Here is a 72,089-nt window from a genome sequence, read left to right on the forward strand (position 1 = left end):
GAGTGTCTCAGTGCAGGGAGTATCTGCGTGCATGGGAGTATTTGGATATAGAGGACTACCTGGGCACAGGCGGGTATCTGGATGCAGGTATCTTGATGTAGAGGAGTATCTGGATACAGCTGAATATGTAGGTTCTGGGAGTATGTGCATGCACAATGTATCTGGGTGTAGGGGAGTGTCTGCATGCCAGGAGTATCTGTCCCTGATGTGGTAAGACAGCCAAAAGAAAAAGAGAAAGGACAACTTAGCTTGGAGCTCCATCTTTAAGCCTCCAGGAAGGGAGCAGGGAATCTGCCTGTTAATTTCTACAGCCTTCTTTCGGAAGTCATCAGAAAGCAAAACACTCACGTAAACGATACTTGGTTTCTACTTATTCTTTTTTATTAGTCTGGTATGTATCAAAACTCTTAACCAAGAAAACAACTATGGCGGTAACAAATGGAGGACTCGCCTCACTTAAAAACAAAAACAAAAACAAAAACCAATGGCATGTAAATTTCAGATGCGTTCAATTTACAGGCAATTTATACAGGAGTACAGGGTCGGGAGTCCCTGAGTCAGGGTGGTATTTGAATGACTGGGACTTTATAATGGTCTGCTTTTCACATCCCACGGGAAACACCCGAGGGCTTTGGAGAAAGAGCCCAAGTTCCTTTTAGATAGAAAATTCCTCGTTAGTAAACATCATTGACCCAGCAGGGCAGCAGGCAAAGCACGTCTTAGGATTAAAACAAACAAACAAAAAAACCCCAATGTGAGCAAAGCGGGGGGGACAGGATGGGGCTCCTCCCAGCTTGTCTCTGCCCGTCAGGAGGTGGTATACTTGGGGAACAGCAGAAGTCCGTCTTCTGACCCGGCGGTGAACACCTGGGTTGTTTTTTGCTGCCGGGACTCTCTAGACTTTGTCTAGAAGACTGTGTTGAACTGCCGGGTCAAAGAGAAAAAAAACAGAATTTAAATAGACAAGAAAAGGGAGTTTTAAAAGTCTTTAAATCCCTCAGGACAAATACTGCATGATTTCAGTGACATATCTAGAATAGATAAATGCATTCTAAACTCCCAAGTAAGATGGGTGGTTGCCAAGGGGTTGGGACGATTCCTCGGATGGTGCGAATGGTGAATCGCTTGACTACTAGCTGAAAGGGTGGAGGTTCGAAACCACCCGGAGGCGCCTTGGAAGAAAGTCCTGGCCATCACCTTCTGAAAGGTGATAGCCTTGAAAACTCAACGGAGCACACTTCTACTCTGCACCCATGGGGTCTCTATGAGTCCAACTTGACGGCAACTAACAGTGACAACAACAAAGTGTTGGGAAGACAGAAGGATCATTGCTTAAGGAGTGCAAGTTTCTGCTCGGTGCAATGGAAAAGTTTTGGTTCTACAGAGATGAGAGCTGTACAACACGATGAATGTAATTAACCCCACTGAATTGTGCACTGAAAAACAGCTAAAACAGTAAATTTCACGTCACCTGTGTATTAGAAAAATAGCTGCTGTCAAGATGCCTGGCGACCCCGTGTGTGTCAGAGTAGAACTGTGCTCCGTGGGGTCTTCAATGGGTGATTTTTCGGAGGCAGATTGCCAGGACTTTGTTCCGTGCCGCCTCTATGTGGACTCAAACCTCCAGCCTTTCATATTAACTGAAGAAAGGTCAGGTGATCTACTTTAGAAAGTGAGCCAGTGAAAACCCTACGGATCACAATTGGTAACCAATCGTGAAGACGGCACAGAACTGGGCAGCCTTTGGTTCTGTGGCGGGTGGGGCCGCAGTGAGTCCCGGCCACTCATAAGCAGCTAACAACACAATTACTGTACTTTTACTCAAATAGCGCATATTTGTTTTACGCAAATACCGCATATTTGTTTGTCGACCACTCTTTCCCCCCAGAGGTATTTTCATAAGCGTGCTATGCTAATTTTTTTTCACAGCAACATGTAAAAAAACTGGCATAGCGGCTTGCAAAAATACCTCGTGGAGGGAAGGAGCAACTGACAAACAAACGTAGAAGGTGTGCGTTATTTGTGTAAAACACGGCAGTTTGTCTCTGAACCTTAAAGCCCCAGATATTGTATACGTGGTCTCCTGAATGCATTCCGTTGAAAACAATGAGGCATAAACACATTTCAGATAATTAAACAGAGTTGAGCAAGTGGACAGGACAGCGGGACCTCAGTCCCATTGGTGGAAATAACACCCCAGCCCTGTGGAGCTTAGCTGGCCTCCTGTGTCCTTCCTTACCACGTGGCTCTGCCTTGTCTTGAATGTTCTCCATGTTCACGTCACCTTGTTCCCCTGAAAACAAGAAGAAAACACCCATATCTGAATGCAACAGAGAACACGTGCCTGCGAAATACATGTAAGTCATCTTATGTTTCTTTGAAGAGACAAAAACCATCTTGTGTGTTAGAATAGAACTGTGTGTTAGAGTAGAACTGTGCTCCACAGGGTTTTCAATGCCTGGTATTTTTCGATGTACATCTCCAGGCCTTTCTTCTGAGGTGCCTCTGGGTGGACTCGAACCTCAGAGCTTTCAGTTAGCAGCCAGGCATGTTAATTGCTTGCACCACCCAAGAATTTCAGGAAAAGACAGCATAAGTCTAAACCCTAAGACCAAAGAGGTTCTTTTCATCCGTGTTTAGCAGCCAACCATTCTGCTGCTGTGTATGACTACTTGGCTGTATTTTTCCATACACGGTGCGGGAATAAATGGTATTAATTAGTGGAACCCAAGCAATTTTGTTTTTCACTACATACACAGTAGCTTTCTTCCCCCTGAAAACCGAAGTACAAGCACAAGGAAACCCCCTACATTCAAACATGGACATGTATCTATGAAAATGGTGACCCCCACGTCACGGAGTACAACTGTCCCCATAGGGTTTCCTTGGCTGTAATCTTTATGAAGCCAGGTTGCCAGGCCTTCCTTCCGCAGCACCACCACGTAGGCTCAAATCACCATCTGTTAGGTTAGCAGCTGATCGCAAACTGCTTGCGCCACCTGGGGAACTGTATTGATCAGATAAAACCAAACCAGTTGCTGTCACGTCGATGGGGACTCATAGCAGCCCTACAGGACACAGTAGAACTGTCCCCCATAAGGTTTCCAAGGAGCGGCTGGTGGATTCGAACTGTCGACCTTTTCGTTAGCAGCTAAGCTCTATATGCATATAAAATTTGTGCCAACCAGGAACCCAGAATCACCCTGAGCGCAATGGGTTTGGATTTTTTGGTTTTCTCTATGAAAAAACCTTACTTGTAACTGTGCCCAGTCCTCCTCAAAAGTCAATAAAGAGAATCTTCGCAGGGTAGTATGTTTCGGCGTCTGGGACAAGCGGACATTTTCCGCTACCACCTGATTGCTATTCTCCGGGGGGAGTTCGGCCCTCTAGCCGTCCTACCCACCTCCCTCAGGTGCAAGCTGAGTGACAGCGTGTAGACACAGACTGCCCCAAACTGCCCTGGTCATCAGGGGAAGTTCAACCCACAGCAGCCGCTGAAGACAAACACAGAAACCCTCACTGCTGAAATACTCCATATAGCGTCTCCTCCTGTGGGCAGCACAGGACATACTGTGTTGTTCCTTTAATTTCCCAGACCTGAGCAGTGACAGGGTAGGAACCCCGTTGAAACCGAAATTTAAGAAAGTCAAATTTGAAGAAAATCCAAACAGTACTAATAGCTATCTTACAAAAGGGAGAATGTCTGCCCTCTACCCTGCCACCCTGTCTGCCCACCCCTCTCCAGGTACAAGCAACTGTTGAGACATCTCTCCAACAAGTTTGCAGGCCACGTTTATACCCCTCGATAAAAACCAGGGCTTAAAGAACTGGAAAATAAATCCAAAAGGCGTGAGAGATTGACAGATAAAACATTTATTTCTTGGCTGTACTGTGGCTAATGAAAACATAAGCTACGCATTTCAAACAGGAGAGAAACCATTGAATACACAACAATTCATTTTCCATTGATGAAACTTTAGTATGTGTGAAGTTGTCCCACTTCAGAGGTTAAAATACCTCCGTGGACACGTGTGTACAGTCTGTGTCACTGCAACTTGTAATTAATTTGGATGAAATGATGCAGTGACGTAACCCCTTCTTCCAACCACGAAATGATGGTTAAATGCTAACGAGTCCAAGGTTCTAAGATAAAAACGAACCGCTGACGAGGAGAGTTCAAAGATATTTGTGAAAATAACCAAGGAGGTGACCGCAGAGGGTATTTTTTTCTGCAGGCAGAGGAGGCGGTCAGCTGTCAACACAGGCAAATTCTAACCTTGCGTTCACTTCATAGGACAAGAATTCCTTCCTAATAGGCACTGTGCAAGGTTCAGAGGCAAAGCCATTCTAACTGGGCTGAGGAAGACGATACAGATCCTGACTATGTTTACGAAAAAAAGCCCATTTGAAATCATAAAGTACCACGAGACCAAAACACAACTGGGAAGCCTTCACCAGCTTTGCCCGGTCTGTGGCAATAAAGTTGGCGCCCGTTCCCTGCCCTGCTGACCGATGCATTGGGAGGAATGGAACTGGGGGTGACGAGCCTAAACAATACATGGAAGCTAGCCGCTCCATTTCTTCCTGTTGTATTTAAGTTTTTTAAAAAGTGCATTTATCTTCCCTTTCTGAAGCTACTTGTGCATGAATATAATATATATGCAATGTAATCACCTCTCATAATGTAACATAACGTAATGCAATGTAATCACCTCCCATAATGTAACATAATGTAATGCAATGTAATCACCTCCCATAATGTAACATAATATAATGCAATGTAATCACCTCCCATAATGTAACATAATGTAATGCAATGTAATCACCTCCCATAATGTAACCTAATGGACTTCTATAATGTAATGCAATGTAATGATCTCCCATAATGTAACCTAATGGACTTCTATAATGTAATGCAATGTAATCACTTCCCATAATGTAACATAATGAACTTCTATAATGTAACGCAATGTAATGACCTTCCATAATGTAACCTAATGGACTTCTATAATGTAATGCAATGTAATCACTTCCCATAATGTAACATAATGAACTTCTATAATGTAACGCAACATAATCACCTCCAATAATGTAACCTAATGGACTTCTATAACGTAATGCAATGTAATCACTTCCCATAATGTGACATAATGAACTTCTATAATGTAATGCAATCAAATCACCTCCCATAATGTAACCTAATGGACTTCTATAATGTAATGCAATGTAATCACCTCCCATAATGTAACCTAATGAACTTCTATAATATAATCTGATCTAATCACCTTCCATAATGTAATGTAATGCGATGTAATCACCCTCCATAATGTAATGTCATTTAATGTAATCACTTTCCATAATGTGATGTGATGTAATGGCCTTCCACAATGTAATGTCATGTAATATAATCACGTTCCATAATGTGATGTGATGTGATGTAATGACCTTCCATAATGTAATGTAATGTTCTTCCCTATGTAATGTAATGACACTGCATAATGTAATGTAATATAATGTAATTGCCTTCTGTAATGTAATACAATATAATGTAATCATCTTTCATAATGTAATCGCCCTTCATAATGTAATGTAATCAATTTCCATAATGTAATATAACAAACTTCTTTGCATTAAGAAGGCAGGTAACACACAGAATTCAAAGTATGAAATTTGCTGAGAATCATACCGCTACACTGGTTTTCTAGAACAAGAGAGGAGAGTAATAATTGCAAAGTCTGCTTTAAGGGTAAGGACTCTGAGTCTTGGAGATAAACATTTATCAGGCCAGGTTGGTCTTGCCTCCTGGGCAGGGTTTCCTCCTTGTGCCTAGGTCTTCGACTCATCTGCAATGGAAGGTTGGAAAGAAGAAAGTGAGCTTTGGGTTGGTTGGCTCCAGGTGGGGCTGAGGCTCCAGGAAGCATCAGCTGTTAGAAGGCCATTCCTTGGGCTCAGAAGTCAAGGGATTAAGGCTTAGAGACCCAGGTAAACATGAAGCAAGAACCGGAAGTTCTGAGTGGAAACCAAAACAGAGAAAGGAAGGGAGGGAGAGAGGGAAGGAGGAAGAGAGAAGGGGGAAAAACAAGAGAAAGAGAAGGGAGGGACGGAGTGAGGGAGGGAAAGGGAGGGAGGGACAGAGAGAGGGAGGGAGACAGACAGAGGAAGAGAGATAAATAGACAAGGAGAAATTGAGATAAAGAAATAGAGAAGTATATAAAGAGATAAAGAACAAAAGAGAAAGAACAGAGGGAGGAAGGAGAAAGAAGGAAGGGAGAGAGGAAAGAAGGAGGGACGGAGGAAGGAAAGAAGGAAGAAGGCAGGGATGGAGGAAGGAAAGAAGAAAGGAGGGAGGGAGGAAGGAGGGGAGAGGGAAGTGGGCTAGCCAGAGGCTCATTCCATTAAAGCACAGGAAATCTGCCATCAGCCCTGAGACCCTGTAAACAAGAACCCATCAGCACAACAAAGACAGTGTCATCAGCACCAAGTGGTAACAGACAAAGGCCGGGCTCCACGTGGTCAGCGCCTGCACAGGTTACTTGAAGCAAAAGCCCGGACATGCAGACAAAGCCCAGAGCCCGGCCCAGCAAACAGCCTCAACACGCCAACGTACCGCTCAAGTAAGACCCAGGGGCTCAAACAGAGCAGTGATTGCAAAGCTGCAGCCGACTGGGCAACGTTTCCTTCTGTTCTTCGTGGGGTCGCTACACTCACAGAACTACAAGTTCAAATCTTTAGAAATAAGGGACAGATTGCCTACGAACTCTCCTATGAAACTCGCCTGTGAAAGTTCAGAATCCAGTTTGGGATTATCTAAAAGGCTCATCTTAATGTGCCAAATAGGAGTCCCAGGTGGTGCAAACAGTGAACTGGCTGGCCCTCAAAATGAAAGGTGGGCAGTTCGAGTCCACCCAGAGGCGCCTCAGAAGAGAGACCTGGAGATATACTTCTGAAAAGCCAACCGTTCAAATCCCATGGAGCACAGTTGTGCTCTGACACACCTGGGGTCACCATGAGTCAGCATCAATTCAATTGTAATTGCTTTGGTATTTTTTGGAATGTGTCTAATAACTTGAATTAACATTACAATTTTATCTCTGTTCATAAAGAGATGTAACGGAGTCAAGCATTACATTTATCTTACAACACCAATATAAAAACCAAACTGTGCTTCGGAGTAGTCAGAAGGATACTTCCTATGTCTGAATTTGGTTCTCGGCTTTTTATAGGAGAACCCAAAAAACCCAGTGCCGTCGATTCCGACTCATAGTACAGAGGAGAACTTCCCCATAGAGTTTCCAAGGAGCGCCTGGTGGATTCAAACTGCTGACCCTTTGGTTAGCAGCCCTAGCACTTAACCACTACGCCAACAGTGTTTATAGGAGAGTTATGGCTAATTTCAGTGTGAAGGCTGAGCTGAATTTTAGTGCTGGACACAAAAGCCCTAATTCCTCAAGTTACAATCACCAACCTTCTTCCCTCCTTATACCTTGCTTATTTCTTCTTTTGTTTTGCTCTCTGCATTGATCACTGACCTCTTGAAAACTAAAAAGCAAACCAAGACTTAAAAAAAAAAAATCGCACTATATGTTAATTTAGTCTAAGAAGAATGAAAAACTGCAGAAAATATTCCACGAAAATGAACACAGCCTCTCGATAGTGTGTATACGAGTCTCTGGGCAGTGCAAACCATGAATGCTCTCAGCTGCTAACTGAAAAGTTGGAGGTTCAAGTCTACCCAGAGGTGCGTCAGAAGAAAGGCCTGGCAATGTACTTCTGAAAAACGAGCCACTGAAAACTCTATGGAGCACAGTCCTACTCTGACACACGGGGTCGCCGTAAGCCGGAGTCAACTCGATGGCAGGTGAATTGGTTTGGTCGTTTTTCTCTGCTATACAAATTTAATTCCAACTGCCCTGAGCCAATTCTTCTAGAAGAATGCTCTTATCTTTAAAAATTGCAAGGCAATGATTTCTACCCAGAGGGAGCCTTCTTTCTTCATGATCTACCCTCCCCGCAATGGACAAAATGCTTCATTCCCCAAAGATGAAGACCCAGGGGTGGGGGACACTTGGGTTTTTCTTTTCCCGATCCAATTTCCACACTTGGAAGCCAAGCCTGTTAAGATTCTTGGTTCCTCCCCCCAGGTCCTGTGTTTCAGGATTTGACTACAGAATAATCCAGTTTGCTATGGAGTGAACGGTGACTCTTAGCAACCCCATGGGTGCCAGAGCGGAGCTGGGCTCCACAGGGTTCTCAGTGGCTGATGTTTTGGACACAGATCGCCTACTTTTTGGTAGCAGCTGAGAGGGTTAGTTGTTCGTAGCAACCAGAGACTCTCTGATTACAAAATGCTGTTGCGGTTGTTAGGTGCCATCCAGTCGGTTCCAACTCACAGCTACCCTATGAACAACGGAGTGAAATGCTGCCTGGTCCTTTTTTTTTTTTCCTACACCATCCTCAGTCGTTGCTGTGCTGAACCCATCGTTGAAACTCCTGTATGATTCCATTTCATTGAGGGTCTTCCTCTTTTTTGCTGACCTACTTTACCAAGCACGATGTCCTTCTCCAGGGACTGGTCCCTACTGAGAACTTGTCCAAAGTACATGAGACAAAGTCTCACCATCCTCACTTCCAAGGAGCATTCTGGTTGTCCTTCTTCCAAGACAGATTTGTTTCTTCTTCTGGCAGTCCATAAGGAAAAAACTAAACCCGTTGCCTTCAAGTCAATTCTGACTCATAGAGACCCTATAGGACGGTGTGGAACTGCCCCATAGGGTTTCCAAGTAGCAGCTGGTGGATTCGAACTGCCGACCTTTAGTTAGCAGCCTGAGCTCTTAGCCACCACTTCTTCCAAGATAGACCTGTTTGTTCTTTTGGCAGTCCATTGTATATTCAATATTCTTTGCCAACACCATAATTCAAAGGCATCAATTCTTCTTCAGTCTTCCTTACTCATTGTCCAGCTTTCCCATGCATATGAGGCAATCAGAAATACCATGGCTTGGGTCAGGTGCACCTTAGTCTTCAAAGTAACATCTTTGCTTTTCAACACTTTAAAGAGGTCCTTTGCAGCAGATTTGCCCAATGCAATGCATCTTTTGATTTCTTGACTGCTGCTTCCATGGGCATTGATTGTGGATCCAAGTAAAATGAAATCCTTGACAATTTCAGTCTTTTCTCCGTTTCTCATGATGTTGCTCATTGGTCCAGTTGTGAGGATTTTTGTTTTCTTTATGTTGAGGTGTCATCCATACTGAAGGCTGTGATCTTTGATCTTCATTAGTAAGTGCTTCAGGTCCTCTTCACTTTCAGCAAGCAAGGTTGTGCCATCTGTGTATCGCAGGTTGTTAATGAGTCTTCCCCCAATCCTGACGCTGTGTTCTTCTTCATACAGTCCAGCTTCTCAGGTTATCTGCTCAGCAGACTACAGAATGGCCTAAGTCCCAGTCACAAGGTAACTGAACTGTTTTGCAACCGCAGGATACAATTTGGGTTCATCCAAAGATTTCCAACAAGTAACAGATCTGAGACTTGTTTGTTTAAAGCAAAGCCTTCATCGCTGTCTGGGATTTTCAAAGGACCAGGAGCAACTCAAATAAAATAGCATGCAGCCTCCCTTTTGGGCAGCTCCTACACCTGTCCAGTATCAGACTCTACCTGTAGAAGCTTCAGGAAGAGAACAAAAACTATAATGTAAAAGGAAAAACGGTGACAGAGGCAGGAGGGAGGGGGAAGAGGGACTCACTGCTTAGAGGGCACTGAGGTTCTGTAAAATGTGACGGAAAATGATGGAAACGGATAGCGTGACGGTGGCATGACAAAATGAATGTGATCAATGTCACTGAAGTGCACACGGAAAAAGTGCCGAAATGGCAAATCCTTTTTATATGTATATCACAGTCCCCGGAGAAGGACATCATGCTTGGTAAAGTACAGGGTCAGCAAGAAAGAGGAAGACCCTCAATGAGACGGATTGACACAGTGGCTGCAACAATGCGCTCAAGCATAACGACCATCGTGAGGATGGTGCAGGACCAGGCAGTGTTTCGTTCTGTTGTGCATGGGGTCACTATGAGTTGGAACGGACTCAACGGCATCTAACAACAACATACATACATACATATGTATATATATATATATATATATACACATACATATATACACACACAAATAAACTCATTGCCATCAAGTAGATTCCAACTCACAGGGACCATATAGGACAGAGAGCTGCTCAATAGGGTTTCCAAGGTTATAATGTTTATGGAAGCAGACTGCCACATCTTTCTCCCCAGGAGCAGGTGGCAGGTTCGTACCTCTGATCTTTCAGTTAGCAGTGAGCACTTAACACACTGTACCACCAGGGCACCTTTATATGTATATATACACTTGACATGATAAATAAAAAAGGAGAAACAAATTTACTTCCACCAATTCTCTATGAAAATGAGGAATACCCTTGATGAGGTGGATTGACACAGTGGCTGCAACAATGGGCTCGAACATAGCAACGATTGTGAGGATGGCACAGGACTGGGCAGTGTTTTGTCCTGTTGTACATAGGGCTGCTATGAGTCGGAACCTAACAACAACATACACACATATATATACACATATATATATATAGATTTCTCTCAAAAACCCACTACCATCAAGATGATTCCAACTCATAGTGACCTTACAGGACAGAGTAGAACTGCCCCATTGGGTTTCCAAGGCTGTAATCTTTACAGAAGCCAACCGCCACATATTTCTCCCGAGAAGCGGCTGGTGGGTTCAAAGCTCCGACCTTTCGGTTAGCAGCTGGGTGCTTCACCCACTGTGCCACCAGGGCTCCTTCTATATATACATCCCTACATATTACCACAATCAAGCAATCGATCAATAAGGAGAAACAAATGGACTTCCACTGATTCTCTAAGAATTTAATTTCTCAGCTATTTCTAGGGGAAGCACAAGAAAAAGGTGTGTTTCGCTTTTTCTTCTTTTCTCCTCATTCCGATCTTAGGTTTTCCGGAGGCACCTCCTGGAATTTGCTCACCTCTCCATTTGGGAACCACTCAACCCTTGCTCCCAATCCACCAAGTAAACACTGCGTCCCGAGTGCCTGCCAGGTGGAAGACGCCAGGTCCCAGGTGGGAAATAGGACTCAATCTGCAGCCTCACGCCTTCACGGAGCCGCAGAAAACCTACAGCGAATGTATCGTGATCCCACCGCTTTGTAAACGCAAACAAGGCTGTGGGGTTCTGGGGTGGAATCCTCACCTTCCATGCGGGAGACCTGGGTTCAATTCCCGGCCAGTGTACTTCACGCGGAGCCACCGCCCACCTGTCAGTGGAGGCTTTCGTGTGGCTGTGAAGCTGAACAGGTTTCAGCAGAGCTTTCAGACCCAGGTAGACTAGGAAGAGAGGCCTGGCAATCGACCTCTGAAACTCAGTGAAAATGCTGTGGATTATAATACTCCAATCCACAAGGGACCCTGGGAACAGGGCCGTGTTTCATTCTGTCGTGCGTGGGGTCGCCATGAGTCGGGGTGGACTCAGCGGCGGCTATGAACAATACACACACACACACACACACACGCGAGCAGTGTCACCCATGGTGGGCAGGTTTCAGTGGAGTTTCTGGAATAAGACTAGGAAGAACGGCCAGGTGGGCAACTTCTGAAAATGAGCCAATGGAAACTCTATGGATCACAACCGTCTGATCTGCAAGCAATCATAAGGAGACCACAGGACTAGGCACCGTTTCGGTTCACTGAGCATAGGGACCCACGAGTCAGGGCTGGCTCAAAAGCAGCAAACAACGGCAGCAACAATAACCACAATAGCACAGATGCAAAACCCAAGAACTGGAGTGGTTAGTAACTTGGACACCTTACCATTTTCTTTGAAGCACAACTTCTTTTTCTGGTAAGCAATGAAGCTGGAAACAGCCCCGGCCACAGCAACCACTATGGTCCCTATGATCCCAGGGATGACCCCAGGGGAGTCACCTGTGGAAGGAAGCGCAAGGCATCATGATTGGGAGCACTGGTGGGGAGAATATGCCAGGACGGGCACCTGGTGGAGAATCTTGGTCGTGAGAGACACACGAAATAACCAAGGGTCATGGGCTGTACTGTGTCCTTCCCAAAACGTGCTGGAATTGTAACTCCTATACCTGTGGATGTAATTTAATGTAACACAATGTAATGTAATGATCTTCCATAATGTAATGTAATGCTCTTCCATGATGTAATGCAAGGCAATGACTTTCCACAATGTAATGTAATCATCTTCCATAATATAATATAACCTAATGATCTTCCATAATGTAATGTAATGACCTTCCATAATGTAATGCTCTTCCATAATGTAATGCAATGTAATGACCTTTCATAATGTAATGTAGTCATCTTCCATAATGTAATGTAATAACCTTCTATAACATAATGTGACCCAATGCCCCTCCATAAAGTAATGTAATGTAATGATCTTCCATAATGCAATGTAATATAATATAGACCTTCCCTAATATAATGCAATTACCTTCCATAATGTAGCCTAGCATAATGTAATGACATTCCATATTGTAATGTAATATAATGTAATCACCTTCCCTAATATAATGTAATCACCTTCCATAATGTCATCTAGCATAATGGAATGTATAATCAATCAGTTGAGGTCATACCAGTGCAGGGTGGGTCCTAAACCTAAAAACCTCTGAGTTATATAAGGAGCAGAACAGACTGAGAGAAGTACACAAGAGGACGACAGAAGCCATGTGACGATTGCCCAGAAGCCAAGGAATGCCCCACAGTGAGTAATCATCCTTCCCGTTGGCATCTCTACGATGATGGCGAAAACTCTAAAGGTTACGTCTTGAACAATTTAAGCCACTTTTCTCAGCATGAACAGGAGATCCAAAGAAAGGCATCAGAACCGCGTATACGCACCCTGCTGGTTCCCGTCATCTCTGTGGCTCCCCCCTCCACCTGCAAGACAGGACGAAGGCTTGTCAACAATGCGCTGGCAAGGCGTTTGGTAAAGACGAACTCATACCAGACGTAGATGGTACCCAATATCAAAGAATAAGGATACGCAAAAAAGTAAACCAGTTGCCATCACGTTGACTCCCGCCCACGGTGACCCCATTGTACGTCAGGGTAGAACTTTGCTCCATAAAGTTTCCAGTGGCTGATTTTGTGGAAGTACATCACCTGGACTTTCTCCGTGGTGCCTCTGAGTGGACTTGAACCTCCAACCTTTCAGTTACTCATCAAGCGCTTAACTCTTTGCATCACCCAGGGAGTCCACAGTGCAGGAGTATTATTTTATAAGAACAACTAATGGGATAACCTAAATGCCTAATGATGCAGGATTGTTAAATGAATTTTAACATGAAGGGGAAGACTCGGCCTAAGGGGGAAGACGGGAAAGCCATGTGCGAGTGAAGTCTTTGCACCTCTCTGGGAAGTCACCTTTGGGAGAGGAACGCAGCAGGTGACAATGTGAAAAACCTTTACCCCGTTTTATTGGTATTCACCGTTCATGCGCAGTTCTTGAAGAAGAAGAAAACGACAGCCAGGGCTCAGTGATGGAGCAGGAAATCAAGTATTTCCCAGGACCAGTGAAGAAGGCCCAGTTTGTACCTGGGGCACGGGCATCACAGGAGTTAGTGAGATGCACACGTCATTATACCTGCAGGAAGGTACCATTCTTTTTTTTTTTTTTTCAAGGAGCAGACATTTATTTCCTCACAGTTTAGAAGGCTAAAAGTCCAGATTTAGGATACCAGCTCTAGGGGAAGGCTCTCACTCTTCATCGACTCTGGGGGAAGGTCCTTGTCTGTCTTCAGCTCCTGTCCCTCAGTTCCTCAGCCATCTCCACATGGTGAGATATCTATCTCCCCCCATCTGTGCTTCCTTGAATCTATGCCTAATCAGCTCTTTTTTTTTTTTCGTGCTTTAAGTGAAAGGTTACAGCTCAAGTTAATTTCTCATACAAAAATTTATACACATATTGTTATGTGACACTAGTTGCAATCCCTATAATGTGACAACACACTCCTTTCCACCCTGGATTTCCCCTGTCCGTTCAGCCAGCTCCTGCCCCCCTCTGCCTTCTCATCTCTCCTCCAGACAGGAGCTGCCCACTTAGTCTCATGTGTCTACTTGAGCCAAGACGCTCACTCCGCACCTGTATCATTTTCTGTCTTACAGTCCAGTCTAATCTTTGTCTGAAGAGTTAGCTTCAGGAACGGTTTTAGTTTTGGGCTAACAGAACGTCTGGGGGCCATGGCTTCGGGGGTCCCTCCAGTCTCAGTCAGACCATGAAGTCTGGTCTTTTTACGTGAATTTGAGTTCCGCACCCTACTTTTCTCCTGCTCCTTCAGGGACTCTCTGTTATGTGCCCTGTTAGGGCGGTTACTGGTGGTAGCTGGGCGCCATCTAGGAAGGTACTGTTGTCCTCTGTCCAGGGGAAGGTGGAGAAGAACTAAGTTTAGAATGTAAATAACCCTACCAGGAAGCAGTGGGATCAAGACTGAAGCCCCAAACCAAGGCGGGTGACAATCTCTTTCCACCTCAAGAGAGCTACCCCCAGCTCAAGCTCTCGTATAACCCTGGTAGAGGAGACCCTGAAAAGTTTGTGTCCAGCTACGTGTTCATATTCATCAAGACACTGCTGTCCGCCATCCTGTGGTCAAAGTTCTAGAGAGAGGCAGGAAACCTGCTCTCTATTGTAACGCTGCAGCTGGGGCCGCTTGGGTGGGTCTCTCTTCTCCCGTCTTTGGCCTTCTCTTTCCACATTCATTCAATGAGTATTTAAAATATGAAATATCTCCACACTTAAATTCAGTGAGTATTTAAAATAGGAAACCGTGGCGAGTCCCTCGGTGGTGCAAAAGGTGGACACGCTCGGCTGCTCACCCAAGGTTGGAGGCTCCAGTCTACCCAGAGAAGCCTCAGAAAAAAAGGTCTGGCCATCTACTTCTCAAGAGTTAGCGATTGAAAACACTATGAAGCACAGATCTACTCTGACGCACGTGGGCTCAGGGTGAGTCAGTTGGAATAGACTTTATGACAACGTTTTTTTTTTTTTAAATATTGTTGTTGTTGAGAATATACCCAGCAGAACGTATTCTAACACTTTCTACACGTACAATTCAATGACATTGACGACATTCTTGAAGTTGTTGGACCATTTTCACCCTCCTTTTCTGAGTTCTTCCTCCCCCATTCACATAAACTCACTGCCCCCGAAGCTTCCTATCTCATCTTCTGAGTTGCCGTTGTCAATTCGATCCCCTATAGATAGACCTTAAAAGAGCACAATACCCATGACAGACATTCCTTACTAGTGAAGCTAAACTATTGTTCAGTTTTAAAAAACTTGAGGGGCTACTTCTGTTTTCAGGTTTAAAGATTATCTCAGGGCAATAGTTTCGGGGGTTCACCCAGGCTAGTGGTGTTTTCTGAAGGGTATCCATCCCGCCGACCTCCATACCCTGGAGAGGGAAGGAGGCCTTCTGAACAATGAACACAGGTCTGAGGCCAGCCTCTGGGGGGCAGATTTTGCATTTCCCAACCCCTAACGCACCTGCATAGACAGAGACCCCACCCCTTGGCTGTGGTGGTTTTCCTGAGGACTAAGAAGGACGAACCTGCAGCAGTTCTGCAGAGCAGCCGGGCCATGTGGCTGGAGGGAAACGACACAGAATGAAGCTAGACACCCTACCTTCGCCGGACGTCCCAAATGTCCCATCAGTGAGGTCAGCATCTGAAAAGCCACCTTTGGAGACAAACCACAGCATCACTGTTCATGTGGAAAGTACCGAGAGGGTCTACATATCATGGGATGAAGGGAAACCATCACAGGACTCAAAAGCAGATCTGGGGTGCTGTGGAATGAATTTGGTCACCCCTCCAAAGTTGTGCTGAAGTCCTAACTCTGGTACCTGAAAATATGACCCTTTTGGAAATCAGGGTTTGTTATGGATTGAATTGTGTCCCCCAGAATATGTCCCAGAATCGTAACCCCTGTACTGGTGGATGTAACCTCATTTGGGAATAGGGTTTTTTTTTTTCTCTTGTTACATTTATGAGGCCATAGCCGTGCAGAGCCTGTCTTAGGCCAATCACTTTTAAGATATAAAAGGGCAGAGTAGGCACGGAGAGAAGCAAGCAGAGATGGGAAAATAGATGCCACGTGGAGATCACCCAGGAATCAAGGACCAGGCACTGAAAGAGACAAGGACCTTCCCCCAGAGCTGACAGAGAGGGAGTCTTCCCCGAGAGCCAATGCCTTGAATCGGAACTTCTAGCCTCCTGAACTGTGAGAAAACGGATTTCTGTTCTTGGAAGCCACGCGCTGGCGGTGTTTCTGTTGCCAGGGCGCTAGAGGACTCGGGCGGGACCCCAACAAAAATTCTGCAGGAAGGAAGCAGGCTTTCAAATACGCAGTTACAGTGAACCCTGGTCCTATTTTAAAGCTCCTGAAATTCATTCTACCTGAAACTCTGCCACTAAAACCTGAAAAAGATGGGACAGAAAATAGAAATCACAGGCACCTCCTGTTGACGACTATAAATATCAGCAGTAACCGGGAGAAACGGACGCATCAGAAGTCTGAACCCCGTGGAAAAATCTAAATTTTACACATATGTCAACCACTCTCCCAGTATGTACAAAAGACAGACTTTTTTTTTTTCCTTATAAATGTTTTCATTTAAATCGACATACGGTATGATGGAAGGAATGACCACCAAAATGGTAACAGCATTTTTTTTCATCGTATTAGGGTATGGAACACCGTTATATTTTTTCTGTGGAAAAAGATGAAAACAAATACATAAGGAAAAAAAAAATGGAGGTTTCAGCAGCTGTTCCATGCAAAAAACTGGGGCCATTCAGACTTTCTCTGAGAATAAAGAGTCAGAAAAGCTGATTTAAATGGTCCCCAGCAGCGGGTTAAAACTTACTAACTTCTCGACAGGGTATGTACAAGCTGATACTTTTCTCCATTATCCATTCTACATATTTAAATTTCTGTAAGCCATCTTTTAAAGATTCTACAACATGGAAAGACGCCCCTGGTGGCCCAACCATTAAGCGCTCAACTACTAACCAAAAGGTAGGCTGTTCGAACCCACCCAGCGGTTCCTTGGAAAAAAAGACCTGGAAATCTGCTTCTGGTAAAGACCACACCCTAGGAAACCCTATGGGGCAGTTCTACTCTGTAACATATGGGGTCATTATGAGTCGGAATTGACTGTACACCACCCAATCACGAACAACAACTATAGAATGTTGGAAATAAAACCAGCAGCAAACTAAACGTCAAATGCAAACCAAACATATCCTTTTGAAAACTAGGTTTTCTATGACTTGAAATTTGTAATTACCTTGTACCAAGAGTTAACAAGAAGCACGTGTGTTTTAGTTACTTAGAGCTGCTATAACAGAAAGACGGCAAGTGGACGGCTTTAACAAACAGAAGTTTATTCTCTCACAGTCTAGGAGGTTACAAGTTTGAATTCAGGGTGCCAGCTCCAGAGAAAGGCTTCTCTCTGTCGGCTCTGGCGGTAGGTCCCTGCCATAGATCTTCCCCTGGTCTAGCAGCTTCTTAGCACAGGGACCCCGGGTCTAAAGGACTCGCTCTGCTCCTTGCTCTTCTTTCTTAATGACAATGAGGTCTTTCTTTCTCCCTGCCCACCTCTCTCTTTTATATCTCAGAAGACATTGATGCAAGACACAATCTGATCCTGTAGACTGAGTCCTGCCTCGTTAACATAACTGCCTCTAACCCTGCCTCATTAACATCATAGAGGTAGGATTTACAACACAGGATAATTACATCAGATCACAAAATGGAGGACAACCACACAATGCTGGAAATCACAGCCTAGTCAAGCTGATACACATTTTTCAGGGGACACAATTCAATCCATAACAACATACTAATCTGAAATGAACTGCTCTCAGATGAAACAGAAATCAGAGAAGTCCGAGGAACACCCAAAGGGCCCGAGGAAGGAGAGGGTCTTACCGGAGGAGCCGGGCTGGCGAGGGTTTGGCTCCGGCTTTGGTTTGGGTGGATTAGGCTGTGCGGGGTCATCTGTTCATGAAAGATGAACGTTACAATCGTGAGCAATTTGAAATCAAAACAACAAAACCTCAGTTAGATCTCATGCTTTGTCACGGTAGGGATATACATACACATAGCCACTTGCCAGTATATCTCCATCGCCTTGCAGACACAATCAACCCAGTTGTCACTGAGTCGATGCCGACTCATGGCGCCCCATGTATGGGCCAGAGTAGAACTGTGCTCCATAGGGTTTTCAGGGGTGATTTTTCTGAAGTAGATCTCCAGATCTTTCTTCCAAGGTACCTCTGGGTAGATTCAAACTGCCAACCTTTTGGTTGACAGTGAGCATGTTAACCTTTCCAACAGAAACTAAAGCAAAAGTCGGACGAGCTGTAGAATCTGTGGGACCCAGTGAAAAATGAAAAGGTGGGGCTCTTTGTTCAAACTTTATTAAGAATTCCAAGACGGCACCGCAGGGGGGTACCCCAATGCAGGGTCCCCTTCTGGGCGTGAGTACACACATTACGTGGTTATGAAGCTCCCCTTGGCAGTGGTACTCATATTTGCCTTTGTCATTCCACAGCTTGTTAGAGGTTTAACGTTCAAATACGTACATCAGTAAAAATAAAACCACGACAATAACGAAATACCGATTCCCCATGTTTTCAGTGTAGAAACTGATTCTTGATATCATTTAAAACAAATAAGGCTCTTTTGAGGCAGTGCTTGTTCAGTGGTAGAATTCTCGCCTTCCATGCGGGAGACCTAGGTTCAAATCCTGGCCAGTGCACCTCATGTGCGGCCAACACTCATCTGTGGGTGGAGGCTTGTGTGTTACTGTGACGCTGAACAGGTTTCAGCAGGGCTTCTAGACTAAGACCAGGAGGAAAGGCCTGGCAATCAATGTCCAAAACATCAGCCGATAAAAACCCTATGGACCATAACAGTCTGATCCAAGTCAACCACGAGGATAGTGCAAGACCGGGCAGCGATTTGTTCTGCGGCGCGTGGGGTCGGCATGAATCAAGGTTGGCTCGACGGCAGCTAACAACAACAACGAGCCTTTTAAAAATGATAACAGTTTGGTGACAAGGATTTGGTGACATAGAAGAAGTAAACTATATACTCACATTCCCCTCCACTAAGGGCATCTTCTAAATTTAAGTCTTGTCCTAGAGGGGGAAAAGGATTGTTAGTATTGAAGTTGTGAGTGGAAGGAGCGAGGGGTGCCCTCCTGCACAGACGCACCCTGAGTCCTCTCATCCCCAGAATATTTTTCTGAGTATCACTCTGCCCCAGTCTCCAGGTGCTGCTATAACAGAAGTACCATTCTTAGTCATCTAGCGCTGCTATGACAGAAAATACCACAAGTGGATACCTTTAACAAACAGAAGTTTATCTTCTCACAGTAAAGTAGGCTCTAAGTCTGGATTCAGGGTGTCAGCTCCATGGGAAGGCTTTCTCTCTCTGTTGGCTCTGAAGGAAGGTCCTTGTCCTCAATCTTCCCCTGGTCAAGGAGCTTCTCAGGTGCAGGGACCCCGGGTCCAAAGGACACACTGTGCTCCCGGCACTGTTTTCTTGGTGGTGTGAGGTCCCCTGTCTCTCTGCTGACTTCTCTCTTTTATATCTCAGGAGATTGCCTCAAGACACAATTGAATCCTGGAGGTTGAGTCCTGCCTGACTAAGACAACTGCCACCCATCCTCCCTCATTAACACCACAGAGGCAGGATTTACACCATATAGGAAAATCACACAATACCAGGAATCATGGCCCAGCTCAACTGATACACACATTTTGGGGGGACATAATTCAATCTGTGACATACCACAAGTGGGGGGCTGTCATTAACAGATACTTATTTTCTCACAGTTCAGGAGGCTAGAAGTCTGAATTCAGGGCACCAGCTCTAAGTGGAAGGCTTTCTCTCTCTGCCGGCTCTGGGGGAATTCCCTGTCTCTTCAGCTTCTGTTCCTCGGCTCCTTGGTGAAGTCCACGAGGCATCTGACTTACCCACATTTGAACAGGCTCCCTGTGTATCAGACCTGCTCCTTATAACTCAGAAGTCATGAGGGTTAGGACACACCCTACGCTGATATGGCCTTGTTAGCATAGCAAAGAAACCCCTGTTCCCAATTGAGATCACGACCCCAGGTAAACCCGAAACCCGATGCCATCGAGTTGATTCCGACTCATAGGGAAACCCTATAGGACAGAGTAGAATTGCCTTATAGGGTTTCCAAGGAGTTCCTGGTGGATTCGAACTGCCAACCTTTTGATTAGCAGGCATAGCTCTTAACCACTGCACCACCAGGGCCCCCCGCTAAAGGCTACAGCCTTGGAAAGCCTATGAGGGAGGTTCTGCCCATCCTATAGGGTTCCTATGAGTCCGAATGGACTCGACAGCAACAGATTTGGCTTTCTGGTTTATTAACTTTATTTTTTAATCAGATGGAGATAAGAGCTGAGCAACTTCTGGCATTGATTTTACTCCCGGTGGCCAGCTGTTATGCATTGAATTGTGTCTCCCCAAAATATGTATTGGAATCTTAACCCATATACCTGTGGATATGATCCTATTTGGAAATAGGGTTTTCTTTGTTACGGTAATTAGATCATAATTGAGTTAGGTGGGCCCTAAATCTAATCAATTCTGAGTTATACAAAGAAAAGACTAGATATGTGCACGTGCTCCCACCCCTGGGGGAAGACAGAAGCCATGTGAGAATGTTCTGCAAGCCAAGGAACCAAGGATCACAGGGGCTACCTACGAGGAAGGAAACAACATGGCCAAGACCCTGGTTTGGACTTCTAACCTCCAGAACTGTGAGAGCATAAACTTCTGTTCTTGAAAGCCACCCCCTTTTGGTATTTGTGTCATGGCAGCGCTAGGAGTCTAAGACACTAATCAACAATGACCACTGGCACAATTCCATTATCTGTCCATCCCATGGTGCAGTGGTTAAAACACTCCTCGACTGCTAACCAGAAGGATGGCAGTCTGAACCCACCCAGCGGCTCTGCCAAAGAAAGGCCTGACGATCGGCCCCCAGTAAAGATAACAGCCTAGGAAACCCTACAAAGCAGTTCTACTCTGTCATATAGGGTTGCTATGAGGTAGGCTGCTAACCAAAAGGTCGGCAGTTGGAATCCACCAGCCGCTCCTTGGAAACCCTATGGGGCAGTTCTACTCTGTCCTGTGGGGTCGCTGAGTCGGAACCGACTTGACGGCACCTAACAACAGCAACAATGTGAGTCGGAATAGACTCCATGGCAACCTTTTTTTTTGGTCCATTCCATTACTGACTTTTATTCGAAAGTGTCAATTATAACAAACAGTATGCCTGTCCTACAAGCTGAGGTCTGAGTTCACGGGTTATATGGGTGCAATCTCCCCAAGTATTCTCTCTGCCAGGAAGTGGACACCCCGAGACAGACTAACTCAGATGCTATTACGGACTGAATTGTGTCCCCTAAAAATGGGTGTCAACTTGGCTAGGCCATGATTCCCAGTATTGTGTGACTGTCCACAATTTTGTCATCTGATATGATTTTCCTATGTGTTGTAAATCCTAACCTCTTTGATGTTGATGAGGCAGGATTAGAGGCAGTTATGTTTATGAGGCAGGACTCAATCTACAGGATTAGGTTGTATCTTGAGTCAATCTCTTTTGAGATATAAAAGAGAGAAGCAAGCAGGGAGACTTGGGGACCTCATACCACCAAGAAAGAAGAGCCAGGAGAATAGCGTGCCTTTGGATGTGGGTCCCTGCACTGAGACCCTCCTTGACCAGGTGAATATTATTGACAAGGACCTTCCCCCAGAGCCGACAGAGAGAGAAAGCCTTCCCTTGGAGCTGGAGCCCTGAATTTGGACTTCTAGCCTCCTAGACTGTGGGAGAATAAACTTCTGTTTGTTGAAGCCATCCACTTGTGGTCCTTCCATTATAGCAGCACTAGGTGACCAAGACAGACCCTCAGAATAAAAGCAGCTGAAGAGGCTGTCAAACGACCCCAAAGCACTGCCCAGAGGTCTCTGCATGCATTACGGTCATCTCTGGACACAGGGTCAACATCACGGCACGATTCAACCACCGACCAGGTGACACCAGGCCCCTGTGGCCTCTCTCTTACTCACATTCACCTCAGCCCCACCCTGCTCTCGGGGGACCAGACATGACCGTAATGACCTCATCCCCCTCCTCGCACGCTGAGACCATTTCCTTCTTACCTGGTTGGGGCTTCTTGGGAGGTGCTGTGGTCTTCTTGTCATCCTCTGAAGAGAAAGAAACCCTGGTTAGTAAAACTTGCACCTGGAGAAAAGACTGTCCATTCTCAAGGACATTTCAGGTCCTTAAAAAAGCACCAGGGTTCACGGTAACACTGTTCCCAGTGGCCACAAGGTGGAAACAGCTCAAGTGTCCATCAGCAGAGGGATGAATAAACACAATGTGGAGCATCTATGTAAAATATCCACACAGTGGGATACTAACCCAAAAAAGAAAATGTTTTTTCATAGAGACCCTCTAGGACAGAGTAGAACTGCCCTTAAGGGTTAGTGGAATACGACTCAGTCAGCCTGAAGACTAAGGTGCGCCTGACCCAAGCCATGGTGTTTTCAGTCATCTCATATGCGTGTGAAAGCTGGATGATGAATAAGGAAGACTGAAGAAGAATTGACGCTTTTGAATTGTGGTGTTGGCAAAGAATACCGAATATACCGTGGGCTGCCAAAAGAACGAACAAATTCATCTTGGAAGAAGTGCAACCAGAATGTTCCTTAGAAGCAAGGATGGTGGAACCATGTCTCACATACTTTGGACATGTCATCAGGAGGGACCAGTCCCTGGAGAAGGACATGATGCTTGGTAGAGGGTCAGAGAAAAAGAGGAAGACCCTCAGCGAGATGGACTGACACCGTGGCTGCAACAACGGGCTCGAGCATAGCAAGGAATGTAAGGATGGTGCAGGACCAGGCAGTGTTTTGTTCTGTCGCACGTAGGGTCGCTGTGAGTTGCAACCACTGTGATGGAACCTAACAACAACAACAACTCAGGCATAAAGAGAAACGAAGCCTTGTTGCATGCCACACCATGGATGAACCGTGAAAACGTGATGTGGAGTGAAATAAGTCAGACACAAAAGGACAAATATTGTCTGATCACACTTACACAAAATGTCTACAATAGGCAGATGCTTAGAGACGTGCCCTTTGCAACAAGGTGTAGATTGTAAATGAAATGAATGCACTTAGAACACAAAGCGGCCTGCCTTGCTTTACGGTTACCAGTTGCCAGGGAAAATCACAGGTGTTGGCAAGGATTTGGAGAAAACAGAACCCTCCATCACTGCTGTAGGGGTTGTAAAATGCTGCAGCCGCTGTGGAGAGCAGCTTGGTGGTTCCTCAAATAGCTGAACATACAACTACCACCCAAAACGAACCAAACCAAACCCAAACCCTTGCCGTGGAGTCAATTCCCACTCACAGTGATCCAGCAATTCCATTCCTAGGTATAGACTCAGAAGAAGTGAAAGCAGGAACACAAACAGAAATCTATATACCAATGTTCATTGCAGCAGGATTCACAATACCAAAAGGCAGAAATAACCAACTGTCCAGCAATAGATGAATGGATGAACACCGTGGGGTCCACCCACACAATGGAGCATCACTTGGCCATAAAGAGAAATGAAGTCCCGAGACGGGCCACAACGTGGATGAACCCTGAAAACGTATCCTGAGCGAAAGCAGTCAGTCATGAAGGACCACATACTATGTGATTTCTTTTATACGAAATGCCCAGAAAGGAAAATCCATAGAGACAGAAAGCAGATTAGTGGTTGCCAAGGGCTGAGGGCAGGACAGGGAATTGACTGCAAACAGGCTCATGAGAATTTGAGGTGACGAGGTGATGGACATATTATAAATGTACTAAAAATTGAATCGTACACTTAATCGTACACTTAAAATTGTACACTGCTCACAATAGCCCAAAGGTGGAAGCAACCCAAGCGTCCGTCAACAGACAAATGGACAAACACAACAGGGTCCACCCATACGATGGAGTATTACTCAGCCGTAAAGAGAAATGCAGCTGTCTTACACACCACCACGTGGATGCACCTTGCACTGTGTAGCTAAAAGACTGGCTCACAAAATAAAGACTATCACCCAGAAGTACTGTGCTCCTTTAAAAAAGTACTGAGATGAGACCAACGGCCAACAATGACTTGAAAACAAAGGTGAGAAGGTAAGGGGGCAGTGAAGCTAGATGAATGGAAACAGGACCACCAGAATGGAAACAGTGAGAAGGTTCACGCATTGTGAGGAACGTAACCAAGGTCGCTGAACAGGTTGAGTAAAAATCGTCAAATGGAAACCTAACTGCTATGTCAACCTTCATCAAAAACACAATATTATTTGAAAAAAAAAAATATATATATATGTGAACCTTGAAAACATCATGGTGAGTGAAATAAGCCAGTCACAAAAGGACAAATACTGTATGACACCATTTATATGAAATATCTTCTACAGGTAAATATACAGACACAGAAATTAGATTGCTAGTTATCCATCAAAAAATGCATGCATCCACATGTGACAATATATTTACTGCGTTAAAATAAAACACTGTGTTTTCTAAAATGCTCTGATCATGACTTACCACTGAGAGCGTCGGACAAATCAAAATCTTGGCCTGGAAAAAAAAAAAGAGTTACGTTAGCAATAAGAAAAATAAAAGGAAATTTGAAAATTAAGGAAATAATAAGAAATAGTATGCTGTTTTCCGGGATGTGGGGATTTGTGTGGTATTTATCAGCTTTTAAAAAATTACATAGGCGTTGTGATTTCTTTCCTCATTCTAAATATTCACTTTCATGCCTAAACATAAGACTACCTTTGACTATTTTCACAATAATTTATTCCCTTGGTATGGCTTCGCAGAAATGAAAACAATGGGAAAATGGGATAATCTTTGTGTTTTATTCTTAAAAAGTAGATACATAACAATTTGCATACGATGGGAAAAAAAAAACACCCACAAAAGGTAAAATACTTCCTTTTTTTTACCAACCTTTCCCTAACCACAAAAGCAAACTGTACTTGCCGTATAAATATTAAGACAATCCAGAAAAGCAGAGAAAGAGAAAAAAAAGGAAAAGAATCTGTGAGTCTACAGAATAAGAAAACAGCCATGATCACAGTGCTATTGTTTATCTTACTGACATTAGTTGGTTTTAAAAATCCCAGTGTTATTTCTTCAAGGACATTGTTATGGATTAAACGTGTCCCCCCAAATACGTATCAATTTAGCTACGCCATGACTCCCAGGATTGTGTGGTCGTCCTCTATTTTATGGTCTAAAAGAGAGAAGCTAGCAGAGAGACAGGGAGACCTCATACCACCAAGAAAGAAGAGCCAGGAGTAGAGTGCTTCCTTTGGACCCGGGGTCCCTGTGCTGAGGAACTCCTAGACCAGGGGGCGATTGATGACAGGGACCTTCCCCCAGAGCCGACAGAGAGAAAAAGCCTTCCCTGGAAACTGACACCCTGAATTGGGACTTCTAGCCTCCTGGACTGTGAGAGGATAAACTTCCGTTTGTTAAAGCCATCCACTTGGGGTATTTCTGTTATAGCAGCGCTAGGTGACTAAGACAGATATCTTTGAAGGATTAAAAAAAAAGGCAAGCTTAAGGAAAATGTGAAATACCACTTGCACTGTCTGGTGGGTGAAAGGAGAGTGAAGGTCAAGCCTCTCCACCCTCAGGACTAGACGGAGGGCCACCTCTCAGCAAGCACTGGGTGGAAGCCTAACAGGGTGCCTCTGCACATCTGGGTGGCCCCAGTTCTACAGGCACACTGTGTTCTGTAACTGTGGGTACGCGTATGCACACATGCATGTGAGTTTGTATATATGTGTGCAAGTGTTTGTATGTGTGTGCACGGTTTGAGTGTGAGCATATGTACATGTGTGTATATATGTAAATATACATGGGTGGGTGCTCCTGTACTGTATGTCCTGTGTGTATACGTTTGAGTGTTTGAGTGTGTGTGTGTGTGTGTGTGTGTCTGTCTGGGTAGCACCTTGTCTCAGGCCTGGACCTCCGTCCTGATCCCCGCTTCTCCCCTCCTCCGTCACCAGGCCCCCATCCCCCCTCCACTGCATAGCTTCATCTGGGTCCCCTTATAACCACTGACCTAAGGCCCAGTTTCCCTAAAAAGCCACTTTCGCCACCAGCCCAACCTGCTCCCCCAGGCCCTCACTGTTCCAGGGGTCACCCTTGACCTTAGCACACTTGGCTGACCCCCTACACGTGTGCCTTACACAGTGGGGACCCAGCGGGGGCTGGCCTCCCAACCACCTTCAATGCCCTCTGGCCTTAGACAGTGGGGACCCAGAGGGGGCTGGCCTCCCAACCACCTTCAGTGCCCTCAGGCTGAACCGCATGGCCTTACACAGTGGGGACCCAGAGGGGGCCGGCCTCCCAACCACCTTCAGTGCCCTCAGGCTGAACCCCATGGCCTTACACAGTGGGACCCAGAGGGGATCAGCCTGCCAACCACCCTCAGAGCCCTCAGGCTGAACCCCACAGCCTTACACAGTGGGCACCCAGAGGGGGCCGGCCTCCCAACCACTCCCAGTGCCCTCAGGCTGAACCCCATGACCTTACAGAGTGGGGACCCTGAGGCTGCGGCTGTGACGAGAACTCCGTTCCTCCCCTTTCCTTAGGGGCACAAGACATACCAGCATCTGGGGCCCCAAACCCACTCAAAGGCACTGATCCCTGACCCCCTGCTCTGCCCAGGAGGTGGCTGAGCCAGGACAGAGAAGGGCAGGGGCAGATGGAATGTATCCTCCTCGGGGCATCATTCCCTTGGCCCACCCTCCGCATCCAGCCCCAGCCCTACAGAATCCCACACCTCAGCTCTGCAGAATCCCCACAACCCACCCCACCCCTACAGAATCCCCACACCCCAGCCCTACAGAACCACACACCCCAGCCCTACAGAATCCCACACCCCAGCCCTACAGAACCCCACACCCGAGCCCTACAGAACCCCACACCCCAGCCCTACAGAACCCCACACCCCAGGCCTACAGAACCCCACACCCCAGACCTACAGAACCCCACACCCCAGACCTACAGAACCCTACACTCCAGCCCTACAGAACCCCACACCCCAGCCCTACAGAACCACACACCCCAGCCCTACAGAATCCCACACCCCAGCCCTACAGAATCCCACACCCCAGCCCTACAGAACCCCACACTCCAGCCGTTAAGAGTCTCACACCCCAGCCCTACAGAACCCCACACCCCAGCCCTACACAATCCCACACCCCAGCCCTCAGAATCCCACACCCCAGCCCTACAGAATCCCACACGCCAGCCCTACAGAATCCCCCCACCCCCACCCTACAAAAACCCACACTCCAGCCCTACAGAACCCCACACCCCAGCCCTACAGAACCCCACACTCCAGCCCTACAGAATCTCACACCCCAGCCGTACAGAACCCCACACCCCAGCCCTACAGAATCCCACACCCCAGCCCTACAGAACCCCACACCCCAGCCCTACAGAATCCCACACCCCAGCCCTACAGAACCCCACACCCCAGCCCTACAGAACCCCACCCCCCAGCCCTACAGAATCCCACACCCCAGCCCTACAGAATCCCCACACCCCAGCCCTACAGAACCCCACACCCCAGCCCTACAGAACCCCACACCCCAGCCCTACAGAACCCCACACCCCAGCCCTACAGAACCCCACCCCCCAGCCCTACAGAATCCCACACCCCAGCCCTACAGAATCCCCACACCCCAGCCCTACAGAACCCCACACCCCAGCCCTACAGAACCCCACACCCCAGCCCTACAGAATCCCCACAGCCCCAGAACCAAAGCTGGTCTTCCTGTGTGACCTCGGCGCTGCCCCCCCCCACCCAATATCACTCTGGGACCAGAAAATCAGACGACACCCCTAAGTTCTCACCTGTGTGTGTGTCCTTGTTTAGAAATAAGGCCTTGGCAAGTGTTATCCCTTATGTTAACTGGAGTAGAAAACAAAACAAAACACCAGTTGCCCTCGAGCTGACTTGGACTCACAGCGACCCCCGGGTGTCACAGTAGGGCTGTGCCACAGGGTTTTCAGTGGCTGGTATTTCGGAAGGAGATTGCCAGGCCTTTCTGCCAATGCTCCTCTGGGTAGACTTGAACCCTTCTCTTTTGGCTAGCAGCTGAGGGCGTTAACCATTTGCACCAGCCGGGGACTACTTAAATATGTAGACTATAAAAACATACATACAGAGACAAACAAACAAAATGAAACCAGTCGCCATGCAGTCGAGTCCGACTCGTGCTGGCCCCGTGTGTATCAGAGAACTGTGCTCCACAGCGTTTTCAACGGCTGATTTTTCAGGAGTAGGTTGCCAAGGCTCTCTTCTGAGGTACCTCTGGGTGGACCCAAACCTCAGTTAACAGCCGAGCACGTTAATCATTTGCGCCACTCCGGGCCTCCTCGGTTTCCTAGGAAACTTGAAAACAGACCAACCTGTCAGCAAAACACCCCATGGTTTCCAACAAGCCCTGAGTCAACCCCAGATGTTCACCGGAACCTCACGATGACTCAGGCAGGGCATGGCCACCGCCCTTCCGAGCCGTATGAGTCATCCTTGACAGGACACCCAGGTTCTAACTCGCTCTCTTTTTTTAAAAAATCAGTCAGCCATTTTGAGAACTAGGGTGAACACCAAGCTCAAGGCCACAGGCCGTACTGAGGTGACCTGGAGTGGTGCCTGGGACTTCATCCATGTTACAAATATGCTCCACTGTTCCTGTGAGGCAGTCACTTGTCACACGCCACGGCACGTCAAGGCCTGGAATCTGGTTTCTGGTATGTAGAGACATGAAGTTCCACCACGAGGGAATACCAGTATTTTACACACACACACAAAAAATACCAAGGAACTTAAGAGAGTACTGCACTACCAGCCGAAACGTTGGCGGTTCAAAACCACCCAGAAGCACCTCAGAAGAAAAGCCTGGCTTATAAAAAGACCAGACTTAATGGTCTGACTGAGACTGGAAGGACCCCGGTGGTCATGGCCCCCAGACCTTCTGTTGGCCCAGGACGGGAACCATTCCCGAAGCCAACTCTTCAGACATGGATTGGACTGGACAGTGGATTGGAGAGGGATGCTGGTGAGGAGTGAGCTTCTTGGATCAGGTGGACACTTGAGACTATGTTGGCATCTCCTGCCTGGAGGGGAGATGAGAGGGTGGAAGGGGTTAGAAGCTGGCGAAATGGACACGAAAAGAGAGAGTGGAGGGAGAGAGCAGGCTGTCTCATTAGGGGGAGAGTAATTGGGAGTGTGTAACAAGGTGTATATGGGTTTTTGTGTGAGAGACTGACTTGATTTGTAAACTTTCACTTAAAGCACAATAAAAATTATTTTAAAAAAAGGAAGAAGAAGAAAGGCCTGGCAATCTACCTCCCAAAGGCCACAGCCTTGAAAAACCTATGGAGCACAGTGCTACTCTGCAAACATAGGGGTTGCAACTAACAACAACAACAGTAGTGATAACAGCACTATGGGGGCAGTGGTGTTCCAGTGGTAGAATCCTTGCCTTCCACGTGGGAGACCTGGGTTCGATTCCCAGCCAACGGACCTCACGCGCAGCCACCACGCGTCTCAGTGGAGGCTTGTATGTTGCTGTGATGCTGGACAGGTTTCGGCAGAGCTTCCAGACTGAGAGAGACTAGGAAGAAAGGCCTGGCAATCAACGCCTGAAAATCAGGCAATGAAAACCCTGTGGGTCACAACAGAACACTGTCTGATATAGTGCTGGGAGATGAGCCCCCTAGGTTGGAAGGCACTCAACATACACAGTGGCCGCAACAATGGACCCAAGCATACCAACATTTGGGAAGACGGACTTTAGGAAATATTTCATTTTGTTTTATGTAAGGTTGCACTGAGTTGGAACTAAGTCCATGGCAACTAACAATGAAGACAAAATTACATAAGAGTGGTGTCCTTAGAAAAGAGGAGACGAAGAGACACGGAGACGGGGGGAGACAGCCATGTGAAGACAGAGGCAGAAGTTGGACTGATGCAGCCACGAGCCCAGGATCGCCAGCCATCACCAAAAGGTGGGAGTGAGGCATAGAACAGATTCTCCCTCAGAGCCTCAGAAAGGGCCAACAACGGCTCATGGCTCTGATTTCAGGCTCCCGGCCTCCAGAGCTGTCAGACAATACATTTCTGTTCTCACAAGCGCCCCCCCCACCCCATTTGCAATAATACACCAAAGTTCCTAAGGGGCCCAAGGAACAAGCTAGTTGGGGGCTCTTGAATTAGTCCAGGAAAGACGTCAAGAGTGGGAGGTGGTCTGAAATAAGGAAGCAGAAATGGAAAAGCGGGGGTGGGTGGAGAAATATTTAAGAGATTAAATCAACAGCGTTTGCCAACAAATCGGATTTGAAAGGGAGGAGCTGGTAGGAGTGGAGGGAAACATTTCTATTTGAGAAGCCAGGCAAACGGTCATATTATAAAAGATAGGGGTAAGGGAGGAGATGCAGGCCAGGGAGAAGATCATGAGACGTTTCAGATAGGGAGTGTTTGAGACATCATTGCTCCAATCAGATGGAGCCAGCTGGTCGGCGGTTAGCCACAAAAGTCTGGCCTACAGAGAGATTTGGGTGAGACCCTGAGGGCCCAGCGCCAGCACCCCAGACGGTGGACGGGGGGCTCTATTAGCTGAGCAAGCACCCCAGCTGAGGCCAGTCTTCCTCCGAGCCATTCCAATTCCATCCCCTCTGGCACTCCACATCGTTGTCTTGTCTGAATGCAGACATGGCAAGCCAGGGCCCAGTGACCTGGGCTGAACTTGTACCTGCTTGTGGCTCCGAATAAGATAGCAGACATCTCTCTGCAAGCGGGTGCTGTTCGGGACAGGCTGCTGCAGCTCGTTCCCAGGCAAGAGGGGACGCTGCACAGAAATGTCAGGGCTGGAAGCTCCGGGTGTGAAATCCAGGTGACACCTCCGCCCAGGTAGGCCTCTGGCTCTCAGGTAAGCACCTCTGCAGCCAGGGAGAGCTCCACCTCACCCCTAAATGTGGCATCCCGTCCTCTCAGGGGCTCCGGGAGACTGCGTTATTAACCACCTCTCATCACTCCGAGGAGTAGTGCAAAAGGTTAACGTGCTCGGGTGCTAACTGAAAGGTTGGAGGTTCAAGTCCTCCTAAAGGTGCCTCGGAAGAATGGCCTGGTGATCTACTACCCCCCCCCCCAAAATCAGATATTGAAAGCCCTATGGAGCATAGTTGTACTCTGACACATGGGGTCGCCATGAGTCTGAGTCGACTCAGTGGCAACTAATTACTGGTTATTACGGGGCAGCTGTGTACAGTGCGTGTGTCTGTGTGTCTGTGTGTATGTACGTGTGTGCATGTGTGTGTGTGTGTGTGTATAAGGTCCCGGGGTGGCACAGTTTGCGTGCACTCGACTAGTAACCGAAATGTCGGTAGTTCGAACCCACCCAGTAGCTCCACAGAAGAAAGACCTGGCAATCTGCGCCCATAAAGATTACAGCCAAGCAAACCCTGTGGAGCACAGTTCTCCTCTGTAACCCACGAGGTCACCGCGAGTCAAAGGTTCAAGTCCGCCCAGAGGCACCTTGGAAGAAAGGCCTGGCAATCTACTTCTGAAAAATAAGCCCATGAAAACCGTGTGGAGCACAGCTCTACTCTGAGACACACGGGGTCACCGTGAATTGGAGTCAGCTCAACGGCAACTGTTTTTTTTTTTTTTTTTTAAATTACTAAGAAGTAGCTCCTGGATGGTGCAAATAGTTAAGCACCCAACTGCTAGCTGAAGGGTTGGAGGTTCGAGTCCACCCAGAGGCACCTCGGAAGAAAGGCCTGGCGATCTGATTCTGAAAAATCAACCGCTGAAAATCCCATGAAGTGCAGTTCTACTCTGACACACATGGGGGCGCCGTGAGTCGTGCTCAACGCCACAGCACCTGCTTAACTGGACCAGTCTGAGACCCAGTCTCCGGGCCCTTCCCACTTTCCGCCACGCCCTGTCCTTCCGGGTTAACGTCCAACCAGCCTCCTCACTACGCCCTGCACCTGCTGAAGTACCTTTTGTGCTGACCAAACAGAAACCTGCTCCGTTTTAATCCACGTACGCAACCAGAACCACTCACGTCTCTAAGACAGGTAACAGCCACCGTAACGGCTGCCAAAGATGACTGAGCTAAAAGGGTGATGGGGGCCGCAGTCCCAGGGGTTTCTCCCGTCTCCGTCAGACCAGTAAGTCTGGTCTTTTTATGTGAGTTAGAATTTGGTTCTACACTTTTCTCCCGCTCTGTCCGGGACCCTCTATCGTGATTCTTGTTAGAGCGGTTGGTGGTGGTAGCCGGGCACCGTCTAGTCGTTCTGGGCTCAGGCTGCTGGAGGCTGTGGCTCGTGTGGTCCTTTCGTCCTCTGAACTCATATTTTCCTTGTGTCTTTGGTTAACTCAGAACTTATGCCACTCCCGAAGCTCACCCTTCAGCTAAAGATTAACTCCCCCCGCACCACCCAATAGTCAACTATGACTCATAGCGACCTTATAAGACAGAGTAGAACTGCCCCATAGGGTTTCCAGGGAGTGGCTGGTGGATTTGAACTGCCGACCTGTTGGTTAGCAGCCAAGCTTTTAAACACTGCACCACCAGGTCAGCCAAAGATCAGACAGGCCTATAAAACAAACAATAACACACGTGACCGAACGTGCTTCTTACTTTGATCAAGCCGATGAGACCAAATGAGCAACTCCTGCCCCAAAGCAAAGACAAGGAGGCAGGAAGGGACAGGAAAGCTGGACGGATGGACACAGGGAACCCGGGGTGGAAAAGGGGACAGAGTGTTGACACACTGCGGGGATTGCATCCAATATCCCAAAACAATTTGTGCATGAATTGCTAAATGAGAAACTAATTCGCTCTGCAAACTTTCGCCTAATGCACAAGAAAAAACCAAAATAAAACACAGATTTTCAAGCGTAAACAAAAACAGAACGTTGACTCTGGACACCGGGGCTCTTGCGGTATTTAGAAGGGCCACACTCCTCTGAGTCCACTTCCCTAAAAACAGCGCCAGCTCTGTATGTTCAGAGCCCCGTTCCTGTTGAGACTGGAGGGTCTTCTGGTCCGTCTTCCGTTTAGATGGAAGGCTCCCGAGGTCAGCTCCGAATCCTCCAGCCACACGGAGCGACAATGACTCACGAATTTGAAGCCCCAGGAATGTGACAACTCAGAAACATGGTTCAGCTCAACCACTTTAAATTCATTCTTGTTAAAAGCTGCCGCTGGCGTGATGACTCTGCTACCGGAAGGTACTCAGGTGAACCCTCCGTGCTAAACCGCTTCTCAAGACCCGGGGGTTCTATCAAGCGACTCCCCTCAAGGACAAAGCCAAGAACGTGAGAAAAGTAAGGTGATTCAAAGAAGGGTTGGTTTTGAAACGGCTTTCAAATCATCGTGTCTTCGTTACCAAAAAACAAACCAGACCCGCTGCTGTGAGTCGATTCTGACTCATAGCGGCCCTATAGGACAGAGTAGAACTGCCCCATAGGGTTTCCAGGGAGCGGCTGGTGGATTTGAACTGTGCACCTTCTGGTTAGCAGCGGAGCTCTTAACCACTGTGCTACTAGGGCTCCTTAGTTACCGAGTGCGGCTGTAACAGAAATACCACAAGTCGGTGGTTTTAAAGAACAGAAACTCGTTTTCTCAGACTTCTTGTTGGATGCTGTCTGAGTTGATTCTGACTTGTGAGGGCCCCCCGGGACAGAGTAGAACAGCTCCATGGGGTTGCCTAGGGTGTGATCTTTACAGGAGCAGATCGCCAGGTCTTTCTTTCACGGCACTGCTGGTTGGGGGATCGGAACTGCCAACCTGTCAGCAGCTGAGTGCTTAACCCCTACGCCATTAGGGCTCCCTGGCGCTGGTGATAACCCCGTGTATTTGAGGTGGGGGACATCTTAGTCTCATAGTGTTTCCATAACAGAAATATCACACGTGGGTAGCTTTAACAAACAGAAATTCATATTTTTTCACAGTTTAGGAGTCTAGAAGTTGGAATTCAGGGTGCCGGCTCTAGGGGAAGGCTTTCTCTCTCTGTTGGCTCTGAGGGAAGGTCCCCGTTCATTGGAGATACGTGGCCATCTGTCTTTCCCATCTCTGCTTGCTTCTATGGCTAATTTACTCCTTTTATATCTCCAGCAACGGTTTTTTTTTTTATATCTCAAAAGTGATTGGTTTAAGACGCGCTGTATGCTGATATGGCCTTATTCACATAACAAAGAAAACCCTATTCTATTCCCAAACGGGATGCCATCCACAGGTATAAAACCAAAACCAAACCAAACCCATTGCCCTCAAGTTGATCCGAACTCACAGCAACCCTATAGGACAGAGTAGAACTGCCCCACAGAGTTTCCAAGGAGCTGCTGGGGGACCCAAACTGCTGACCTTTTGGTTAGTAGCCAAGCTCTTAACCACTGCACCACCAGGGGTCCAGGTATAGGGGTTAGGATTTACCACACGTATTTGGGGGGAAAGGGGACACAATTCAGTCCGTAACAATGAGCATGGACAGTAACAAACGTATTTCACATCACAGCACAACTGTCCCCAGCAGACAGACGGGCACATAAAGCCTCCCAACCATGCTGACTGCGCAAGCCGGGCTGTTTTCTTCTCTAATCTACCTCATTGTGTCCTCTCTCTCTCTTTCTCTTTCATTCCGCCAGCTGAGTACCACTTCCTGGCCCTCCAGTGAGTTTCAGAAGCACTGGCTCGAGGGTTTGATGAGACTCGGTGTAAAAGGAAAAGGAAGTTCTGATTTCCTGTTTAGGGGAACATTTACTAATGACTGGTGCGGCCACTTGAGAGACGAATAGTACTGACTACTGACTCACCCTAAAACAGAGCTGAGACACACCCAAGTACAATCTGCCAAAACTGGAATGAGAAAGAGGCAGAGTATCTAAACAGGAAAGCCCAGAAGCAGGAGCCTTACGGCCACCATGGAAAAATGAAGAGATACTATTAAAAGGCAAACTAGGATCACCTCCCGTCTTTCATCCAAGAGACTGGCACAAAGGAACGAGAGTACCAGGTATTGGAACGTCAGCTGCAGCCCAGTGGCACCGCCAAAGATAAAGCCAATGGCATAAGCAATATGGCGGCATCTATTGGACCCACCAAAGCATGGGTGGTTCAGTCGTGCAATTCTCACCTTCCATGCGGGAGACCAAGGTTCGATTCCCAGCCAAGATGTCTCGCGCACAGCCACCACCTGTCTGTCAGTGGAGGCTTGCAGGTTGCCATGACACTGAACTGGTTTCGGCAGAGCTTCCAGACTGAGATGGACTAGGAGAAAAGGCCTGGTGACCTACTTCTGAAAACCAGCCGATGAACACCCGGTGGGTCACAACAGAATATTGCCTGATATAGTGCTGGAAGATGAGCCGTCTAGGTTGAAATAATAGCATATGCTTACACAGGCTATGTGATAAGGGGCCCTGGTGGTGCGGAGGTTAACCACTTGGCTGCTAAGTGAAAGGTCAGCAGTTCGAACCCACCAGCTGTTCTGCAGGAGAAAGATGTGACAGCCTGCTTCTGGAAAGACTACAGCCTTGGAAACCCTACTGGGTAGCTCTACCCTGTTCTACAGGGTCACTAGGAGTGGGAATCGACGGGAGTGGGTTTGCGTTTTGGTTTGGCTGTATAAGGGGCCGTGGTGGTCCAGTGGCAGAATTCTCCCCTTCCATGCAGGAGACCTGGATTCAATTCCCAACCAATGCACGTCACGCACAGCCACCGCCCATCTGTCCGTGGAGTCTTGTGTGTTGCTGTGGTGCTGAACTGGTTTACGTGGAGCTTCCAGGCTGAGAGAGACTAGGAAGAAAGGCCTGGTGACTTGCATGGCAATAATTAGCCAGTGAAGATCCTGTGGATTGCAACAATCCGATCCACAACCGATCACGGGCATGGCGCAGGACCGGGCAGTGTACTGTCCCGTTGTGTGTGGGGCCACCGCAAGTCGGGGGGCAGGTTCAACAGCAGCTAAGAACAACAGCCAGACTTTGTCAGAGTCAGACCTGCAGGTGGTACATGAAGGCAAACACCTCGGTGCACTGAGGTTGACAGACAATTAAAAAAAGTGCTTCTTCTGCCCAGATGGTGGAGACAGACGGTGAACGTCGACCAACACCCACAGCAGCACAAGACAAGGGACATGAAGAAATGTTGAAAACAGCACACGAAACTGGGGAAGCCTGCACAACCTGTACAAGACAAGGCCAGGGTAGCTCCACAGACACATTCAAACTCCCTGAGGGACCGCACTGCTGGGCTGAGGGCTGCGGGGACCACGGTCTCGGGGAACATCTAGCTCAAGTGGCCTAACAGTTTATAAAGAAAATATTCTACATTCTACTTTGGTGAGTAGCGTCTGGGGTCTTAAAAGCCTGTGAGCGGCCCTAGGATACTCCACTGGTCTCACCCCTTTGGGAGAAGGAAGAATGAAGAAAACTAAAGATACAAGGGAAAGATGAGTCCAGAGGACTAATGTACCATAACTACCATGGCCTCCACCAGACTGAGTCCGGCACAACCCGATGGTGCCCAGATACCACCACTGACGGCTCTGACAGGGATCACAATAGAGGGTCCTGGACAGAGCTGCAGAAAAATGTAGAACAAAATTCTAAGTTATAAAAAAGGACCAGATTTACTGGCCTGACAGAGACTGGAGAAACCCTGAGAGTATGGCCCCCAGACACCCTTTTAGCTCAGTAATGAAGTCACTTCTGAGGTTCACCCTTCAGCCAAAAATGAGACAGGCCCACAAAACAAAACAAGACTAAAGGGGCGCACCAGCCCAAGAGCAAGGACTAGAAGGCAGGAGGGGACAAGAAAGCTGGTGATAGGGAGCCCAAGGTCAAGAAGGAGAGTACTGACAAGTCATGGGGCTGTTAACCAATGTCATAAAACAATATGTGTGCTGTTCACTGAGAAGGTACTTTGTTCTGTAAACTTTCAAGTAAAGTACAATAAAAAAATTAAATAGAAAAAAAGAATTGTTGAACAAAACACCCATAACTCCTTCGTTTGGTGGGCGGGGGAATGACTGAAGAGCTTCTGGCTTCACCGAGTATCTGGGTCCTCACACAGCATGGCGCCCCTGGGCAGAGCCCAGAACAAAGCGGCCTTTGCTGATGAGTCACTGTGTGGCCCTGGGCTGATCCTTCCCTTCTGTCACTCTGATTACTGGTTACCAGAGAGCCCCTGGGCGGTGCGAAAGGTGAATGTTCCTGGCTTCTCACCAAAAGGTTGTAAGTTCAAGGCTACCCAGAGGTGCCTTACAAGAAAGGCCTGGCAATGTACTTTTGAGAAATCAGCCATGGAAAACCCTGCACAGTCCTGTTCGAACACACACAGTCGACTCCATGACAATTGGTTTTGGGGTTCCTGGGCACTGCAAGTGGAGAAGGCACTCGGCTACTAACTGAAAGGTTAGAGGTTTGGGTCCACCCAGAGGCACCTCAGAAGAAAGGCCTGGCAATGTACTTCCAAAAAACCAACCACTGAAAACCCCACGGAACAGAGTTCTAGCTGATGCACACAGGGTCGCCATGAGTCGGAACCCACTAGATGTCAACTGGTTTTGGAGTCCCTGGGTGGTGGAAACAGTGAACGCAGTTGGCTGTGAATCAAAAGGTTGGAGGTTGGAGTCCACCGAGATGCACCTTGGAAGAAAGGTCTGGCAATCTACTTCAGAAAAATCACCCACTGGAAACCCTGTGGAGCACGGTTCTGCTCTGACACATTTGAGGTGCCAGGAGTCAAGGTCGGCTCCACGGATACTGGTTCTAGTCGCTAGAGAGACGGCTGAGTCTGGAAAGGGTGGGACTCTCCCAAATGGAGGAAGGGTGCTGGCCAGCGCACCCACCCACCAGTAGCCTTCACCTTCAACGCATGCAGATGCCAACCTCTCTCCACCAGGGTCTCTCAGCCTCAGCGCCACTGACATCTACGGTGGGTAACTCTTTAGGGTGGATTCTGGCCTGTGTGTTCCGCAGCGTCCACCGCTAGATGCCAGCAGTCTTTCTCCCCTAATTATGACAACTGAAAATGAGTTCAGACATTGCCAAGTGTTCCCTGGGGGGCAGAAGTGTCCCTGGTTGAGAACCATTGTGATGGATGGGTGGACGGAGACGGATGATAGATGGATGGATGGATAGATAGATAATGTAGATTGCTACCAAAACAAGACAAAACAAAAAAACCGGGCTGTCGAGCCCATTCTGACTCATAGCAACCCTATAGGACAGAGTAGAACTGCCCCACAGGGCTTCCAAAGAGTGGCTGGTGGATTCAAACTGCCGACCTTCTGATCCGCATCTGAGCTCTTAACCACTGCGCCCCCAGGACCTTATTCGAGGAAACAGCAATCTCAGCGTACAGCTGTCTGCACCCAAACCTGGTGTTCCCAGGCTAACATTGCTATGGGGTTTACTTGGAAATCACATCATGGAGACCCAAAGAATATAAGCCTGCTCCGGTTATGCCGTGGTTAAGAGCTCAGCTGCTCACCAAAAAGATTGGCAGTTGGAATCCACCAGCTGCTTCCTGGAAACCCTATGGGGCAGTTCTGTTCCTATAGGGTCACTATGAGTCAGAATCAACTGGAAGGCAACTGGGTTTGGTTCTTTTGTTTTGCCTGAACATGGCAAAACTGTTCCCAGCGCTTCCCAAGCCAAGCCCCCAACTTACCAAGATGCACCACCTTGCCCTCCGCCACGTTCCTTAATTATGTGACTATTAGAACACTCCTTGGCTTGTATCCTCTTTGCCTGTTTAGATATCTCTCTTTCCCACTCCTGTCCCTGGGTGGTGCAAATGCTGAACAAGCTCGGCGGCTAACCAAAAGGTTAGAGGTCAAATCCACCCAGAGGTGCCTGAGAAGAAAGCCCGGGCAACCTCTGTCCAGAAAACCCCATGGGACACAGTTCTGCCCGGAGACACACTGGGTCACCGTGCCTCAGAGTCAACTTGGCAGCAACTTTTATTTTTTTCTTTCTTTCCTACTAGGCTATAAATTCTTGAACCATCTCTGTCTCTTTTCCCTGGTTCCAGACACACAGTAGGCATTCAGAAAGGAACGGATGCATGGATAGGTGGCTGAATCAGTGAAACACTCGACTGCAGCAGATAAAACCATATGTGGAAACTATCTCTGCAGAAGCAGCTGGAGTGAGGAAAGACATCAGGAAGGAAAAAGGGAAGCGGAGGGAGCTCAGTTCTGGACCTCTCCAAAAAGCTGAGTCCCCGGGTAGCACAGATGGCGAAGCACCTGACTACTAGCCCGGAGGCTGTCGGTTTGAATCCACCCACACGCACCTAGGAAGAAGTGCCTGGCAATCAGCTTAGGAAAATCCAGCCATTTAAAACCCTATGGAGCACCATTCTGCTCTGACACACAAGGGGTCGCCATGAGTTCGAGTTCACTCCTTGGAAAATAACAACCAGCAAGCTGTAAGCTCTTCCCGTCCCTCCCCCCATCTCCAAGTCAGCCAACCGTAAGCACAATTTCATGGATACAGGGAACACATTTCAAAAGTGCTGGAATCTACTGAAATCGTCCCCAGAAGCAGACTGCAGACGCACAGCTCAGCTCGAGGCTGCGGATATTTCACTGCCAAAACGGGTCTCATTCGTCCCGTTCTTGCGTAGCCACCCGGGCGCTTCTCATTCTTAAAACTGGTCAGGCCAGCCCCAGACCACACCGCCTGCAAGCGCGTCTGTTAAAAGTCTGGCCATACTTATTCTGGGGTAAATGCACCGTTAAGTGGAAAAAGTAACTTATAAAACGCCATCCCCAACGTCGTTTGACAAAGGCGGTAGGTAGAAAAAACCGTTAAGCAGCAACCCAAAACACGCACGGTTCTCCCTGGGGGTGGGCCTACGGTGGATTTTCACTCTTTCTACCGTTTCTAGACTTTGCGGCTTATCTGTAGGAGCACAAACGTCATCTGGGAAGAGGAACACATTCCTTCCCTGAGTCACCGTGCAGTCGCGCAGGAGGCGCGATATCGCACTCCATACCCCCAGTATTTTTTCATGTTTTTCGGGCTCAAAGTCCTAAGTTTCCGTCCCCTCCCCCCAGGTTCCAGGCTCAGAGCTGATTCCAAATTTAGGCCCCGGGACGCAGGGTGTGGCTCCCCGACGCGGCCCGGGCGCCTCTGCGCCCGCGGCCAAAGGCCCCAGTCCCCGGACTTGGGGGAACCCTGGGAGGACCCAGTGTGCTGCCTCGGGGGCGGATGCAAAGGGCGCAGAGGAGCTAAAGCGAGTCTGGGAAAGTTTAAGGAGCGGAGAAAGGACACCTCCCCCTCCAGTCTGTCCAACTCCTAGCATCTCTAAGTCTGAAAACAAACACTGACATTTGGGCTCTGGAGCGGCTCCAGGCTGCCCTAGCAGTTGGACGAATATTGCACCTCCTCCTTGGGGCGTTGGCGGGGCCATTGCACAGTGCGTCCACCCGGCCAGGAGGGGACCCGGCCCGTCCCCCTAGACCGTGGGCCCTCCCCCCGTACGTTCCCAGCGAAACGACCCTGGCCATGCGCCCCCAGCGAAGTGCCCCCTCACCGTGCCCCCCCCCAGGTTAAACCCTCTCCTGGGGAGGCGTCCCCACCCTCGGTCCCCTAGGAAGTGGGCCCCACACGATGCGCCCCGGCACTGTTTACCCTCCCTCCATAATATTCCCCCTCCCGGCGAAGCGCCTCTGCCCTCTCCAGGTTCCGGCCTCCGCCGACTCACCCCGGGACAGAGCGCCCAGCAGGCCGAGAAGCAGCAGAGCAAGGGCGGCCCGGCGCGCCATGGTGCGCCCCGCGCCGCGGAGGGACAGTCCACCGAGTGGCGCGCGCGGGCGGCGGCTGCGGGAGGGACCGGGGGGGGCGGGGCCGGGCAGAGGGCCGGGGTGGGTGGGACAGGACCGAGTGGGGAGGGACAGGGTGCCTGAGCTCCCGCCTCCGCCCTCCCGGCCCTATCCAGTCGCGCCCTGCTGCCTTGCCCGTTAAGGGAGCTGAGCTTGGCCGTGCAGGTGGGGGGGGGGGGGGGGCTCGGGACCACCAGGCCGGCGCCGACAGGGAGCAAATGAAACTTTCTTCTTGGAAAATTGTGGCGCCCTCCTGGTCCCCACCCCGGCCCAACAGGGACCCCCAGGATGGCCCCCCCGGAGCAAAGTGAAAACCCCTCCTTTCCCAGGGAAATGTGAGCCCCCTGCCCTCAAAACCCTCTTCTTTATCCACCCGAACCCCCAGGGCAGCTCCAACCGAAACAAAGTGAACCCCCCTTCCCAGGAATGTGTCGGCTCCTCCCCATTCCCCAGAGCTATAGGGGATCTCCAAGAGAGAGGCTAACTTGAGCAAAGTGAAACACCCGCCCTTAATGAAAGTGTGGGCTCCTTCTCCGTGCGCAGGTCCCCGCCCCGCCCCGCCGAGATCGACACCCCCCCAGGGCAGCAAGAACTGGGAGTGAAGAGAAACTCGCTCCCAGGTAGCGGAAGTGTGGGTCCCTCTCGCCCCAGTCGCCCTCGGCGCTCCTGGGCCCGGGTGCTCGGGGAGGGAGTTGGCAGCTGGGGTTTTGGCGGATAGCGTGCGCCGCACTTCCTATTTCCTGTGCCGCCAGACCCGAGACCTCCCTGGAAGCAGCTTCAGCTCGTGTGCCATCTCCCCCAAGCTGGGGCGCCCGGGGGAGCGGCGCTGCTCCCTGCGCTCCCGGCGGGGTCCCTGTGGACTTGCTCACGGGGGTGGGGGTGGGGCTCTGACTCTGGAAGATCAGCCCTGTCACAGGCCACAGGAGGAGTAGTGTACCACCCCCCACCCCAGTCGCCAGTCTGACGACAGCTTTTTATTAAGGTGTTGGCTCAGAATCCTATTTGTTCCCCTGCAGGTTACTAGAACCGCATTGCGTCTAGACTCCAAATTCGACCCCAGCTCCTGCTCGGAGCCTCGCCACCCCCCCCCCACCCGGTCTGAAAGGAGTTCCGTCCCTTCTCCCTGCCCTCCTATCACCTTCCTGGGCCCCCATGGCCACGTGCGCCCTTGGGTCGCCCGTGTGCATGGGGCTGCTGGCCGTGCGCCCCGGGGTGACTAACGGACACATGTCTTAAGGAGACGGCCTTCTGACCACACACTTCACCGAGAGAGGGCGAGGGCTTTTTTTTTCCTTTGGTGACTTGAAGAAAATGTGATCATTTTTCATGGAAAAATAACTTTGAGAGCATTACCTCTTCTAGTGGATATGAGTTGACTGCCCAACCACAGCACCCTCCCTGCACCTCTCCTATCTCCTTCTGACCCCTCTTCCTCCCCAGGAGCCCTGCCTCTCAGCCCTTCCCTGGGCATGGTCTGGGGGATCAATGATGGGTGTGGACCCTGGGCCTAGGCAAATAGGAGGACCCCAGGGAGTCTTCTTCAGAACCAGGGAGTCTGGCGCTGCTGCACCCATTTTGGCACCATGAGGGAAGTCAGCCTCAAGACAAAGCCTTGCAGTGAGAAAAGGCAGGCACTTGGTGAAATTGTGAAGCCCTGAAAACCCCTCCCTATGAACTTCCCAGTTCACCCCCATTACCTGCAAAAGACAGCCCTCAGCTGGCAAATCTCCAGCCTCCTAAAACTGGGCTCCCATCCTGTCTGTTCCTTTGTCAGATTATGGTGGCTTGTGTGTTGCTGTGATGCCGGAAGCTATACAACCAGTATTTCACATGTGTTATTTATTTATTTTTTTTTTTAATTTTTATTAAGCTTCAAGTGAACATTTACCATTCCAATCAGTCTGTCACATGTAGGTTTACATACATCTTACTCCCTTCTCCCACTTGCTCTCCCCCTATTGAGTCAGCCCTTACAGTGTCTCGTTTCGTGCCAATTTTACCTTCTTCCCTCTCTCTCTATCTTCCCATCCCCCCTCCAGTCAAGAGTTGCCAACACACTCTCCCGTGTCCACCTGATTTAATTAGCTCACTCTTCATCAGTATCTCTCTCCCCCCCACTGACCAGTCCTTTTCATGCCTGATGATTTGTCTTCGGGGATGGTTCCTGTCCTGTGCCATCAGAAGTTCTGGGGAGCATTGTCTCTGGGATTCCTCTAGTCGCAATCATACCATTAGGTGTGGTCTTTTAATGAGAATTTGGGGTCTGCATCCCATTGGTCTCCTGCTCCCTCAGGAGTTGTCTGTTGTGTTCCCTGACAGGGCAGACATCGATTGTGGCCGGGCACCAACTAGTTCTTCTGGTCTCAGGATATTGTAGGTCTCTGGTTCAAGTGGCCCTTTCTGTCTCTTGGGTTCTTAGTTGTCGTGTGACCTTTACAACCAGTATTTCAAACACCAGTAGGGTCACCCTTGGAGAACTGTTTTCAGTGGACTTTTCAAACTAAGAAAACTAGGAAGAAAGGCTTGGCAAACTACTTCCAAAAATCAGCTAACAGAAACTCGTCCCATATAGTGCTGCAAGATAAGCCCCTGTGTTGGAAGTCACTCAAAATACAGTGGCCACAACAACAGACTCAAGCATACCAATAATTGTGAAGGCGGGACAGGACCGGGCAGTATTTCCTTCTGTTAATGCGTGACGTTGCCATGAGTCAGAGTCAATGGCAGCTAACAACATTTATATGAAATAATTATTTTAGACGCTCTCGTCTGTGAATGTACTGTTTGTTGTACTGTGGCGGCTTGCATGTTGCTGTGATGCTGGAAGCTATGCCACCAGTATGTCAAACACCAACAGGGTCACCCGTGGTGGACAGGTTTCAATCGTGCTTCCAGACTAAGACTAGGAAGAAAGGCCTGGCAATCTGCTTTCAAAAATCAGCCAGTGGAAAGCCTGTGGATCATAACTGAACATTGTCCGATATAGCGCTGGAAGATAAGCCCCCTAGGTTGGAAGGCACTCAAAAAACACAGTGGTCACATCAGTGGACTGAGCGTACCAACAATAGGAAGATGGCACAGGACCAGGCAGCCTTCCGTTCTGTGGTACGTGGGGTCGCCATGAGTTGATGGCAGCCAAACAACAAGATAATTGCGTTCCACTGTGGCTGAGGCTTTCCCCTTCCACCTCCCATAAAGTTCTGGAAGGTTCTGAAGGTTGGGTACATTGTATCTCTGAGGGCATAGGCCACCATCATCAGCCATAATAAATCCACATCTTTGCTGTCTGAATGCTAAGCTTTCAGGCTTTTTATTTGTCTTTCTACGGAGTCATTTTAAAAACTCTTTCTAATTCATTAAGACATTGTTCTGCCTTTTTTTTTTTTTTTAAGTGCCAGCATTCTTGACTCAAAATAGACATGTTCATTATATTTTGCAGACGTTCTGAAAGTGGCTTCGAGAAGCTCTAACTTCCAGAATGAAAATTCAATTAATTCAAAAGCCTCTTGAGCTGTAACTCAATGCCAGGAAAGCCGTCCTTTGAGGCCGTGAACTGGGCCGAGGGTAGGACGTGTGGCGCGGGGACGGGGCCTGTGTCTTTACAGGCTTTCCGGACATCCTACAGGTTGAGCCTCGTGAAGTAATGATGTCGAACCTCTTCTGACCCAACTACGACAATTCCATGAGGTTCAACCTCACACCCAGTGGCTCCTAGCCTTATGCAAGGGCTCCCACCTCACTCTTCAGTTTCTATGTTTCATTTTGTTTTTAAATTGTGGTGGTTGTTCTTGTTCGTTGTCATCGAGGAGTGACAACTCATGATGACCCCATGTGCTGCAGAGTAGGACTGTGCTCCATTGGGTTTTCGTGGCTGTAATCTTAACAGAAGCAGATCGCTGGGCCTTTTTTCTGAGGCACCGCTGGGTGGGTTTGAACTGTCAATCTTTTTTTTTTAATGTTTCAATGTCTTTTTATTTTTTATTGTACTTTAGATGAAGGTTTACAGAACAAACTAGCTTCTCATTAAACAGTTAGTACACATATTGTTTTGTGACATTGGTTAACAACTCCACGACACGTCAACACTCTCCCTTCTCCACCTGGGGCTCCCTATTACCAGCTTTCCTGTCCCCTTCTGCTTTCTAGTCCCTGCCCCTGGGCTGGTGTCCCCCTTTATTTTCATTTTGTTCCATGGGCCTGACCAGTCTTTGGCTGAAGGGTGAACCTCAGGAGTGACTTCATTGCTGAGCTGAAAGGGTGCCTGGGGGCCATACTCTCGGGATTCTCCAGTCTCTGTCAGGCCAGTAAGTCTGGTCTTTTTTGGGAGTCAGAATTTTGTTCTGCGTTTTTCTCCAGCTCTGTCAGGGACGCTCTATTGTGATCCCTGTCAGAGCAGTCAGTGGTGGTAGCCAGGCACCATCTCATTGTTCTGGGCTCAGTCTGGTGGAGGTCGTGGTAGATGTGGTCCATTAGTCCTTTGGGCTAATCTTTCCCTCGTGTCTTTAGTTTTCTTCATTCTTCCTTGCTCCCAGAGGCGTGAGACCAGTGGAGTACCTTAGATGGCCGCTCACAGGCTTTTAAGACCCCAGAACCTACTCACCAAAGTAGAATGTAGAACATTTTCTTTATAAACTCTGTTACGCCAATTGAGCTAGACTTTCCCTGAGACCACGGCCCCCACAGCCCTCAGCCCAGCAATTCGGCCCCTCACAGAGTTTGGATGAGTTTGTGGAGCTTCCAGGACCTTGCCTGGCACAAGTTGTGCTGGCTTCTCCTGTATTGTGTACCGTCTTACCCCTCACCAAAATTACCACTTATCCATATAGTCTACCCTGGTGGTGTAGTGGTTAAGTGCTACGGCTGCTAACCAAAGGGTCAGCAGTTCAAATCCGCCAAGCGCTCCTTGGAAACTCTATGGGGCAGTTCTACTCTGTCCTGTAGGGTCACTATGAGTCGGAACCGACTTGACGGCACTGGGTTTGGTTTTTGGTTATTTAGTGTCTTACTCCAACCACTCCCCTTCCTTGTAACCATCAAAGATTGTTTCTTTTTGTATGTAAACCTCTTCATGAGTTTTTTTAGTAGTGGTCTCATACAATATTTGTCCTTGTGTGATTGACTTATTTCACTCAGCGTAATGCCCTCCAGACTCATCCGTGCTGTGACATGTTTCATAGATTCATCATTGTTCTTTATCATTGTGTAATACTCCATTGTGCGTATGTACCATAATTTGTTTATCCACCCGTCTGTTGATGGGGACGTAGGCTGTGTGTACCCATTGCGAATAATGCTACCATGAACATGGGTGTACGTATGTCTATTTGTGTGACGGCTGTTATTTCTCCAGCATATATTCCTAGGTGAACTGTCAATTTTTTGGTCAATAGTCTAGTGCAAACCATTTATGCCTCCCAGGTGTCTTTATATATATATAAATATAAAGGCATACACATGGAAACAGACATATACATAGATACATTGTTGCTAAGTGCCATGGAGTCGTTTCCTACTCGTTGTGACCCTACGTCCAACAAAACGCAACACTGCCTGTAGCATCTTTACAATCATTGCTATATTTGAGCCCGTTGTTGTAGCCACTGTGTCAATCATTGTCCTTAGAAGCAAGGATGGTGAGACTTTGTCTAATGTGCTTTGGATATGTCATCAGGAGGGATCAGTCTCTGGAGAAGACATCCTGCTTGGTACAGTAGAGGGTCTGCAAAAAAGAGGAAGAGCCTCAACGAGATGGATTGACAAAGCGGCTGCAGCAATGGGCTCAAGCATAACAACGATTGTGAGGGTGGCGCAGGACCAGGCAGTGTTTCGTTCTGTTGTGTACAGGGTCGCTATGAGTGGGAACCGACTCGATGGCACCTAACGACAACAACAATAACAGTAGGCATAGACACAGGTATATAGGTACAGATATAAACTATAGATACAGACATGTCAGCCAGTCCCTTATTGGATTACCGTCAGTTCAAGGTTTTGACCTCAGGCCAGGTGTGTTTACGAGGGCAATACCCACTGGTGAGCCCCTCCCCGGTACCCCCACCTGCTCCCCGGCCTGCTCTCGCCTTTGTCCTGCCTTCCCAGGGCCCTTGGATGCCCCAGTCTCGGGGTTCCAAAGCACATCAGTCATCTAACGCATGCTCCCTGACTGCCGCTGTGCGGGACCCGACAGTGAAATCACCTCTAGAGGGCAAATATTTATTTTAATAGCCCTTGATGTGAGTTTAGTTACCTGTGTTTGCTGAGTCTCCCAAGAGGCTGCGAGTAGTCAGTCTCCTCTTTGTCTCTACTCAGCACCTGGCTTAGAGCCCAACACAGAGAGGCGGCCCTTTAGATGTTTAATGACTCAGCGGAATGCAGGAGAAGGAAAATGCGGTCACAACAGAAGACTGCGCGTTTACATAACCAAGTGCCTTACCTTTGTTTTTGTCCTGCCAAGCACACGGACACACACGGTATACATATATCCGTCTGCATATACACCCCTACACATCTATCCATCCGCCTATCCATTCATCCAATTGCTCACCCATCTAGCTATCCATCTATCCTTCTATCTACCTACTATCTTCTACCTATCGTCTACTCATTCATTCATCTATCCATTCTTCTATCTATCCAACTATCTACCCACCCACACATCCAACTATCTACCTATTTATCTATGTATCTATTACCCATATATCTATCCATCCATCCACCCACCCATCTTCCATTCGCCCATTCGCCTGTCCGCCCGCCCGCCTGTCTGTCTGTCCGTCCGTCCATCCGTCCATCCACTCACCCATCCACCCGCAAATCTATCCATCTATCCACTAACCCATGTACCCATTCACTCATCCACCCATCCATCCATCCACACACCCATCCATCCGTACACCCATCCATCCATATACCCATCCATCCGTACACCCATCCATCCATCCATCCGTCCATCCGTCCATCCGTCCTTCCCTCCTTCCTTCCATCCATCCATCTGTCCGTCCATCCGTCCATCCATATATCCAACCAAACTTCCACTAACTCAGGAAATTTCTCTTTAACATTTTTGTGAAGCAGGCACCGTGCAGGATGCTAAGACACCTCTTCACTGCCCTGAGGACCTACAAAGACCTCACAGTAGGTCTTTATTATAAATTGGGCTCAGCCTCTTGTGATGGAGACTAGAAATAAAAAAAAATAAAAGTGGCTTAAATAAGACTAAAGCAAGCCAGGCTTTAAAAAAAAAGTAAGATAAAATCTTATTCTCTTGCCCCAAAAGAGGTTAGGAGAACGCCAGTCTGGGCCATTGTTCAGTGTCTCAGCAATGCCAGCTCCTCCAGTCTTTACGTTTTGCCAATTTTAGAATGTGGTTTCCATCCTCCAGGTTACCCATGGCTTCAAGGTAGCTGCTGGAACTCCAGACATCTCTTCAGCATTCCAGGCAGGCACAGGATGAAGCAGGGAAAGACAAAAGTGACACTTTACTCTCACCTGTTCTCCTATTAAGAAAAAATTTTTAAAAGTTTTACCCAACAACTCCTGCTGATACTTTTTCATTGACCAGATCTTGTTTCATTTTCATGCAAAAGGGAAATAGTTTTTTAGCTGGCATATTGCCACCCCCAATAAAACCAAGGTCCCTGAATACGGAAAAAGGGATATGGGATGGGCAACTTGTAGTCTTACACGTACACAGGTAGAGGGTGGGTGGGTGGGTGGATGGGTGGGTGGGTGGGTGGAAGTGTGGACGGGTGGACGGGTGGACAGGGGGTGGATAGATGGATGGATGGAAGGATGGATGGATGGATGGATGGATGGATGGATGGATGGATGGATGGATGGATGGGTGGGTGGGTGGGTGGGTGGGTGGGTAGATGGATGGACGGACGGACGGACGGAAGGATGGATGGACAGAAGGACGGATGGACGGATGGACGGATGGACGGATGGACAGATGGATGGATGGATGGATGGATGGATGGGTGAACAGATGGGTGGGTAGGTGGGTGGGTGGATGGATGGATGGGTATGTGGATGGCTGGAAGGATGGACAAATAATTTATTCTTTTACTTGGTATTCATGTACTATTTTATAACTTACCAAGTATTCTCACACTAGGAAACAGCCAAGAAGCAGGGATAGTGGACTCAGTAGCTCATTTCTGGTAATGAGGAAGCTTTCCAGGGCCACCAAGCTCACAAGTGGTGGGCTGGGATTAGAAACAAGAGCTCTTTGATTCTGTGTCCAGGCCCTTCGTACCACATTGCCTCATAACTGGTTCTGAGCCACTGGTGTTTTCCTCCATCTGTTCACAGCAGCCACAGATAAAGAGCACATTGTAGCCTGAAGTTTATATGTTGGAAAACTCATGGTTTGTGCCATCGGCATCGCAACCCGCTTTTAAAACACCAACTTAATTAACTTAGCCAAATCTCAAATACATGAGCTTTATGTGGGTTTTTCCCTCTTAACTGTAACACAGGTTGGGTTTTCTGCAGAAATTCAGAGGTAAAGGAAAGCTGCCCAACATACAAACACCTTCTTTGTTGGTGGAGCTAAAGCTTCAGGGTTTTCTGGCTCAAAATCGAGAAAGGTCAACATCCCAAAATTCTGTGTTGGAAACCTGAATCCTGTTTGCCTCTAATTCAGCTTCGATCGATAATCAACCGTATGGGTTAGAGTTGTATTGGCTGCTAGCACAGTGCCCTGGAGCAGGTGTGGGGCCTTATAAATGGCAAGTGCTGGCTGCAATGGTCATAGTTTTATGGGCAGGAAGGAGCAGGTGTGTGATGTTCCCAAACACACAATGTGACAAAATTATGCGCGGCAAAAGTCAACTTACATGTCGTTGTTGCTGTTAGCTGCCATCGAGTTGGCTCCAACTCATGGTGACCCCGTGTACAACAGAATGAAATGTTGCCCAGTCCTGCTCCATCCTCACGATTGCTGGCATGTTCGAGTCCATCATTGGGCCTGCTGTGTCAACCCATCTGACCGAGGGTGTCCCTCACCCTTGCTGGCCCACTGCTTCACCAAACATGACGTCTTTCTCCAGTGATCAATTCCTCCTGATGACATGTCCAAAGCAAGTGAGTTAAGGGCAACTGGATCACAGGATCACAGGGATTAAAAGGGATGAAAAATGTAAAATGCCTTGTAAATAGTATGCCATCTACATTTAAGGTCTTACAAGGTAGAATTAGTCTAAGGGACTACTGGACCACAACTAACGCAACCTCCACCGCACTGAGTCCAGTACAACCAGATGGTGTCCGGCTCTGACAGGGATCACAATAGAGGGTCCTGGACAGAGCTGGAGAAAAATGTGGGAGAAAATTCTAACTCACAGAAAAGGACCAAACTAACTGGTCTGACAGAGACTGAAGAAACCCACAAAGTATGGCCTCCAGACATCCTTTTAACTGAGTACTGAAGTCACTCCTGAGGTTCACCCTTCAGCCAAATATCAGACAGGCCCATAAAACAAAACAAGACTAAAGGGGCACACCAGCCCAGGGGCAAGGACTAGAAGGCAGGAGGGGACAGGAAAGCTGGTAATAGGGAACCCAAGGTGGAGAAGGGAGAGTGTTGACATGTCGTGGGGTTGGTAACCAATGTCACAAAGCAATATGTGTTTAATGAGAAGCTAGCTTGTTCTGTAAACTTTCATCTAAAGTACAATAAAAAAATAAATATATAGATGAATTTAAGGTGTTAATGCATTAGAAGAAGAGGGCTATGTGTCTTACAGTCCAATGAACACAATCAGCACCCACGGAAGCAGCAGTCAAGAAATCAAATGATGCATTGCATTGGGCGAATCTGCCACAAAAGAATTCTTCAAAGCGTTAAAAGAGCAAAGACGTCTCTTTGAGGACTCAGGTGCTCCTGACCCAAGCCACGGTGTTTTCAATCGCCTCATATGCATGTGAAAGCTAGACAATGAAATAAGGAAGACCGAAGAAGAATTCATGACTGAACTAAAATGGTGTCGGTGAGGAATACTGAATATGCCACGGACTGCCAGAAGAACAAACAAGCCTGTCTTGGAAGAAGTACGGCCACAATGCTCCTTAGAAGCAAGGATGGCAAGACTATGTCTCACATACTTTGGACATGTTATCAGAAGGGACCAGTCCCAGGAGAAGGACATCATGCTCGGTAAAGTCATTGAATAAGAGGAAGACCCTCAACAAGATGGATTGACACAGTGGCTGCAAAAACGGGCTCAAACATAGCAATGATTGTGAGGATGGCACAGGACTGGGCGGTGTTTCGCTCTGTTGTACATAGGATCACTAGAAGTCAGAACCAACTTGATGGCAGCGAACAACAACAACAACAGTCTAAGCCACCGTTCGCTGGATTCTGTTTGTGTTTGTCTGCACACATTTGACCAACCTAGGCCTGGAGGGACCTCCAAACTACAGACCAGTCTGTTTGACTCTGGTTATCATTGTGCTTACAAAAGACCATTGGGGAATTGGTAAATGCCCAGTAACATCAGTCCTAGAAAAGGCAAGCCTGGGTCCTGAGCTCCTTACACTGTCCACGAGCTTTCGTGGCAGAACGAACTTCCCCAAAGCTACCAGTTGAGTTCAAGTGGGCTGAGGCTCATGGCGACCCTACGTGTGTCAGAGTTTCATTCTATTGTACATGGGGTCACCATGAGTTGGAGTCAACTCAACAGGAACTAACAACAAGGATAAGCTCCTGGTCTCACCCTCAGGGATCTGTAAGCTGGATGGACAATAAGTCAACCCACAGACTCTCCTAAATTGAAGCTTTGCTGTAACGAATTTGGTCCTATTTGAAGCTAATGCTGTGGGGTCGAGGAGACCTGGACAGGAAGGGGTTGCAAACATGTGAAGAAACAAGGCTCTGATCTGGGGATGGAGCCACAGAGAGTGCAGGAGGGTCTTATCTTCTCCGTGTCAGGAATGCCTCAGGGGACCGTTAAGGAGAGAAGGGGGCCATGTTTCCTGGGGCTGGTATCAGACTCTCCAGCCACAAGGCATATCGCCAGAAACCACCAACCCTTGTAAGTCATTTATGTTCATCCTTTGGTGGAGAGGAGCCTGGTGGTACAGTGGTTAAAAGCTCAGCTGCTAACCAAAAGGTCAGCAGTTTGAATCCACCAGCTGCTCCTTAGAAACCCTACGGGACCCTTGTATTCTGTCCTGTAGGGTTGCTATGAGTTGAAATCAACTCAACAGCAGTGGGTTTCTTTTTTTGGTTTTCTGATGGAGAAGGATCTACTTATTAACCCCTGGTCTTCTGCCCTGTTGTAGATTGAATCGTGTCCTCCAAAATATGTGTCAATTGGCCAGGCCATGATTCCCAGTATTGTGTGGTTGTCCTCCATTTTGTGATCTGATAAGATTATCCTATGTGTTGTAAATCCTGCCTCTATGATGTTAATAGAGCTCTGGTGGTGCAGTGGTTTAGGGTTCAGCTGCTAACCAAAAGGTCTGCAGTTCAAATCCACCAGCCACTCCTGGAAACCCTACAGGGCAATTCTACTCTGTCTTATAGGGTCACCATGAGTCAGAATTGACTGGAGAGCAATAAGTTTGATTTTTATGATGTTAATAAAGTAGGATTAGAGGCAGTTATGTTAATGAGGTAGGACTCAGTCTACAGGATTAGGTTGTACCTTGAGTCAATCTCTTTTGAGAAATAAAAGAGAGAAGCAAGCAGAGAGGAGAGAGACCTCATGCCACCAAGCAAGAAGAGCCAGAAGCAGAGTGCGTCCTTTGGACCCAGGGTCCCTGTGCTGAGAAGCTCCTAAACCAGGGGAAGATTGATGATAAGGACCTTCTCCTAGAGCTAACAGAGAGAGAAAGCCTTCCCCTGGAGCTGGTGCCCTGAATTTGGACTTCTGGCCTCCTAGACTGTGAGAGAGTAAACTTTTGTTTGTTAAAGGCATCCCCTGTCACTAGATGACTGAGACATACCCCTAGCAAACCGGCATTCCAGCCAGGACATGCTTCCAGCCTGGAGAAGTTCAGGGAAAGCCAGAAGAGCTGGCAAGGACAAAAGGAAATTTTATGAACAAATAAGCAAGAAATAAAGTTCCTAAAAAGCTGGGAAGATAGGGTCTTCACACTGTCATCCTCTACTTTGGTCATAAATAACCCTCATCTGAAAAAAAAAAAAAAAGAAGTGCTTTCCACCCTTCCCCACCCTGAACCCTTCCCTGGGAGTCAACTTCAGCTCTACTCTGACACGCTCCATGGCAACTGGGTTTGGTGTGTGTGCTTACACACGTGTGAACAAACCACCAAAACCGGTTTCCTGGGAGTGGACTTCAGCTCATGGTGGCCTCATGCATGCCAGAGTAGAACAGTGCTCCACAGGGTTTGCACAGATTGATTTTTCAGAACCTGATTGCCAGGCCTTTCTTCCGAGGCGGCCCTGGGTGGATGTGAACCTCCAAACTTTCAGTTAGCAGCTGAACGCATTCACTGTGTTTGCACCATTAAGGGACTCCAGAAAGTTGCCTAGGCTGGAGTTTTATGTTTAGAAAGGAAAATTCAACCGTTGAAAATGAATGACTGTTTCTCATCCCAACTCACAGAATGATATTTCTTTTTTTAAGTCACATTAAAAGCTTTATGTCTGAAAGTCTTCTCAAATGCTTTTTGGAATAAGAATGAGTTAAGTACAATAAATAAATAAAACATGGGTCCACGAACAACGCCCACAGAAGCAGCAGCCAGGAAATCAAACCACACGTTGCGTTGGACAAATCTATTGCAAAAGACCTGTTTAAAGTGTTGAAAAGCAAAGATGTCACTTTAAGGACTAAGATGTCCCTGACCCAAGCAAGCTGTGGTGTTTTCAATCACCCCATATGCATGTGAAAGCTGGGCAATGAATAAGGAAGACTGAAGAAGATTCGATGCCTTTGAATTATAGTGTTGACAGAGAATATTGAATATACCATGAATTGCCAAAAGAAATGAGCAAATCTGTGTTGGAAGAAGTACAGCCAGAACGCTCTTTAGAAGTGAGGATGGCAAGATTACGTCTCACGTGCTTTGGCCATGTTATCGGGAGGGATCAGTCCCTGGAGAAAGACATCAGGTTGGTACAGTAGAGGGTCAGCAAAAAAGAGGAAGATGGATTGACACAGTGGCTGCAACAGTGGGCTCAAGCGTAACAACGATTGTGAGGATGGCACAGGAGCGGGCGGTGTTTCGTTCTGTTGTACGTAGGGTCGCTTTGAGGTAGAACTGACTTCATGGCACCTAACAACAACAGGTTTCCAGAAACAGGTCACCAGGCCTCTATTCTGCCGCACCTACCAACAACAACAGGGATTCAACTAAGGTTTAGAAAGGGCTGGGTAGGTCAGGAAGCCAGTAACCTGGACATAACTGTGATGTTTGTGCTGCTCAGAAGAGCAATAGCTAATTTATTATTACTATATTATTACTAAAAAGGGACTCAATCCAATCAAAGGGACAAAAATCGGTTACTTTTTAATTTTTTTTTTGAAATTTCTAACTCTCCCAGCAAATTCCTCTTGTGCAGTGTTTATTTGGGTCCCTGTACCTAACTGGGAACCCTGATGGCGAAGTGGTTAAGAGCTCGGCTGGTAACCAAAAAGTTGGCAGTTCAAATCCACCAGGTGCTCCTTGGAAACTCTATGGGGCAGTTCTACCCTGTCCTGTAGGATCTCTGTGAGTCGGAGTGGACTCACGGGCAATGGGTTTTTTGTTTTTGGTACCTAACAGGATAAAAAATGAACTCATTTAGGTGGTAGCAGTCTGCTGACTTGTACCATGGCAGGATATTGAGATGCCTGTGGGTTCTAATGCCTCTGAATTCTACAGTTTTCTTCATTTCTGAATTGACTTTTCTTGTCTTGGTGTTGGTCTCAAGGCTTAGGCGTGTGAAGAAAAAGAATGACGGGGATAGCAGTCTTGAAAGGAGACATACTGACATAATTAGAAGGAGGAAGAAAGGACATACCTATTCTGATATTTTGCTGTAGGGAGTCAGTTTTGCTTCTTGCAGGGAAAACTGACTCATCCATCGTGCTTGGTTCTTGGGAACCGCTGTTGTAAATTGTTCATCAAGAGCTGAATTTTTAAAAAAAGGACCAGACTTGCTGGTCTGACAGAGGCTGGAGAAACCCCAAGAGTATGGCCCCCAGAAACACTTACAGTTCAGTAATAAAGTCACTCCCAAGGTTCACCCTTCAGCCAAGATGGGACAGGTCTGCAGGGCCATTAATAACACACGTGAGGGACAAGCTTCAGAGCTCAATCATGCGTATGAGACGAATGGGCACACGGGACAAAAAAGCAAAGACAAGATGGCAGGAAGGGACAGGAAAGCTGGACGAATGGAAACAGGGAGCCTGGGGTGGAGAAGTGGAGAGTGTCGGCACATCGTGGGGTTGGCAACCAATGTCACAACACTATTTGTGTGTTAACTGTTTAATGAGAAAATAATTTGCTCAGTAAACCTTCACCTAAATCGCACACACACAAAAAGAAGTGGACTTCACGTAGCCTTTTTGGGAATATGGAAAAGGAAGACAGCCACAGCGCTGCCATCTGGATAAGTCTGCATAAGTAAAAACGACTTGAAATTTACATCTACCGATCTGTCTTCAGTGAGTGAACGTTATATGATAACCCTCCAAACCCCATCACCATCGAGTCGATTCCGACTCTTAGCGACCCTACAGGACAGAGTAGAACTGGCCCACAGCGTTTCCAAGGAATGGCTGGTGGATTTGAACTGCCAACCTTTTGGTTCGTAGCTGAGCTCTTAACCACTGCGCCCCGGGAAATCCGAGAGCCCTCCAAAGTAGGGTTCGTTTCACCACAGATTTTCTGCTCATTTTATTTTTGCAATCACCTTACAGATTCCAGCTCCCTTTTATATATAAAGAGCCTTGGTGGCACAGTGGTTAAATTGTCTGACTGCTAACCGAAAATTCAGCAGTTCGATACCACCAGCAGCTCCTCGGGAGAAAGATGTGGCAGTCTGCTTCCTCCGTACAGATTTACAGCCTTGGAAAGAAACCCTATGGGGTCGCTCTGGGTCGGAATCGACTCCACAAATAACCTTGTTTCGTATTTAAACCCCTTGCAGTAGTCAGTGATTCGTATTCAGCATTATTTCAACCATTTGCCATAACAGAAAGAGAAATGCTTATTTGTGCTTTAAATAAACTAGGGTAGGAAAGTTTTGGGGAAAAAAAAAAAAAAACCCGTGGAACTCTGTTAACTATCGCACTTCCTTTCGGTAGGAAACCCTTTGTCTTCATCAAGGGCTAAAAGAGTGCCAACTGCTTTTAGAAAATTATGATTGACAAAATGAAACTTGTAAGAGGGTCCGAAATATTTTTAATGATATCTAAAATATTGGTTTTTCCTTAATGTAAAGAGAGTATACAGAGCAAAAAAAAAAAAAAAAATTCAGTCTGAAGTCATAGGAAATGTTTTCCACCTAGAACCCTAATTTTTTCATGTTTAAAAGCCCCTGGGTGGAAATGATGAGGAGGAAAAACATCCCCCATTTTCCACGACACAGGCTATGAGGCAAAGGTCAGCCACTGTGCTCATTTGGCTTTGATTTTACATCCTGAGGCTCACTTGCGGTCCAGAAAGGTTGTTAGCTATGACTTTTCCAGAAGGTCCCTGGGTGGCAGGAGCGGTTTGCAACCAGCTGGCAACCAAAAGGTTGGCAGGTTGAGTCCACCCAACAGTGCCATGGAAGAAAGGCCTGGCAATCTCCTCCCATTAAAAACTACAGCCAATGTGGGGACCATGGTTTCAGGGAACATCCGGCTCAATTGGCATAACATAGTTTATAAAGAAAATGTTCTACATTCTACTTGGGTGAGTAGTGTCTGGGGTCTTAAAAGCCTGTGAGCGGCCATCTAAGGTACTCCACTGGTCTCACCCCTTTGGGAGCAAGGAAGAATGAAGAAAACTAAGGGTATAAGGGAAAGATGAGTCCAAAGGACTAATGGGCCACATCCACCATGGTCTCCACCAGACTGAGTCCAGTACAGCTAGATGGTGCCCAGATACCACCGCTGACTGCTCTGACAGGGATCACAACAGAGAGTCCCAGACAGAGCTGGAGAAAAACGTAGAACAAAATTCTAACTCACACACACACACACACACACAAAAAAAACAGACTTGCTGGCCTGACAGAGACTGGAGAAACCCCAAGAGTATTGCCCCCAGACAAGCTTTTAACTCAGTAATGAAGTCACACCTGAGGTTCACCCTTCAGCCAAAGAGTAGACAGGCCCATAAAACAGAGAGACTAAAGGGGCACCCCAGCCCAGGGGTGAGGATGAGAAGGCAGGAGGGGACAGGAAGCTGGTAATGGGGAACCCAAGGTTGAGAAGGGAGAGTGTTGACACGTCGCGGGGTTGGTAACCAATGTCACAGAACAATATGTGTACTAACTGTTTAATGAAGAGCTAGTTTGTTCTATAAACCTTCATCCATAGAAAAATCAAAAAAGAAAGGGAGCAAAAAAGAAAAGAAAAAAGCAAAACATTTTAAAATTTCATTGCAAGAGACTATTTTATTTAAAAAAAAAATAAAGGCGTGCTCTTTTAAGCTGTTAAACAGGGATGGATTACCTAATAAGCAAGTACGCACGGGCTTAACCGTGTTTACCTGCTAATCCGTAGTGCACAGTTTCACCTGGTTTTCACTACAGATTAGTAACTAAACACAGTTAAGCCCGTTCACACCTTGCTTACTGTAAGCCATCACATACCTTGCTTAATGGGAACCTGCCTCTGCTGCTAAATTGGTAGTAATTTCCTACTTATCAACAGAAAACCAATATGATCAAAGGTTCAGCTTGGGGCTGTGCTGCCGAGAACATCCCCCAACATCAAACCACAAAACCCATCCCTATCCACGCCACCAGGTCCACTCGCTCCGCGGGCCCTCTGTCTCACTGCCCAAGGCACGTCACCAGAGTTCCTTCTCACGTCACCTAGCTCTGAGAACTCCGTGGGAAGCCTGGGGCAGGTGCATCTGACCCAGGATCCCAGGTATCAGGACCTCACCCTGGCTCCAAGGGAGGCTGGGGAACGGGCAGGGTCACGTTTACAGGTGGCGGAATGTTTCAGGTCTAGGAAGGGTGTGAGACACCAGGCAGCCCCAAATGACCAGTGGACCTTATATTCCACTCTCCGTTGTTAGTTGGACTCAGCTCTGACTCATGGTGACCCCAGGGGCAACAGAACAAAGCATCGCCCCGTCCTGCACCATCTTCATGGTCATTGGCATGTTTGAGTCCATTGTGGCTACCGTGTCAATCCATCTCACGGAGGCTTTCCCTCTTTCTACTTTACCAAACGTGATGTGCTTTTCTAGTGATTGGCCTTTCCTGATGACATGTCCAAAGTGAGTGGAAATTTTGTGGAATTTGTTCTTGTTGTTAGTAGCCATCAAGTCTACTCAGACTCACGGCTGTTTATGTACAACAGAGTCAAAACGTTGCCCAGTTCTGTGCCATCTTCATGATCGTTGGTATGTTGGAGTCCATCGTTGGGGCTACTGAGTCAATCCATCTCATGGAGGTCTTCCCTCGTCTTTGCTGATCCTCTGTTTTACCAACCACGATGTCCTTTTCTAGCACTTGGTCTTTCCTGATAAGTCCAAAGTAAGCGAGACAAAGTCTTGCCATCCTCACTTCTAAGGAGCATTCTGGTCGTATAATTTTTTCTAAGACTGATTAGTTCATTTTTCTGACACGCCCTGGTATATTCAGTATTCTTCTTTGAGAGCATTCTGTTGTTGATGTTAGTTGCCATTGACTTGGCTCCGAATCACAGTGACCTTACCTGTAGCAGAATGAAATGATGCCCGGTCCTGCGCCATCTTGATCATTGGTAAACTGGAGTCCATCGTTGAGGCCGCTGTGTCAGTCCATCTCATGGAGGGTTTCCCTCATTTCCACTGACCCTTTACTTTATCAACCATGATGTCTTTTTCTAGCAATTGGTCTATCCTGATGACGGGTCCAAAGAAGATGAGCCGAGGTCTCAGTGTCCTCGCTTCTAAGGAGCATTGCAGCTGAATTTCTTCTGAAATTGGGTAGAGAAATGCTTCTCTACAATGGCCCTAAAGTCTTTACGATTTTTTAAAGGATCATGTAGCCAACCTCCCCAAGAAATCCCTTACAGGGCCTTGTAGTCTGTTCTTCAACATTTCTATTAAAACAGGGTTTCACCATCTCCTGGGACAAAAGCATCCACTCTTTGAATGTTTCCAACGGGCAGAAAGGCATTTAGGAACACATGTTAATCATTACTCATGAAGAACACTGCCACTCAAGCCAGAGTTCGTATTCCCCTGAAAAATCCTTTTCCCTGCCCAAAGCTATCTCTTCTTGAACCATTTCAATGGCTTCCCACCCGTCTTAGAAGGTTCAAAAAGTCTGAACCAATGAATGCCTTTAAAGATGAATTTAAGCAAAGTCGGTGTTTACTCACTGCTGATGAAAACAACCCACCCAAGCTTTCAGTGTGATTTTCTAAAGGGAAATTAATATTTTTCATTAAAAAACCCAAAACAGAGAGTCACACCAGGATGAATCATCCAGCATCTGGAAGACATTTGGACTCTCTTGTTACAAAAAATTGTGCATTCTTCATGTTCTATGTTATGGATTGAATTGTGTCCCCCCAAAGTGTGTGTCAACTTGGCTAGGCCATGATTCCCAGGATTGTGTGGTCGTCTGCCATTTCATCATCTGATGTGATTTTCCTGTGTATTGTAAATCCTGCCTCTATGATGTTAAGGAGGCAGGACTAGTGGCAGTTGTGTTAATGAGGCAGGACTCAATCTACAAGATTAGGTTGTGTCTTGAGTCATTCTCTTTTGAGATATAAAAGGGAGAAGTGAGCAAAGAGACAGGGGGACCTCCTACCACCAAGAAACAAGCGTCAGGAGAATAGCACGTCCTTTGGACCTGGGGTCCCTGTGCTGAGAAGCTCCTAGACCAAGGGAAGACTGATGACAAGGAGTTTCTCCCAGAGCCGACAGAGAGAGAAAGTCTTCCCCTGGAGCTGATGCCCTGAATTTGGACTTGTAAACTACTAGACTGTGAGAGAATAAACTTCTGTTTGTTAAAGCCATCCACTTGTGGTATTTCTGTTACAGCAGCAGTAGATGACTAAGACCCTCCATAACACGTCTGTTTGGCAACCAATATAACCCAATAAGGCACACATACCCATTAGGCTTCTTGAGGTATAGATATGTGTTGTTGTCTTGTGCCATCTAGTTGACACTGACTCATAGTGATCCTATATGACAGAGCACATGCCCCATAGGGTTTCCAAGGCTGTAAATCTTTTCTTTTTATTGTACACTAGATGAAGGTTTACAGAACAAAATAGATTCTCAGTAAACTGTTAGAATACATATTGTTTTGTGACATTGGTTAACAACCCCACGACAAGTCAACACTCTCCTTTCTTGACCTCGGGCTCCCTATTACCAGCTTTCCCGTCCCATCCTGGCTTCTTGTCTTTGCCCCTGGGCTGCTGTGCCCCTTTAGTCTCATTTTGTTTTATGGGCCTGTCTAATGTTTGGCTGAAGGGTGAACCTCAGGAGTGAATTCATTACTGAGCTAAAAAGGTGTATGGGGGCCATATGCTCCGGGTTTCTCCAGATTCTGTCAGGCCAGTATTTCTGTTTTTTTTTTTTGTGTGTGTGTGTGTGTGTGTGTGTGAGTTAGAGTTCAAGGCTGTAATCTTTTTGGAAGCAGATAACCAAGACTTTCTCCCACACAGTGGCTGTTAGGTTGGAAGGACCAACCTTTCAGTTAGCACCCTAGCACCACTTAACTATTACACCACCAGGGCTCATTCTCTCTCTCTACTTAACACAAGAACACATGTATATATGTTGTTGTTAGGTGCCACCTTGTTGATTCCAATGCAGAGTGACCCCACGTACAGCAGAACAAAACACTGCCCGGTCCTGTGCCATCATCACAATCCTTGCTATGTCTGAGCCCATTGTTGCAGTCACTGTGTTAGTCCATCTCGTTGAGGGTCTTCCTCTTTTTCTCTTATCCTCTACTTTTCCAAGCATGATGTCCTTCTCCAGGGACTGGTCCCTCCTGATCACATGTCCAAAGTATGTGAGATGAAGTCTTGCCATCCTTGCCTCTAAAGAGCATTCTGGTTGTGCTTCTTCCAAGACGGATTTGTTCGTTCTTTTGGCAGTCCATGGTATATTCAATATTCTTCACCAACACCACAATTCAAAGGCATCAACTCTTCTTCTATCTTCCTTATTCATTGTCCAGCTTTCACATGCATATGATGCGATTGAAAATACCATGGCTTGGGTCAGGTGCACCTTAGTCTTCAGGGTGACATCTTTGCTCTTCGACACTTTGAAGAGGTCCTTTGCAGCGGATTTACCCAATGCAATCTGTGTTTTGATTCCTTGACTGCTGCTTCCATGGCTGTAGATTGTGGATCCAAGTAAAATGAAATTTTTGACAACTTGAATCTTTTCTCCGTTTATCATGATGTTGCTCATTGGTCCAGTTGTGAGGATTTTTGTTTTCTTTATGTTGAGGTGTAATCCATACTGAAGGCTGTGGTCTTTCATCTTCATCAGTGCTTCAAGTACTCTTCACTTTCAGCAAGCAAGGTTGTGTCATCTGCATAAAGCAGGTTATTAATGAGTCTTCCTCCAATCCTGATGCCCTGTTCTTCTTCATATAGTCCAGCTACTCATACTGTTTGCTCAGCGTACAGATTGAAATAGGTATGGTGAAAGAATACAACCCTGACACACAGCTTTCCTGACTTTAAACCACGCAGTATCCCCTTGTTCTGTCCGAACAACTGCCTCCTGATCTATGTACAGGTTCCTCATGTGCACCATTAAGTGTTCTGGAATTCCCATTCTTCACAATGTTACCCATAATTTGTTATGATCCACACAGTCGAATGGCTTTGCAGTGGCAAACACATTCCTGTGTGGTGCAAACAGTTAACACGCGTGGTTGCAAACTGAAAAGTTCAAGTCCACCAGAGGGGACTCAGAAGAAGGACCTGGTGATCTGCTTCTGAAAATCCAGCCATTGGAAACCTGTGGAGCCCAGCTCCACTCTGACAGGCTTGCCTCCTCCCGATTCGGCCCTGCTCGGGGGCAGCAGGAACCTGCTCTGCGGGCTTAACGCTGATCAGAAACACCGCCTCTAATGCTAGTTTAAAAGGAACAAGAGTCCCCGCAGGGAAATTCTAGGTCTTCTACCCTGCAGAGGAAGCCCTGGTGGCGCAGTGGTTAAGAGCTCAGCTGCTAACCAAAAGGTCGGCTGTTTGAATGCATCAGGCGCTCCTTGGAAACCCTGTGGGGCAGTTCTATTCTGTCCTCTAGGGTCGCTGTGAGTCAGAATCGGCTCAATGGCAATGGGTTTGTTTTTGTCGTTTTCCTACTCTGCAGATGGGGTGGAGCCTGATTTAAGTCACTGGGGAAGGCCAATCCTTAGAAAAGGATGTCATGTTTGATGAAGTAGAGGGTCAGCAAAAACGAGGGAAAACCTCCAGGAGATGGATTGACACAATGGCCTCAACATTGGACTCAGCGTACCAAAGATTACGAAATGGCACAGGGCCTGGCAATATTTTGTTCTGTTGCCCCCGTGGTCGCCATGAGTCGGAGGAGACTCGATAGCTACTGATGACAACAACAAAAACATAATATCCCAAGACAGCACCTCAGGTGTAGCCCGGCAGGGGACTTCCCCTGGAGGCACCTGGGAACGGAGGTCTGATGTCCGTGTGTGGAGCCGGGCCCTGTGGGAGGCTCGCCGGGAACATCTGTCACCCGTGGTCGAGCACTTAGCTGTTTTGGGACTTCCTAAGAACAGCTCGGAAGAGGCCCTGTAGGACCAGGCCACCCAGGACGAGGGCAGGCAGGAGAGGCTTAGATGAGAGGGAAAGAAGGCTGAGTTCCCGAGTCAGGCTCACTCAAAAAACGTGGAATGTTCAGTCACAAAAGGACAGAAGTATTGTCTCATCTCACTTATATGAAACACCTAGAATAGGCAAGTAGATAGAGATCGAAGTTCTACTGGGGTGTGAAGGTCACTGGGTGGCTAAAACGCTTTGCAGCTGACTACTGACCTAAAGGCTGGCTGTTCGAACCCACCCAGTGGCACCACAGAAGAGAGTTCTCGTGATCTGCTTCTATAAAGGTTATTGCCAAGAAAGCCCTCTGGAGCACGGCTCTATTTTGTCACACGTGGGGTCGCCTTGAGTTGGAATCAACTCCACGGCAACTGACCAACAGCAACGACAGATCTAAAGGTCGGCGGTTTGAACCCAGCCAGCCGCGTGGCAGAAGAAACACCTGGTGATCTGCTTCCGTGAAGATTACGGCCAAGAAATTCCTACGGGACGGTTAACCTTTAACACATGGGGTCAGCCTGAGTGGGAGTTGACTGGATGGCAATGGGGTGGGTGGGAAGGAGGAGGAGAGGCGGAGCCACTAAGCTGCTGTTAAGGGTGACGGGAAAATTTGAAAACGGTAGTGGGTGATGAACATAGTTAATGACATTGCACTGTGCACGTGAAGACCGTTGAAATGACAAATGAGATTCGTTACAAACGCACTTTCCACAAGAAAACAAACAAAAGACTAGTTGTGTTGTAGGAGAAAAAACATCACACAATTTACTAAAGCAAACAAAGTTTTATCCGGCATATATTCCAAAGGGCAAAAGCGGGAAAACGGACAAGCACGCTGCCACAGCCACGTCTGCCCCAGTCCAGAGAAGGTTAGAGTCATCAGTATCTATTAACATTACAAATGGGCAAAACCACTGAAAGCTTCACCTTTTCACAGATTGGCTGGAAACTGTCATCCTACATTTTGAATTGTCGTTCTTAACCATCATTGGTGCGGGACTCAGTAATGACAGTCAGGAGGGTCTTCACCGGTCCAGCAAATTTCTATTCACTACATGCTAATAGAAAAAGAGAAGCCTGGAATGCCTTTTGTGTTCTGTTTGATTGGCTTATGTAAAAGGTACCCTAAAAGATATTTTCCAAGATTATCCTAGCTAGTGTCTTTATACCTCAGGGCCCAGTTGATGTGTCCTTGTGAGTCCTGCTCCAGTTAGGTCAAATTCTAGAACAAGGAATAAGGGCTCCAATATGACCTACTGAATCAGTTGTTAACTATCAGAGAGGACTGTTGTTGCTAGCGACCCCCACGCACAACAGAACGAAACACTGCCTGGTCCTGCGCCATCCTCACAATCGTTGTTATGCTTGAGCGCATTGTCGCAGCCACTGTGTCAGTCCATCTCATTGACGGTCTTCCTCTTTTCTGCTGACCCTCTACCAAGCGTTACGTCCTCCTCCTGATAACATGTCCAAAGTATGTGAAACGTAGTCTTGCCATCCTCGGTTTCAAGGAGCACTCTGGCTGTACTACTTCCGAGACAGATTTGTTCATTCTTCTGGCAGTCCATGGTGTATTCAACATTCTTTGCCAACACCACAATTCAAAAGCATCAGTTCTTCTTCAGTCTTCCTTATTCATTGTCCAGCTTTCGCATGCATAAGAGGCAAATGAAAACACCATGACTTGGGTCAGGTACACCTTAGTCCTCAAAGTGACTAAAGGACTAAACAAAAAAAAAAAAAAAAAAAAAGACGCTAAGCAAGGCTTTACGCTCAGATGTACCAGAGAGGTCTGCGTGCCCAGGTTGATGGCATGCTAGCCCATAAACCCCCATTGCCATCGATTCGATTCTGACTCAGAGGGAAATCCTTATCATCTCCTGATCTGACAACTCTTGGTATTTTTGTCTCCTCCACAGACATCAGTAGGGAAAAGAACTCACCACCTGGGAGCGTGGAGTCTTCTCATACAAGTGATGTTCTGTCTCAGCGCTTGGTGGGGGGATACGCAAGGAACCAGAAAGAGCCAAATGCACCCCATTGCTCACCCGGGGTGGGGAGGGCAAAGGACAGCTCCAGGAGAGCCAGGGCAGGAACACACAGATCCTGGGGCAGACATGGGATGCCCAACACACCTCCATCGTCCTCTCATCAGCTGCCAGCTCCAGCCTCAGCCCCTTAATGCCTGGCTCCAAGGACACACACAAAGCCTTCCGGCCCCTGCTTGTAGAGGGACATCTCAGGCCAGCCCCGTATGTAACACACACAGCCCCTCGCCACTGAGGTCAGAGCAAAGGGCAGGGAAAGCGAGGGTTCAGGGAAGAGGAAGGAATGACTTGCGCATTTGAGGACAGGATGTAAATGACCAAGGATTCTAATGACTTTGTTTTGTTTTTAAATTATCTATCTCACAAGTGGGCCAATAAGGAGCATCACGATAAATGGAGAAAAGATTGAGGTTATCAAGAATTTCATTTTACTTGGATTCACAATCAACAGCCATGGAAGCAGCAGTCAAGAAATGAAAAGACGCATTGCATTGGGTAAATCTGCTGCAAAGGACCTCTTTAAAGTGTTGAGAGCAAAGATGTCACCTTGAAGACTAAGGTGCGCCTGACCCAAGCCATGGTATTTTCAATAGCATCATATGCATGTGAAAGCTGGACAATGAGTAAGGAAGACGGAAGAAGAATTGACACCTTCGAATTGTGGAGTTGGCGAAGACTATTGAATGTACTTTCAACTGCCAGAAAAATGAACAAATCTGTCTTGGAAGAAGTATAGCCAGAGTGCTCCTTAGAAGCGAGGGTGGCAAGGCTTTGTCTTACACACTTTGGACATGTTGTTGGGAGGGACCAGTCCCTGGAGGAGGAGATCATGCTTGGTAAAGTAGAGGGTCAGCAAAAGAGACGAAGACCCTCAGTGAGATGAGTAGACAGAGTGGTTACAATGATGGGCTCAAGTATAGCAACGATTGTGAGGATGGTGAAGGACCAGGCAATGTTTCATTTCGTTGTGTATAGGGTCGTTATGAGTCAGAACCAACTCAACAGTATCTAACAACATCCATCTATCTAATCTATCCATCCGTCCGTCCGTCCGTCCACGTGTTGTCGAGAGTATACACAGCAAAACATACACCAATTCAACAATTTCTGCATGTACAATGCAGTGACATTAATTGCATTCTTTGAGTGTACAGCTCTTCTCACCCTCCTTTACTGAATTGTTCCTCCCCCAGGAACATAGACTCACTGCCCCCTAAGTTTCCTATTTGATCTTTGTAGTAGCTGTTGTCAATTTGATCCCGTAGAGATAGTTCTTGAAAGAGCACAACGCTCAAGGCAGACTTGATTTGCTAGTTAAGCTAGACTGTTGTTTGGTTTAAAAGAGACTTCAGAATGACTATTTACAATGGTGTCCTGAAGTTGGCTAGGCACTTGGCTGGCGGGATCCCCACATGGAAAAAGACTCCTACTCCTTACTTTGTAAACCCAGAACAAGGGCCCCTGTGTCAGGAAGCAGCTGTAGATGGTGGAGCTGCTGGCTAAGCAGAGAGAAGAGGGTGGGGTGGGAGTGCGAAGATGTTTGGTGAGTGGGGGGGCTTCCATAAATGACCTGGGCAGCTTAGATATGCCCCACAGAGGAGTCCTGAGCCCACTCTGGGGTCTCGGAGTAACCCCAAGAGGCAGGAGTTCAAACTCACCCAGAGGCACTACGAAAGAAAGGCCTGGCAACCTACCTCTGAAAAATCAGCCATTGAAAACCCTACGGAGGACAGTTTTGCCCTGACACACATGGGGGCCCCATAAGTCAGAGTTGTCGCCACAGCAGCTGGTTGGGAGTCTCCAGGTGGTGCAAACCGTTAACACTTTCAGCTGCTAACGGAAAGACTGGTGGTTCAAGTCCACTCACACGTGCCTTGGAAGAAGGGTCTGCCGACCCACTTCCAGAAATTCAGCCACTGAAAACCCCACGGAGCACAGGTCTGTTCTGACAGTACGGGGCGCCAGGAGCCAGAGTCAACGTGACAAGAAATTTTGATTTTTTTTTGGTTATGCTACGATCATCCCCACTGTGCTGTCCCCCAGGGCTCTCTCTCTTGTTATTATTCAATAGTGCCATCTCGTCTTTTCAGAAATTGGGGTGATTGGCCAAAAAACAAACAAAGAAAAAAAGTAATTATTATCGTGAAGTGTTTTTAAATGAGTAAAACTGGAGGACTATCATTTTAGCGACGGACACTTTATTCTTAAGCAGCGAAAAATGCCCTACCACAAAGCGATGGTGCTGCGAAGTGGGTGAGGCCCACCCAGAGAGAGAAGGACGTCTCAGTTCCCTTGGGACTGGACACAGGCAGCCGTGAATTACCACAGACATGACCGTGAAGGAGCTGTCCCTGGACTATGATAACATTCAAGACGCATCCAGCCTCATAATAGCTTTCGGGTTAGAGTTTCATCAGAAAGGGACACGCAAACCCTCAGACTCCAGCATAACTCAGCAGTGCTCATCACAGCCACGTGAAGGGCTTATTCCAGGGTGCTTCAGAGTGCCAAACGGATGGCCGGATGGCCAGATCTTTCTAAACAGATGGCTGCCTTATAGTTCCTTTCATGAAGTGACTAATGTGCTCCAGGCCAAAAGGCTGGTGGTTTGAACCCACCCAGAGGTACCTCAGAAGAAATGCCTGGCAATCTACTTCTGAAAAAAATCAGCCATTGAAAACTTTGTGGAGCCCAGCTCTGCTCTGACACACACGGGGTCCTCATAAGCCGGACAGCAACTGGTTTGAACTCAATCGCCCAGGACGAGCTTGTCAGTAACATGGGGGCATCTCAGGGAGCCTGTTACCCCCAAGAAGAGATGGAGTCTCAGAACAACCCAGAAAGGAGATTTTTGCTCCGACACCCTGGTTCCTTTGTCTTGGAATGTACATATTCCCAACACGTGCTCCCCTCTCTTACCATGGAGAGTATTAGCCCAGTTCTTTGAATTTTTACACATGTACCCGGATCAAGGGTCCTTCCAATAAGTCGCATTTAATTCCTCTGAGACTTGTGGCCTATAATTCATATTAATTTTAACCTCTTCCTTCCTTCCTTCTTCCCTCCTTTCTTTCTCTTTCCTTCCTCCTTCCTTCCTTTTCTGTATTTCTTTCTTTCCTCCCTTCCCTCCTCCCTCCCTCCTATCTTCTTTCCTCCCTTCCTTCCTTTCTTTCTCTTTCTATCCTTTTATTCTGTCTTTTTATCGTCCTGTCTTTCTACCTATATTTGTTAATTTCTTGACCACAAATGAAAACCCTGGCGGCGTGGTGGTTAAGTGCTATGGCGCTCCTTGGAAACTCTATGGGGCAGCTCTACTCTGTCCTATAGGGTCACTATGAGTTGGAATTGGCTCAACGGCAGCAGGTTTGGCTTTTTTGGGTTTTGACCACAAACATAATGGACGAGAATAACTCACAGGTTTTCTGGAAGCAGATCTCACCCTATCCGCAGCAGGAAAAGGGAACCGTGGCCCAAAAGAGGAAGGATGTTGCTCCTTTGATGGACAGTGCACGGTCCTGGTGGAAAGCGGTTTGCCCTGCCTGGAAGGTGAAGTGACTCAGGGAAAGAATAGTCCCGTGGTCCAGGAAGGGAGCAGACACAGGGCTTCTTGTTACGGTCAGGTGCCATCAAGCCGGTTCCGACTCATAGCGACCCCATGTACCACAGAAGGAAACACTGCCCGGTCCTGCACCATCCTTACAATCGTTGTTATGTTTGAGCCCATTGTTGCAGCCACTGTGTCAATCCATCTCATTGAGGGTCTCCTTCTTTTTCTCTGACCTTCTAATTTACCAAGCATGATGTCTTTCTGCAGGGACTGGTCCCTCCTGACACCATGTCCAAAGTGTGTAAGACGCAGTCTCGCCATCCTTGCTTCCAAGGAGCATTCTGGCAGTAGTTCTTCCAAGACAGATTTGTTCATTCTCCTGGCAGTCCATGGTGTATTCAATATCCTTCACCAACACCATGATTCAAAGGCATCAAGCCTTCTTCGGTCTTCCTTCTTCGTTGTCCAGTGTTTGCGTGCATACGAGGCGACTGAAAACACCGTAGGACTTGCTTCTTGCTCTTGCTGTGTACCTTTGCGTCGGTTCAGGCTCCTAGCGACTCTGTAGGACAGAACAGAACTGCCCCACAGGGTTTTCTAGACTGTAATCTTTTATGAGAGCAGATCATCAGGTCTTTCTCCGTCTGCGCAGCTGGCGGGTTCAAAATTCTGACCTTTCGATTAGCAGCTTAACCATCGTGCCAAAAATCTCCTTAGGGAGATTTTTCAGTCATTTAAATATATGTCTGGTCTCTGCCCAAGGGTCTCCCCACCTTTTCATCCTTGAAAGGCAACACCCAAAATTCAACGGGGAAGCTATGTGACATCTCCTGTTTATGAGCTGCGCTCCTTGGTGAGGTACCCTAATTAATGGTTTTCTTTACTGCGGGATACAAGTGAGCCAGCTAACCCTACCCCCCACCAGTGCCTTGAAGCAGGTGCTGAAGATGGGCTCCTACCACTTAGTTCATATATTATTGTAAAAATTTAAAACGAAATCTAATCCATGATCAACCAGCCCGGCCAGAGGCAAGCTAAACCACCACCCCCCTTCCCTCCCCAATCTGGGGTCCCTTGAAAGTTTGCATTTTTAATATAATGGAAATATCCATAATGTTTTACTCAGCTAATGTGAGGTCAAGAGCTTCTTTATATTTTTGATATAAAAAAGAACATCTCCTGCCCCTGAGAAAATATTTATGAGAAAACAGAGCAGAGATCACGTTTTCTTTTGAATTTCCTCCTGTGTCTCAGATTCTCCTGTTGGCCCGGAGCGCTGACTAATTAAATATTTAAAGCCACAGCCGACTAGAGATTTAGCTTCCTAAAATGTTTTGATAAACTGGAAAAGAGTGGGAGAGAGGTTGCTACCTTCCACACCAAGAAGGTGTCTGCTGGTATCAAAAGGCACTTTTTGTTGGTTGTGGTTGAAAGTCTACACAGACGAAGACACACAGTTTCAAGTTTCCACATGTACAATTCAGTAACATTGATTACATTCTTCTAGTGGTGGAACCATTCTCACACTCCTTCCCCAAATTATCTGTCCCCCATTAACATAAACTCCCTGCCTCCTAAGTTTCCTATCCACTCTTTTGAGTTGCTGTTGTCAATTGAATACCGTATAGATAGATCTTGAAAGACCACAATGCTCAAGGCGTTCTGTACTAATTAACCTAAATTACTGTTTGTTTTTAAGAAGGCTTCAGGGAATATTTTTGGTTTAAAGTTTCAAGATTATCTCAGGGTAATAGTTTCAGGGATTCATCCAGCCTCCCTGGCTCCAGAAGGTCCGGAGTCCATGAGCATTTTGACATTCTGTTTTGCATTTCCCCCCCTTTTGGTCTTTTGATTCTTCTACAGAATCCTTGATCAAAACGGTCAGTAATGGTAGCCAGGTACTACTCAGTTCCTCTGATCTCATGGCGAAGGAGAAGTTGTTCATGGAGGCAATTGGCCACACATTGCATTTCCTCCTCCAATTCCTAACTCTTCTTTCTCTGCTGCTCCAGGCAAACAGAGACCAATTATTGTACTTTGAATGGCTGCTTTACAAGGCACTTTTGATGTGACTGGCTACACTTGGGTTGGTTATATTAGTGAGAAAGTATATAACTCTGAAGATTTATGTTTTTCAACTCAACCTCTCCGCTGGTTTCCATCGGCTGCTGGCCCGTTGGAGAACTGGCCTTAGCAGGGTGTGTTTTTTTTTGCAGATGACCAAGTTAGCCACCTGCTGCTGTATCGAACATTTTAAAAGGCAGGTAGAAAAAAAGCAAAGGAGCTTTTGTGGTGCAGTGGTTAAATGTTGGGTTGCTAGCTGAAAGGTCTGCAGTTGGAGCCCACCAGCTGTTCCATGAAAAAAAGACGTGGCAGTCTACTTCCGTAAAGATTACAGCCATGGTAACTCTGTCCTGTAGGGTCACCATGAGTCCGAATCAATGGAACAGCACACAACAACAACAGTAAAAAGCAGGCTATGGATTCAATGAAAATTAAAATTCTATTCCACGTTTTCCCCTTTTGATCAGGGTTCTTCTTTAGAATCTTTGATCAAAACATTCCGTAATGATAGCTGGTTGGGTTGGTATGTTTTCCTGTGTATATTTTCAACAACAACAACAACAAAGAAGTAGAATGTAGGGTACTAGGCTTCTGTTTGGCGTGTTGAAAAGCTTTAGAAATGAAGTGGGGATGACAATACAGCATAGAGGTTATACTTACACAAAACGGGGGATATAATTATTGTGGCTGAATTGTACATCCACAAATGGTAAATGTTTTGTTAGACATATTTCACCTTTTTTTTAAGCAGTGTATTACTGGTAAGTATGAAAAAAAATTCTGGTTTAAAATGCGTCCCCAACAAGCCAACAAAAGAAAACATGATGGAAACAATGCAACATTCTTAGCTTTTCATCACAAATTAGAAATCAAACATCTCCAGTGATCTGCTTTGGACCTGATCCTGAGAAAAACAGCTTAGTAAAGATAAGGAGCCCTGGTGGCACAAACAGTTAAGCGCTCGCCCGCCGACCGAAAGGTTGGAGGTTGAAACCCACACAGTGGCTCTTGGAGAGAGAGACATGGTTATCTGTTCCTGTAAAGATTACGGCCTCGAAAACCCTACGGGGCAGTTCTGCTCTGTCACGCAGGACCACTCGGAGTCAGAATCGGCTAGAGGGCACACGGCCACGACACGCTGACGATGCGTGTCTATGCACACACGCGCACACACACACACAAAATAAATAAACTGTAAAACCAAACCCGTTGCTGTCGAGTTGATTCTGACTCATAGCGACCCTTTAGGACAGAGTGGAACTTCCCCATACAGTTTCCAAAGTGCAGCTGGTGGATTCAGACTGCTGGCCTTCTGGTGAGCAGCTGTAGCTCTTAACCACCACGCTACCAGGGTAAGCAGCACCTTGTTTTTTTATATTAAGAGTTGTGTTTTCTTTACAAATGGAATAACCGTTGACGGT

At 47.3% G+C, this 72,089-nt stretch overlaps 1 protein-coding gene across 2 annotated transcripts; it reads right to left on the reverse strand.

Annotated features, from left to right (window-relative positions):
- Positions 1 to 359: 359 nt before the first annotated feature.
- CD99 (CD99 molecule (Xg blood group)) lies at positions 360 to 41,067 on the reverse strand. 2 transcript variants are annotated; one of them, XM_049873464.1, is made up of 10 exons: positions 40,954 to 41,065; positions 24,737 to 24,769; positions 22,300 to 22,344; positions 19,200 to 19,241; positions 18,028 to 18,096; positions 15,718 to 15,771; positions 12,936 to 12,974; positions 11,877 to 11,990; positions 2,240 to 2,293; positions 360 to 924 (listed from the first exon to the last, which is right to left on the reverse strand). In XM_049873464.1, the coding sequence occupies exons 1-10, from the start codon at positions 41,012 to 41,014 to the stop codon at positions 896 to 898; spliced, it is 540 nt and encodes a 179-aa protein (XP_049729421.1). In that variant the 5' UTR covers positions 41,015 to 41,065; the 3' UTR covers positions 360 to 895. The 2 variants fall into 2 exon arrangements, with proteins under 2 accessions (XP_049729421.1, XP_049729422.1); XM_049873465.1 differs by lacking the exons at positions 360 to 924; positions 2,240 to 2,293 and adding an exon at positions 3,851 to 5,843 and having other exon boundaries at positions 40,954 to 41,067.
- Positions 41,068 to 72,089: the final 31,022 nt, after the last annotated feature.

This window comes from Elephas maximus, chromosome X, assembly GCF_024166365.1.
Source record: "Elephas maximus indicus isolate mEleMax1 chromosome X, mEleMax1 primary haplotype, whole genome shotgun sequence".
Lineage (NCBI taxonomy): Eukaryota > Metazoa > Chordata > Mammalia > Proboscidea > Elephantidae > Elephas > Elephas maximus.

What these genes read in the sequence shown, in the direction of transcription:
- CD99 (XM_049873464.1), bottom strand. Translation starts at nt 41,014, where the DNA reads ATGGCGCGCCGGGCCGCCCTTGCTCTGCTGCTTCTCGGCCTGCTGGGC. An exon ending in TCGCCAGCCCGGCTCCTCCG is followed by an intron (nt 15,772 to 18,027) that starts GTAAGACCCTCT and finishes TTGTCTCCAAAG; the next exon opens with GTGGCTTTTCAGATGCTGAC. An exon ending in AGACAAGGCAGAGCCACGTG is followed by an intron (nt 925 to 2,239) that starts GTAAGGAAGGAC and finishes TTGACCCGGCAG; the next exon opens with TTCAACACAGTCTTCTAGAC.